This window comes from Schistocerca cancellata, chromosome 5 (genome assembly GCF_023864275.1).
Source record: "Schistocerca cancellata isolate TAMUIC-IGC-003103 chromosome 5, iqSchCanc2.1, whole genome shotgun sequence".
Lineage (NCBI taxonomy): Eukaryota > Metazoa > Arthropoda > Insecta > Orthoptera > Acrididae > Schistocerca > Schistocerca cancellata.
Genome location: NC_064630.1, coordinates 378815967 through 378888055, shown reverse-complemented (window position 1 = coordinate 378888055; position 72089 = coordinate 378815967). Strand labels below are relative to the sequence as shown.

At 40.0% G+C, this 72089-nt stretch overlaps 1 protein-coding gene across 1 annotated transcript; it reads right to left on the bottom strand.

Moving 5' to 3' along the window:
• Positions 1 to 30726: 30726 nt before the first annotated feature.
• On the bottom strand, positions 30727 to 70551 carry LOC126188551 (uncharacterized; the record flags this gene model as incomplete). The annotated part of the gene is made up of 5 exons (XM_049930151.1): positions 30727 to 31961; positions 39713 to 39953; positions 48598 to 48866; positions 60808 to 61072; positions 70357 to 70551. Coding segments are annotated over 5 exons (1569 nt in total), but the record flags the coding sequence as incomplete, so codon positions are not given.
• Between the last annotated feature and the right edge of the window lie 1538 nt (positions 70552 to 72089).

Below are 72089 nucleotides of genomic sequence, written 5' to 3'. Positions count from 1 at the left end.
TGGAGTATTTACTTAATTTTCTTTTGTGAAGGAATTTCGGAAAACAGTGATTAGTAACTTTAAATTGGTGGTGCTTTCATCAATAACGTCATCTTTATTATCACACAGTCAAGTTATTGATTGTCTTGTGACTGGTGTACTTTACATACGACCTAAATCTCTTAAAGTTTTCTGCCAGGTTTCAAGACAGAGTTTTGTTGTGGAAACTATTAAAAACATATTGCATTGAAGTTTGCACTAAATTCTGAGCTTGTGCAAAACTTCACCAATCTTGGGGATTTTGTGTTCTTTTAAATTTGGCATGCTTTTTTCTTTTTGCTCGTGCAATAGTGTTCTGACTTGTTTTGTGTGTCGTGGGGGATCAGTACCATCTCTTATTAATTTATGTCGTATATATCTCTCGATTTCCATCGATAACATTTCTTTGACTTTAAACCACATCTGGTCTATGATTACATGATCAGATTAGGAGCGGAGACTGTCTCTTAGGAAGGTGTCAAGCAAATTTTTACCTGCTTTTTTAAATAGATGTATTTTGCATTTATTTTTGGTGTGTTTGGATGTTATGGTATTCAGTCTAGCTACAACAACCATGTGGTCACTAATCCCTGTATCTTTCATCATACTCCTTATTTGGTTGGAATAATTTGTTGCTAAGAGATCAAGTTGATGGTTGGGGGCTCCTCTGCCTTTGTTCCAAGCCATTGGCCCTCATACCTGCTGTTTTTGGTCCATCCCGGGTATTTTATTTCCCTGGAACCCTCCATATCTGTAGACCATTCTCATGTTTGCCATCTGGGGAGGACCCAATGGAGACCAACAGCCCCATAGTGGTGGGAGCACGAATACATGTGGAACAGGTTTTGTGATTGCTAAAGAACTGAAACTTGTGTTGATGTGCTTCGAAACAATCAATGAACAGATGTCCATGTTAAGGTTAAGGGGAAAATTTTTCAACATAACAATGATAAACATACATGCATCCACACAGAAGGTAGATGAACAACAGAAGGCTAAGATTTATAGCAAGATAAAACAGTTGTATGCTCAGGATCCCAAACATATTAGTAGGAGACTTGCATATCACCCAACTGTAGAAAGACCTAGCCTCCATGAAATATCAAATGACAAAGGACGTACAGTTGTTCATTTTGCAATAAGCAAAAATATGACTTTTTATTTTTTTTATTTTTTATTTTTATTTGGTATGCGTGTTCCATAGATCCGTACATGCGAGTGATTCGCCTGGATGTGGAACGTGTCAATACAATTGTACAAATACAATTAATGCTGCAGAATAGTAATATAATTCAATGATATAGATATTATAAGTATCACTTTCTCATTTCCAAGCTGTCATTAAACTAGTACAGCAATTCTCAATATAACATTATAACTATAACATTAACACTATAGCATTAACATAATATTGTATCATCCATCTAATAACTAAGACACTAAATACATCTATTATTAAGGGAGGGCATTACTTTTGGAAAAGAATTCATCTAACGAGTACAGTGGATGGTCGAGCAGGTATTTTTTTAACATACCTTTGAACAGCGTTTCATTTTCTATTGTACATTTAATATAATTAGGCAATGCATTAAAAGTCTTTATAGCAGCATACTTTACTCCCTTCTGTACAAGTGTTAAATTTTTTAGTTCAACATGTAGATCATCTTTACCTCTTGTATTGTAGTTATGATATGAACAATTTGTTTCATACTGAGCATAGTCTTTATTAACTACATTCATCAGAGAGTATATGTACTGACATGTTGTGGTCAGAATACCTAACTGTATAAAAAGTTTTCTACATGAGGTTCGTGGAGGAACCCCACACATGATTCTGACTGCTCTCTTCTGAGCAGTTAAGATTTTTTTTGAGGCTGGTGAATTACCCCAGAATATTATTCCGTAACTCATTAATGAGTGAAAGTACCCAAAGTAAGACAATTTTAAAATGTTGATGTCCCCAAAATGAGTAATTATTCTTAGAGCAAAAGTTGCTGATGAAAGCCTTTTTAGAGTAAGGGACACATGCTGTTCCCAGTTGAGCCTACTGTCAATGTGAACCCCCAGGAATTTAGTGGATTGCACCTGTTCTAGTTCCTGGTTGCCATGAGTAATTACTATACTTTCTAGAGTTTTATTTTTTGTGTGGAACTGTATAAAATTAGTTTTTTTAATATTAACTGAAAGAGAATTAATTGAAAACCAAGCTGTAACTTCTCCGAGTATATCATTAACATCAGTCTCCAGATCTGCAGTAGACTGACCATCTACGACAATGCTTGTATCATCAGCAAACATTGTGAATTCACAATTTTTACTAATGGACAGGGGTAAATCATTAACATATATTAAAAACAGCAAGGGTCCAAGGACAGATCCCTGGGGAACTCCATGCTGAATTTTGCCCCATTCAGAATCCACTAGATTAGGAGATCTTTTGTTACAGCCATGTAGAACCACCTTTTGTTTCCTGTCTTGAAGATATGATTTTAGCCAGTTACCTATAGGCCCTTTGATTCCGTAATGATAGGCCTTCTCCAAGAGTATCTTGTGGTTTACACAGTCAAAGGCCTTGGAAATATCACAGAAGACACCAACTGGTGACTTCTTACTATTAATAGACTCCAAGACATCATTTGTGAGTGAATATATGGCACGCTCTGTGGAAACCCCATTTTGAAAACCAAACTGCCTGTGGTTAATAATATTAAGTTTATCAAGATGTGCCACAATCCTGTTATACACTGCCTTTTCAAGAACCTTTGAAAATGTTGTTAAGAGAGAGACAGGACGATAATTTTTTACATCGGTAGCATCGCCAGACTTGAAAAGAGGTCTCACAATGGCATATTTCATTCTCTCTGGAACAACTCCTTCATAAAGAGACGTGTTGCAAATGTGAGCAAGTACTACACTTACATCATTACTGCAGGCTTTCAACAGTTTATTAGAGATGTTATCTATACCTGAAGATCCTTTACTTTTCAATGAGTGAATTATTTTTTTTATTTCATTAACAGTTATGGGTGTTACATTTATATCATTAAAACATTGTGGGAGGTTAAGTTTCAGAATATCTAAAGCTTCTCTTAGGTCACCACTGCAACCTATTTGAGAGGTGACACTTAGAAAGTGGTTGTTAAATGTGTCTGCTATCTGTTTACTATCAGTTATTTCCAAATTGTTAATTTTTAGGACAGCAGATTTTTCATTGTCAGATGGTGCAGTACCTGTTTCCCTCTTTATTACATTCCAAATCGTTCTGATTTTATTGTTTGAACAGTTAATTTCAGATTGCATGCACATATTTTTAGATTTTTTTAATGACTTTAGTTAAGATTTTGCAGTATGTCCTATAATATTTCATCTGCAAGGAATTATTGGATTGTCTAGATATTATATACAGTTCCCTTTTTCTCTGGCATGATATTTTTATGCCCTTGGTGAGCCATGGTTTTTTGCTTGATTGCCTGTTCTGTAGTCTACATACCTTTTTTGGAAAGACATTTTCAAATATACCTGATAATTCATCAGTAAATAAATTATATTTTGTATTAACATCATTTGCAAGATAAACATACCTCCAGTCAGTCTCCCGAATGCATAATTTGAATTTTTGGATATTTTCCTCATTCATGTTTCTAATGGTTTTCCACTGTGCACTAGCTTTGTTCTGATTTGTATTAAAGTTGTCAATTGTGAGTATTTGCCCCTCATGATCAGAGAGTCCATTTATGACTTTTTCAACTTTGATGTGATTAGTTTTACTCATATCTACAAAGATATTGTCTATTAGAGTGCTGGAAGTGGCAGTAGTTCTTGTGGGAAAACTGACAGTGGAGACAAGGTTGTAGGTATGCATTAAATTTGCAAACTCTGTCTTAGAAGATGAGCTTCCTAGGAAATCTATATTAAAATCTCCAGTCACTATAATGTCCCTATTTTTTCTTGTGAGATACAATAGCACAGAATCTAATTGTTTCATGAATACTTTAAAATTACCAGATGGAGCCCTGTATACTGCTACGATTACCAGTTTCTTGTTAGCTTCTACTATTTCTGTGGCACATGCCTCAAAGTCTTTCTCTACACAATATTTCTCTACATCTATTGTATTAAAGGACAGGCTGTTTTTCACATAAATAACTGCCCCACCTTTGCACATATGCTTTCTACAAAATGAGGTAGCTAAAACATAGTTTGGTATATTGAGCATTTCAATGCCAAAAGTGATATGGTGTTCTGTCAGACAGAGAATATGAGCACAATTTGCGCCTGTTGGTTCATCAATATTTACAATAAATTGGTCTAACTTACAGAGCAGGCTTTGAATATTTTGGTGAAAAATTTTGAGCTCATTTTTAATTACATGGTTAGTTGTGGTGCTGCCATTGCTGGGACTGAGTTTTATTTCTTTTGGCATACCAATATTACAGGAACAGTTTTCTGCAGGGAAGAGGGAGCTGTTGTGCTGGTAACACCCACATTTGTTGTTATTAACTACATTACTTACATTCTGATTGGAACCTTCCCCCTTCTGCCCCAGTACCATAAAAAATCCCCATTTGCAGCTGAGGACTTTCTTGATCTCAGGCACATCCTATGTGGAGCAGCTGCAGTCACTACTGTGCTCCTTTTTGCCATAGAGGGTGGATCTCCTGTTGGTGAGGTTTCTACACTGTCAGCTTGTACACTTGATCCTGTGGGGGTTGGTGTTGCTGTTTCTGCTATTGATGACTGTTCTTCTTCCTTAAATGCTGCTGCTTCACAAGTTGGCGGTGGACTAACGTTTCCCACTTGAGTTGTAACTGCTAGTGCTGTCTTGCTTTTGTATAAAAGACCTGTTTGTGTTGATTCACATACAGGTGCTGCTGCATATGAAGTCTTCCCTTCAGCTGTTCCATTAGGTTTGAAGGAGTACTTTGACGACACTGTATGTATTTCTTCCAATGGTACAGTTTCAATGGGCACAGGTGCTTTTAGAATGATTGGAGGAGTGGTGTTTTCAAATAGTTTGAATGTTTCTACTAATAATGCTTTAGCGAGTATACGTTTTCCTAGCCAGTTCCTGTGCATTCCATGTCGAGTAAAATGGTTTCTCTCTTCGGAATTACTGTCCAAAAACTTCACGTTCTTGAATGCTTTGCATACCTTTTGAAACATTCTGTTTGTGAATTTGATTTCATTATTTACACATGAACTGTTTATTAGGTCATGTCTATGTGGGATGCTAACGATGATTGTTTTTCTTGGCGAGATTCTTTCCAGTGCATTTCGCAATGCTGTGATTGCATTTTTCGACTCATTTTTATAAACATCGTTAGCTCCAGCAATAATTACACAAACATCGTTTGGCTGAGGGCTTAAATCTTTAATTATATGCTGGAAAGGAGCCCCGGGTTTTACTGTGGCAGTAACGGAAAATTTAGATTGCATATTCGTAAGAATAGTGGCTAAATCTCGTCCATGGCTGTCTGCAAAGATATAAACTTTTGGTTTTGTCTCGTCTTCTCTCAATAATTTCATTTGTCGGTGTTTCTCTTGTGCAATGGGCACAAACGAGTTTTTCGTAACTATAGCAGATATTGGAGCACTTTGAATTTCAGTAACGGTTTCTTTGAGAGTGTTGTAGTTTTCACTTTGTACATTTTTCACAAAAGGATTAAAATCGACATTCAAAGAATTAATTAACGATTCGATGTCATTCATATATTTTTTAGCTATTGCGAGTTCTTCTTTCAGCACATCAGAGATGAGTTCTTCAGTACCAGCATTATACATCTTGACTGCACGTTTTCGTCCACTGCACTGAACAAAGCCACATACACAATTCGGATTTATCACTTTTCTGTTGTTCATACACGATAGATGGATCCATATATGTGAGAAAGAGCACAAACGGATACCGCTACGAACACTGTTTTGGCAGACTATGCACTTTATACTAAATGTAATACGATTTTCTACGGCGCGATTTACTACTGCTTGCATACTCGACGCCATCTTGTAAATGTCAGCAGTACATGTTCTCACATGAAAAGATAGACAAAGGAACATGGATGACACCAGATGGACAAACTAGAAATCAGATAGACCGTATATTGATTGATCCAAGACACAGACTGGACATGATGGATGCTAGGAGCCAACATGGAGCTGACTGCAATTCAGACCATCACCTAGTGAGAATTAAGTAGAGGCGAAGGATATCACTAATGAGTAAACAAAAAGCCCGCAAACAAAAGTGTTTTGTCATTAAGAAATTGAAGTTAGAAGAAGTATGGAGAGCATATCAGATGAAAATAGAAGAGGGGTTAAGAACAGTAAAGACACGTTAAATGAACATATAGAAATAATGTGGAAATGATGTAAGACTGCAGTCCTACAGGCAGCTGAAGAGATTTTGGGACACGTATGTGCTCAAAAAAAAGCAAATTGGTTTGATGGAGAGTGTATGAGAAGAAGTAATGAGCAAAACATAGCACAAATGAAATTATTTCAGATAACAACTAGAGAAACCTGAACGAATGTAATGAGAAGTGCTGTGTTGCTAATAGGATTTGCAGACAGAAGAAAAGACACTAGAAAAGAAGAAATTGAACAGTTAGGAGAAGAGAAGCAAATATGTGAAATGAAAGGCTGATGAAGGAAAGGTTAAGTTACAAACCAGAATAAATATGTGTAGGAGTAAAAAAGGGGGTTTGATAGGGGAGAGTAATAAAATACTTGACAGATGGACAGAATACTTCCAAGAGTTCCTGAACCCAGAAGTAGAAGGGCTAGAATGAGAAAAACTGGCAGAAATAACTTATTATCAATGAGAGGTCTTAACATGAGAACCCACACTGGAGGAAGACCTATTAAGACCTTAAAAAACAATAAGGCACATGGAGAAGATTAGATCCAGATGGAACTTCTCAAATATGGTTCAGAAACACCGTGGAAACCAATACATAAAGTAATACTGAGCATTTGGCAGGAGGAGAGTATGCCATGGAGTGGAAAACGGCTGTAACATCCCCCACATGTGAGAAAGGAGGTAAATTAAACTGCTGGAACTATTGTAGAATCACCCTGCTAAATACTACGTACAAAGTGTTCTCCTAGACCCTAACTGGGAGGCTTACTCCCTATCTGTAAGAGAGAATTGGAGACTAGCAAAGCGGCTTTAGAAGAAATAGGTCAATAACCAACCAGATATTCGCATAGTGCATACTACTTGGAAAAATTTTATGAACATTATATAAACATAAACCAGCTTTACATCGATTTTGAACAAGCATATGAAGGCATCTCAAGAGCGGCATTGCAAAATGTAATGGAAGAGGCTGGAATACCTAAGAAGCTCATTAAACTTACTATGATGACATTCAGTGAAAGCAATGATAAAATAAAAATACGGGGCGAAATCTCTACAGGAGTGGAAATCAAGAAGGGACTGAGACAGGGCGATAATATCTCCTCACTGCTATTCAATCTCTGCCTAGTAACAGTCATTAGTCAGATAGAGGTGGAACCATTTTTAATTGCTCACTGCAGTACTTAGCCTAAACAGGCAATGTGGCATTAGTCGCAAGGTGCACGGCAGTCAATGTCAGAAAGATCAAATTTGTGGCAGTGACCTACCAATGAGACCTACAAAATCTCAGGATAGCTGACCAGGAGTTTAAAAGGGTGAGAGACTTCAAGTACCTTGAATCAACTGTCTCAGAGACAAATGACATCAGCAGTGAGGTGAAAGCTAGAATTGCAGCAGGCAACATAAACTACTTTGCCACACTACCCATGCTTAGGAGCTCAATTCTGTCATGAAAATCTAAAATGCTCATTTACAAAACAATTATAAGATCAGTTGTGTTGGTGTCAAGACATGGACCACAACTGCAACTGAGGAAAGGATCCTTAACATTTGGGAGAGAAAGATTCTGCATGAGATCTATGATCAGAATGCAGAACTAGAACAAATTTTTGAAGAATCTGACATTGTGACCACCATTAAAATAAGAAAACAGTAGTGGACAGGACACTTGGTCAGAATGGAGGAAGACAGAACATGTAAGAGGATTTTTGATAGCAAGGCTGGAGGCAAACAACAGAAGGGATGTCCCAGAAAGAGATGGATGGACAGAATTGAAGAAGACATGAAAAAGCTGGGTGTCAGAGGATGGAGATGGAAAGCCATGGACTGGGTAGAATGGCAGGATATTGTGATGCAGGCCAAAGCTCTTCAAGGGCTGTAGAGCCAAGAAGTAAGTAAATAAGTAAGAGGTCACACTTCAAGCAGGCTCCTGAGCTAGCTGTCCAAAAAAAAAAAAAAATCTGAAAAGGCATCCAGTACAATTTTGGGTGATTTTTTTATGCCCACCACCAAATTTAAACATTTATTTTCACCAACATATTGAGGGTAGAATGAAATCACCACCAACTATAACTATACATGGGGTACCTATTTGAATGACACTCAAGTTTCCTTTGAAATGTTCAGCAACTGTATCATGTGAGTGAGGGGTTGGTAAAAGGAACCAATTATTAATTTATTCCTTATGCATACTAACTCACAGGAACTATCTACTTCCATTTCACTACAAGGTAAACTAATTCTGGCAGCAATAAACACTTCACCACCAACTGTATTTAATCTATCCTTTCTGAACATGGTTAGGTCATTTGCAAAAATTTCAGTTGAACTTATTTCCAGTTTTAGCCAGCTTTCCATATTTTATTACAATTTGAGTTTCAGTGCTTTCTATTAGCACTTGGAGCTCTGGTTCTTTTCCAACCACCGATTATCTCTTCCAATCCAAAGTGACATACATTGTCGCTACCAACATGAGTCACCACATGCAGCTGGCTGCACCCTGTGCTCTTCATGGCATCCAGAAGCACCTACTCCACATCTGGGATGACTCCTGGGATGCATATAGAGTGCACATTTGATTCATTTCCCTCCTTTGCAGCCACATCACTAAGGAGACTTATTATTAACTACCAGAATTCCCACCATCTGAGAATACCAGGCTGAGAGAATTTCCCTGGAACAGGTCAAATGACTTCATCTGGCTCAAGGATTTCATCAGTCACAGATAGTGTCCGAAATCTGTTTGTCAGATCTACATCTACATGATTACTCTGCTATTCACAATAAAGTGCCCAGCAGAGGGTTCATTGAACCACCTTCGAGCTGTCTCTATACCATTCCACTCTCGAATGGTGTGCAGGAAAAACGAGTACTAAAATTTTTCTGTGCAAGCCCTGATTTCTCTTATTATATCGTGATGATCATTTCTCCCTATGTAGGTGAATGCCAACAGAATGTTTTCATAATTGGAGGAGAAAACTGGTGATTGTAATTTCATGAGATCATCCTGTCACAAGAAAACTGCCTTTGTTTTAATGATTGCCACTCCAATTCACGTATCATGTCTGTGGCACTATCTGCCCTATTTTGCGATAGTGCAAAATGAGCCACCCTTCTTTGAACTTTTTTGATGTCATCCGTAAGTCCCACCTGATGTGGATCCCACACCACACAGCAATACTCCAGGATAGGGCAGACAAGCATCATGTAAGCAGTCTCTCTAGGAGACCTGTTGCACCTTCTAAGTGTTCTGCCAGTGTATTGCAGTCTTTGGTTTGCTTAACCCACAACATTATCTATGTGATCATTCCAATTTAGGTTATTTGTAATTGTAATCCCTAAGTATTTAGTTGAATTTACAGCCTTAAGATTTGTGTGACTTATCGCATAATCGAAATTTAGTGGATTTGTTTTAGTACTCATGTTAATAACTTCACACTTTTCTTTATTCAGGGTCAATTGCCACTTTTCACACCATACAAATATCTTATCTAAATCATTTTGCAATTTGTTTTGGTCATCTGACGACTTTACAAGACAGTAAATGACAGAATCATCTGCAAACAATCTAATGGGCTAGTCAGATAGTCTCCTATGTCATTAATGTAGATCAGGAACAATGGAGGGCCTTTAATGCTTCCTTGGGGAATGCCGGATATTACTTCTATTTACTCAATGACTTTCCATCTATTACTACAAACTGTGACCATTCTGACAGGAAATCACAAATCCAGTTCCAAAACTGAGTTGATATTCCATAGGCACGCAGCTTGGTTAGAAGACACTTGTGAGGTACGGTGTTGAAAGCCTTCTGGAAATCTAAAAATATGGAAGATTTTGATATCCCTGTTGATAGCACACATTACTTTACGACTATAAAGAGCTAGCTGTGTTTCACAAGAACAATGTTTTCGGAATTCATTATGACTATGTGTCAATAAATCGTTTTCTTTTAGATAATTCATGATGTTTGAACACAGTATATGTTTCAAAACCCTACTGCAAATTGAGGTTAATGATATGGGCCTGTAATTTAGTGGATTACTCCTATTTGTCTTTTTGGGTAGTGGTGTGACTTGAGCAATTTTCCAGTCTTTAGGTATGCAACTTTCTGTGAGTGAGCAGTTACATATAATTGCTAAATATGTAGCAATTGTATCAGCATACTCTGAAAGGAATCTGGCTGGTACACAATCTGGACTGGAAGCCTTGCCCTTATTAAGTGATTTAAGCTGCTTTGCTACACCAAGGTTATCTACTGCTATGTTTCTCATCTTTGCAGTTGTTCTTGATTTGAACTCAGGAATATTTACCTCATCTTCTTTGGTGAATGATTTTCAGAAAACCATGTTTAATTTTAATATTATGACTATCTATGCAGTATATATGTTTCAATCAATATTATTGGTGAAAAAAGACAAAAAAGTGAGAAACAGGAATGTGGAAATCCATGATTACTATACAAGACACAAATCAGACTTTCATATGGTGAGCAGAAGATTGAATCTAACAACAAATACCCCATTCATTAAGGGAGCAATATTGTATAATTCTCTGCCAAACAACCTGAAACAGCTTTCTGGTAGAATTTTTAAAAATGAGTTAAAAAAATGGCTTATATTGAAGTGCCCATACAGTATGATGCCGACATGATTTGACCTCAGGAGTGCTGTGCTAAATATACTTAAATGATCTTTTACTTAATAGCATGTAATCTATACATATTTTGTATCAATAATCTAAATGTAATTACTGTAACATTGCCCATGCATGTTAAATACATGTTTTGAGCTGTAAGATAAAAAAAATTTAAAAAAAATCTGCTTTAGAGACACTGTCATCAGTGACTTCACCATTGTTACTGCACAGTGAACGTATTGATTGCATCTTGCCACTGGTGTGCTTTATGTATGACCAGAATCTCTCTGGGTTTTCTGCCAGATTCCACGACAGAGTTTCATTGTGGAAATTATTAAAAGCATCTCGCATTGAAGTACACGCTATATTTCAAACTTCTGTAAAACTTTGCCAATCTTGGGGATTTTGCATTCTTTCAAATTTAGCATGCTTTTTTCATTGCTTCTGCAACAGGGATCTGACCCATTTTGTATACCATGGGGGATCAATACCATCACTTATTAATTTATGTTGTATATATCTCTCAATTGCTGTCAATACTATATCTTTGAAATCATTCCACATCTTTTCTACGCTTATGTAATCAGATCAGAACGAGTGGAGACTGTCTCTTAAAAAGGTATTAAGAGCATTTTTATCAGCTTTTATAAATAGATTTACTTTATGTTTCTTTTTGATGGTTGTAGGTGTTACGGTATTCAGCCTAGCAGCAACTGCCTTGTGGTCGCTAATCCCCATATTCGCCATGATACTCCCTATTTGTCCAGAATTATTTGTTGCTAAGAGGTCAAGTATGCTTTCGCAACCATTTACCACATGAACTGGAGAGGCCCTCCAATTGGTTCCCTGGAAAGTCTTTCACCACCAGCCTCACCTTGGAACAACATCCCACTTGACCATAGGTAAGGGATCAACCTCAGTACAGGCAATACCATGGTGACCACAGTAGTGGACTGATTGGGGATGTGTGGGGACATGCAGGACTTCTCTTCGGCTGCTCCGTCTGGCTCCCACAGTGATGCCCATTAGCAATAGCCTCAAGCTGCATGACCGAAGTCCACATCACCTGGAGCTGTGAGCAAAGAGTCATCAACTCAGTTCACATCTGAACATGGTAATCACAGCCCCAACCCATACTAAACATGTCATAAATGGCCTGAAATGTAGGAGTTGAAGCTAAAGAATACTGACGAAATGTAGAGTAAGTCACTCTTTATGAGAAGCTGTGCCAACTCACATTACTCTGATGCACTGCTGCTGCTTCTAGGAGAGCTATAACTCAACTGGGTGATGTAATTACTACTAGGAATGGTCAGTACTTGGATGGGTAATTGCCTAGGTATGCCACATGCTGTCAGTAGCTTTCCCTTTGTTTTTCCAGCAAAGGAGAGGTTAGTTGGTAGTATAGAGTTCATGATCATCAGACTTTGCACCAATGTCCTGGATTAAATTCCAGACCTCTCCATAGCAACTCATTGAGTGAGGGCATGTGACACTCTTTATGGTGGTCCACCTGTCTTCACACATCATTAAAGAAAGTGCTAATGTGCACGGAGGATAGGAAAAACCTTTCCAATTAGGAGGCTGAACTTGCTCCTCGGAGTCTCCGAGCCAAACATGCTGTGCAGCCTTACCTTTTCTACCACTAACAACAAAACATTTATGTTTAAACCTTGCAAAAGCTCACTATATGCTAGTTTTGTTGATAGTGAATGGCATACAGGGCCAAGAAACTCCATAAACAGTCACATACTAAATGAAACCCCAAGTCCAATATTTGTTGGTTTTCAGACACAACATATTACAGAGGAATAAATACATTAATAAGCTGGACAAAAACACTCAATTTATTGTAAGAGTAAATTTATGAGATATAAATATTGGCTAGTACTCACCCTCATTAGGTGAAATGTTTAGTACTGTCAACAGAAATGTATAAAAGTACATGACACTGTTCTAGCTTTTGGTACTAGTTCCTTCTTTGGATTGGGATAGAGAAATGTTAGGGAAGCTTAAAAGGAAAGGGAGGTAAATCAGATCTGAGGATGAGAGATTTTTGTCTCGCCTCAACCTCAGAACAGGTGAGTCCCTCTCATCATGAGGTCTGCTCTTCCTTTCTGACCTCCCTCAGCCATCCACGAGGAAGGAATTATTATAATAGTCTTGAAATCTAGGATAGTACAGTGTGCTTTTACTTATGTCTATTGGGAGTGCCAAATATTTCATAACCTGAAGGAGATTACTGACCATCATTTCTGACTCATAATTTTATAGTTTCCTTAATTGAATTTTCCTTTTGACACAGCGTATTAAGTGTTATAATTATCTGCCATTGTACTGCATTGCAACAAAACTGATAGCTCATTTTGGATACTTTTCTCCCCGTAATTAAGATATTATCTTTGTCAATAATATGGCTAAATTCAACAAAATACTCCTCTATGAAAGTGAGCAGTAATAAAAATTTCTGAAGTGGATAATTAGACTTTCTCAGAGACATTTGAAACTTATGGACTCACAGCCCACTACATTTACTATTAAATGGCATTTTTGGTCAGTAATAAAATGCAGTTTCAGATTAACATGACTATAATACAAGATAAAAATTATTACTCTGTAGATTTTAGTTCCTTACATCAGAAAAAATTAAAAGCATGCCTGGCCAACTGGCAGTTCCTCTACTTTTAAAAAACAGGAAGGGAGATAGGGGTTTAACATCCCATTAATCATAAGGTGATTAGATCTGATAAATACATTTCAGGCATTTCCTCTCACTCCTGATAACACAAGCCTGTGGGACATGTCTCCTCAACTTGAACAGAGGCCTCAGCTTCATAGACTTATGGCCAGCCACAAATGGGAAAGAAGAGATAGCTAGTTATTGGTAATTTGAATATCAAGTATGTAGAGGCTCTACTTTGGGAAATAGTGCCACAAGTGAAACAATTTCATCGCTAAAGAGGGTTGCAGCCTGCTGCAGATTGTCACATTGTAGCTTGAGGTCTGGAACTATTTTCTCTTGTTTCCAAAGACTGACAGAAGTGATAAGGGCTGTTAGCCTTAATTGTAGGGTCTTAGCACAGCTGTTGACTTGCAGCATATAGACACTGTCTGTTCACATTAATGAACAACCTGCCAAAAGCCTGATATAATTTTACCCTCCCACACATCACTATTAAAATTATCTTAGTCTCTTCAATATTTCCAAAAGCTTCAAGAGGTGTAAGATACACAAAAGAAAAACTTTTTACTTATCTTCATTATCTTGTTGCCTTGTGTCTAGGGTACATTCTTGGGCTTATAACATTGTGGGTTTCTGTTGAACTGAATAACTGATGGAGATTTGCCTGTTGCTATGAATGTCTTTTTATTTTATCCCATCCTTTTATATCACACCGACTTTAAAATTCCATTTCAGAACATGAAATCGCATTGTTGTTGATAAGATTAGAAATTCATCTACTTCCAGCAGAGGCATGCCTACCACTACCTACATTCTGTGTTACTCACCATATTCCAAAGAGCTTACAAAACAAAAGAGTTTACAACTTTCTCAACAAAAGAAAAATCATCACCAAGACATAACACTATTTTGTAAATGAATCCAGAAACAAATTTAATAATTTGGGTCAAATGGTACAATTAATAATGTGAATTTTAAATGTGCCAGAAATTTCATAATTTCAAATATTTTTAAAAGAAGAGTAATGTTAACTGTACGTGCAGAATTCTAACAAATTAATTTTTTTTTACATATTTTATCCTGAAACATAACATATTGTATACAAAATCACATGAAGTTCATTCGGTTAGACAGCTGATATAATGTTCTCCTATACAAGAATCGATAGTATACGTGATATCGGTTATTTCCATAAAAAAAAGTTCATGTTAGAAGAGGGTAGCCCATTACACTGAACAACCACCTTTTGGAGCATAAACTGCTGTGAAACACATAGAAAGAGAGTCACTGAGGTTCCGGAATGTACAGACAGGAATGTGAAGCCTTGCCGACTCCAGTGCTGTGGCCAGCTGTGCTAGGTTTCTCAGTTGATGATCCATGTCCCAAACAACCCAATCAAGGTGGTCCTGTAGATTGTTGATTTGGTTTTAATCCAGGGGTTTTGGTAGCCAGGGGTGTACATAAAGCCATCCTGGTGCTCTTCAAACCATGCACATACACTGTGACATGTTGCAGTGTCCTGCCGGTCGATGCCATTGTGCCGATGAAAACAAAATCTGCACAGAACAAGGGGACAAAAATGTACCATCCACATCAGATTCATCAGACTTAGTTAGACAGGCATTGTGTACTCTCGCACAAGACATCAGTTTTTAGAAAGCAACCACTAAAGAGTTCCCGCTACCCATTAGGTTACTGAACAGCAATCAGTCTACTAGGTATCATGGTTGAAATACCACAGTCTTGCGCTGATGTGGTAACAACCCACTTGAGTATGCTTTGTAATCATACCACAAATAAAAATGTTTTTCCTGAAGGGCTGAGGTATGCAGTAGTACTACCCATTTATAAAACTGAATATTAGTGAGTATATTCCAATTATTGGCCCATTTCTGTCTTTCCTATATTCTCAAAGAAAGTTTATAGATTATGTTACAGCAGAGTATTGAACCATCTTTCTGGAAATAATTGTTTCCAACAGCTCATTGTCAATTTCAATTCTACAATGACATCACTACAGAAAAAGCAATTTATGATACCACATCTGATATAACTAAATAGGAAAAATGACCCTGTTAGCACTTTATACAATCTCCCCAATGCTTTTGATTGGACAGATAAAACTCAACTAGGGGAACTTAAATAGTATTTTTATTTTATTTGCTTATTTTGTCCATGTGTCTTGTAAAGTGCAAGATATAGGACAACTAGAATATTATGCTTAAAAAAGATATCAGAATAAAAAAAATTATACCTATAGTTGACTGTTGACTGTTGTGTACCCCTATTTGTAGAACATATTTTCTTTACATTTAAATCTTGTTGCAGAAAGGATGATGTCACTGCCATGTTGCCTTCAGGCACTCATAGCAATAAAGAGTGTGTTTCATTAGTAGCTGCTTTACACATTCTAAAAAAGTAGTTGTTTTGTCCCTAATGAGAAAGCATAGTTTGCTGAAGTTTAGGCTGCCCATATTTCTCATTTGCCCAGTCTTTGGCTCATCAGATGAATGTTTACCTTTGTTTGTCTGTCACAGTAGTACATTTTTCCATATGTTGTGAACAGTTCTAGAGTTTTTGGACAAAAGACACCGTTCCCAGAATGTACATAAAGGCACAGACAATATATTTAGATTTTTAATAAAAAAAATTGATGGTTGATTACAGTATTATGCTCTTCATTGTTTTTATTAGCCTTTTTTGCACAAGGAAAAATTTTCTGTAAGCAGCATTCCAGAAAGGGATTCCATATGCAATTATTGAATGAGCAAGTCCATAAGCAGTTTTTAGAGTACTTATTTCCCAAAGATTCTGAACATGTAGCAGAGGCTGCCCATCTTTCTTACCAGTTTCTTTCTGTGGTGATCCCACTGAAATGTACTGTCAATCCACACTCCCAAAAAATTGGTCTGTTCTACCTGTTCAGTTTCTTTTTAATAAATTTTTAATGGTGGCAAGTAGCCATGATGGTTTCTAGATAGATATAAAAGTGAGTAATCTGTCTTTCTTGTGTTTGGAAACAATTCATCCTTACGTTTTCAGGAGAGGAGCCTTTCAGTTATGTCAGTATTGTATTACAATTGCACAGCTGAGTCAGATTAGAAGAAACAATTTGTATAACATGCAAATAAAATGACGGTAGTGTTTGGGAAGTCTAATAGAAGATTACTGATAAAAAGTAAGTGGAGGAGAGGGGCTATTAGTTAACCTTGTAGGATGCCACGGCTTTATCAGAGTACATTTTGTTTTGTGATTCTGGGCTCGTCATTTCAACAATTTGCTTCCAGTTGATGAGATTTAAACCAGTAATTAGTTGCACCTCTGATGCCCTATCACTCTAGCTTCTCCAGCAACAGTGAGTAGTTAAAGAGCTCCAAAGCCTCACTTAGGTAAATGAAATGTCCGGGGAAAGTTTCTTTTCATTGAAAGCTATAGGATTTGGTCAGTCAAACTGAAAAGTGTATCATTAACAACCATGTTTTTTCCTAAATCCAAACTGGCATTTGGTCAAAGATTCCTCTTTATTGCTGTTTATTTAGGCCATTATTTGATTTTGCATGACTTTTTCAGCTATCTGAGGAATAACTGAGAGTATTGAAATATGTTTGTAATAGTTTATATCATGGCTGTGTTGTATCTTGAAGACTGAAATTACTTTTGAGGTCTTTAGTACTTCTGAGAAATATCCTCTGCTTGTTGAGGTGTTTCTCACATTACATAGGTGTGTGACAATTTCCACTGAAATATTTTGCAATAAATAATCTGGGATGCCATCAACTGCACCTGACTAATGCAATTCTGTGCTAATATGCTTTTACCATAATTCATGACAATAGATTAATAGCGGTTGTAGAAAAATGCAGGTTCAAAGTTAACTTATCCGTTTTTCATATTAAATTTTTGTTTCAGTCAGCTGTACAAATTCATATGAGTCCCATTGACATCTTCCCAAAGAGTCTTACTTATATTATCTGAGTTTACAATATAATAGTGGTTTTAGATCTGCTATGATTTTGCAATGACTTTGCTAGGGATTTTTAAAGACTTTTAAAGCATCTTTGGAAATTTGGGTAACTGTGTTTTCCTTGCTGTATAATATTGCGTGATTATGTCCTTGCTGATCAATTCTTTGTATCCATTGCTTCTCAAAACCTTTTCCACATACCTTGTGACTAAACAGTTTCCCAGGGCTCATGCAGCAGCAGATACTTCACTTTCTATTGGCTGCCATGTGCTGCATAACAACATTGAGGGCAATGTATCAAATTAGTCACATCAGTTATTCACTTGCTTTTTTTTATGAAATTTTACTTTTTTTTTGTGTCATCTGTCTTCTGACTGGTTTGATGTGGCCTGCCATGAATTCTTCTCCTGTGTCAATTCCTTCATCTCAGAGTAGCACTTGCAACCTACATCCTCAATTATTTGCTGTGTGCATTCCAATCTCTGTCTTCCTCTACAGTTTTTGTCCTCTATAGATCCCTCTAGTACCATGGAAGCCATTCCCTGATGTATTAACAGATGTCCTATTATCCTCTCCCTTCTCCTTGTCAGTGTTTTCCACAAATTCTTTTCCTCTCTGATTCTGCACAGAACCTCCACATTCTTTACTTTATCAGTCCACCTAATTTTCAACATTTTTCTGTAGTACCACATCTCAAATGCTTCAATTCTCTTTTGTTCCAGTTTTCCCACAGTCCATGTTTCACTACCATACAATGTTGTGCTCCAAATGCACATTCTCAGAAATATCTTACTCAAATTAAGGCCTATTTTTGATACTAGTAGACTTCTCTTGGCCGGAGATGCCCTTTTTGTCAATGTTAGTCTGCTTTTGATGTCCTCCTTTCTCCATCTGTCATTGGTTATTTTGTTGCCTAGGTATCAGAATTCCTTAATTTCATCTGCTTTGTGACTGTCAATCCTAATGTTAAGTTTCTCACTGTTTTTGTTTTTACTAGTTCACATTACTTTCATCTTTCTTCTATTTACTCTTAATCCATATCCTATACTGATTAGAGTGTTCATCCTTTCAGGAGCTCACGTAATTCTTCTTCACTAGCACTGAGGATAGCAATATCATCAGTGAATCATATGATTGATATCCTTTCACCTTGAATTTTAATTCCATTCATCAACCTTTCTTTTATTTCCATCATTGCTTCTTCAATGTACAGATTGAGCAGTATGGGTGAAAGACTACATCCCTGTCTTATACCTTTTTAATCCGAGCACTTCATTCTTGGTCATCCACTCTTACTATTCCCTCTTGGCTCTTGTACGTATTGTATATTACCTGTCTCTCCCTGTAGCTTACGCCTATTTTTCTCAAAATTTCGAACATTTGTATCATTTTACATTGTCAAATGCTTCTTCCTGGTCGAAAAATCCTGTGATTGTGTCTTCATTTTTCTTTAGTCTTGCTTCTACTATCAACTGCAACATCAGAATTGACTCTTTGGTGCCTTTAGTGTTCCTAAAGCCAAACTGATCATCACCCAACACATCCCCAATTTTTTTTCCATTCTTCTATATATTGTTCTTTTCAGCAACTTGGATGCAAGAGCTGTTAAGCTGATTGTGTGATAGCTCTCACGCTTGCCAGCCTTTGCAGTCTTCAGAGTTATGTGAATGAGATTTTTCCTAAAGTCAGATGGTACGTCGTGAAACTCATACATTCTACACACCAACATGAATAGTCAATTTGTTGCCACTTCTCCCAATGATTTTAGAAATTCTGATGGAATGTTATCTATCCCTTCTACCGTATTTGGTCTTAAGTCCTCCAAAGCTCTCTTAAATTCTGATTCTAATACTGCATCCCCTGTCTCTTCTAAATTAACTCCTGTTACTTCTATCACATCAGACAAACCTCCCCCCTCATATTGGCCTTCAGTGTACCCTTTCCACCTATCTGCTCTCTCCTCTGCATTTAACAATAGAAATCCCATTGCACTCTTTATGTTACCACCCTTGCTTTTAATTTCAGTAAAGGCTGTTTTGACTTTCCTGTATGCTGAGTCAGTCCTTTCAACAATAATTTCTTTTCCAATTTATTCACATTTTTCATGCAGCCATTTCATCTTAGTTTCCCTGTACTTCCTATTTATTTAATTCTTTAGTGACTTGTATTTCTGTGTTCTTGAATTTCCCTTAACATTTTTGTACTTTCTTCTTTCATTGATCAACTGAAGTATTTCTTCCGCTATCCACAGTTTCAAATAGCAAATATATTTACTGAAAGACAAAGATGACATACGAACACAACAAGCAGTGTTCTCTATATTTCCTGGGTGTAGGTCTCTGATCTTAGGACACAGAACTTCAATGTGATTGCAGATTTTTGTCATCTGCATAGTCTATCATGTTGTAATTAGAAAAAAAATTCTCTGTTCTGTGTGTGATAGCAAGTTCTTTACTTATTTCTGACTTTGAACTTTACATCAATGTATGAGGAATAGGCTGATGTGAGAGCAGAACGAAAAAGTATTTTCATTTTTCTTTCTCATGACATTTCATAGCAGCTATTTTGTTATCAGACAAGAAATGAAAATGTGCCAGTATCTTTAGCTGGCACATTCAGATGGCTGGATTTCAACATCCAGATAGTATAGGGATCACTGAGCACAACAATAGAAATATTAATCATTCCAATTTTTCATCATAGCTGTTTGACTGTGGTAACAAATGAGGAATTTTTCTGAGGTCAGAGCAAAAAGTTGCAGTATACATAAAACAGATTGGTTTCTCACATTTTTCACAGATTTTTCTTTACTGTATAGGTAATCTCAACCCCAGATCCATTTATTCTTTTCTGCACACCTCTTCTGCTTCTTCTTCATGTGTTGACCTATAACTTTTCAGTCCCTGTTAAATATCCATATGAATACCCGAGGTATCCAAACTTCTTGCAACAAAATGTGGCAAAATTGACAAATGAAAAAATTGTTTCAGGAGTCTTCTTCTTCTGATACAATTTTGACTGTTGTCAAAATAAATTACTTGAGCACTGATTCCAGTCATTTGACTATTGCAAAAAGTATAACTATGGACTAATGGAGCACATCTGTTATAAGACTGTACCATGCAGTCAGTTTACTTTCTGTGTGAACTCCACTTTCGGTGTCATCATAAAATGGCTTCTGTTTAACTTCTGCATCATAGCTATTTAATTAGTCTTGTGCATGCCTGATGCCTGTACTCCCTTGCCTCCCCCCTTTTTTAATTAGGAACATAGGAAACTAGAGCACAGCCTCTCTTGAAGCTGAAGAAAGCAAACTGTCGACAATCCATCCTTTACTGGTAGTGATCTCCACAGGGATGGCACACATTTTTTTCTTCATCATTCAATTAAAAGACAGGTTGTTTCCTTCTCAAATCCTCCATCAAACCAATACTGAAAAACCAATTGTCTGCCTTTAGATTGCCACCCCACTGATAAATAAATTCACACAGTTGCAGAGCAACATTGAAAGGTTTCTTGTGTATGTGGTATAATCCATCTGGTTGCACCGTAGATGTAACTAATCTGTTGAGACAGCTGGTAAATGAAATACCTGATACCAAATTTATGCAGTAGAAGCAGATACATGATACTAGTGAAATATACCATACTGTATTTTTCAATATATTCATGTATATTTACAATTATTTTTCTTTCTGTCACAAATATTAATCATAACTTAACCCTCAAGCTGGTGCACTGTTTATCATAACGTGAGTGGGTGTGCGGCATACTTTCTACAGTGTAAAGAATAGCTTGTCTTTATGTTACCAAGGTATACATGTATAAACAAAATCGCAGTTTAAACTTAGTTTCATTAAACAATGACAAAACAACCTAACATTATATGAACTAAATCACTGTTTACTTAAACAATAATAGAATAAATCTTTCATTATATCACTCTGTTGCCGCATACAAGTGTTACCCCACAGTAGTGATTCACTCAATGCAGTAGCCAGTGCAGTTGCATCAGATCCCTACCAACCACTTACTTGATTACTAATTATGTCATAGATAACTGCCTCATTGTGGCAGTCTGCTGCTGGCTTGGAATCTGGATCATTTTCTTGCATGGATCATGAATTTTTTTTCTCATCAAGCTTGCTGTTTATTTTATATTGCTGCTGCTCATTTGGACATATGTCATCACAGTTTGTTATTGTGTTAGCTGGAGCAATAATGAAGGAATAGGTATGGGCTCACAATTGTAAAACAACAATGTAACAATACAAAATAATGTTATTTGTGACTGGCACACTTTATGCACAGATGGATCAACTCGAGGGTTAACATCATTTGAAATAACTGAATGATCTGCAGAAGACAAAGTTCATCACCTCATTTCTTATGCAAAGTTATGATTCTGTGCAAACTGGAACACTGTGTGTGTGGTTCTCTCATCAGTCATTTCAATAGTTTCAAATCCCGAGACACAGAAATTTGTTCTTGTAATGCAACTTTCTTATGAAATATGTAGAATGTTCAAATAGAAGTTTCCAGAAAACATTATAAAATCATGTAGCCAATTGTTAAAAATGTACACATGTTGCACACTAACAATCTTCAACATGATTATAAAGACATTTATTTGTGTGAAATAATAAAACTTCAGCTCTCAAATGTCAGAAAAAGTATGTAACCAAATTAGTAATTTTGTATATCTGAAATTTACATATGTCAAAAATGATTGTTAAAAAATAATCTCTTCAAAATTTGCTGGAATGTTTTCTGCTTAACAAAAATATTTACCTCAGAGTTGCATTTACTTGTCCAGAAAACACCTTACTTAAAATTTTGGGAATATTGAACTGTTCATTGCAATTTTATAATTATGACAGTACTAATAATACATGTGAATTTGCTGACTGTTATTTGTTGTTTGGAGTCATCAGTTTGTGGCAGTTTTGGTTGACACAAAAATATGTCAGTCATCAGCAGTTTATGTGAAATTTTGACACAGTTTTAAATGGTGAGTGGATTTACATTTACATGACATGAAGTCGACTTTATTTCTTGTATATGCCTATAGTAACAATGGAGTGAAAGATATGATGTTTATACTTTATGGAGTTAAGACTAAAAGTGATAGTATCATTATGTGACATGGTGTACAGTGGATTTTTTAATCTGTATTAATCATCTACATCTACACTGAATCTGATCCTGTGAACTTGGGAACAAGAACCAAAATGCTAACCACACATCCACCAGCACTGGCAGCAATAATAATGATAATGCCAATAATATAATTACAAATTAAGTTTACAGGCACTAGTAAATAATGGCACATAAACTGAAAAGAATTTCTGAAATTAACTGTAGTAAATCCTTAGGAATGATAAACAATAAACAGATTCTATTATGTACTTCATATTATTGACTTTATTTTTGAAACACTAACACTCATCTTGCTAACTGGGAACACAATTAAGTGAAGCACACTGATTTCAAGGTTGTATTTTTTGTAACAATCCAGTGGTACTTTGCTTGTTTTTACTGTAGCAAAGTTTTTAATGATATCGTCAAAATATAAGGATAGCTGGTAAGCTATGTCACTCTTCTCAAAACTCTTTACAGTACTTGTAGTCTCTCATACCTCGCTGAGATTTGGAGGCAAATAAATTGATACCACAAGAGAAAATTAAAAATGAAGATGTATGTAAGAGAATGAATCTGGGCATCATTGTATTGTGTATAATCAAAGCAAAACAGTTAAGATAGTGTGGGTATATATGTCATCTGGGTGAGGTCAGATAGCTTAAGAAGATGATGAAATGGGCTTGTGTATAATCAAAGCAAAACAGTTAAGATAGTGTGGGTATATATGTCATCTGGGTGAGGTCAGATAGCTTAAGAAGATGATGGAATGGGCTCCAACTAATAGAAGAAGAGGATGCTCGAAAATAGCATGGGAAAGGAGAGTGAGAAGAGCTTTGTCAGACAGGAGTCTGCTGGTGGAAAATTGGAGAGATAGGAGACTTTGGAAGCTAGTATGTGAAAAATAATTATAACGTTCTTAAATTACAAAAAAGCTTTTTCCACAACTTGTAAGTACACATTAGGGAAATCATTTAAAGAAAACAGAAGGCTGTATTTTTTTTAATTTTTTATTTACTTGTGTTGTTGGAGCAAAGGTGCTGCAATGTTAGTGTCCATCTAGGGTAAAGATTAAATTGCTTCTCCTGGATGAATCCGTTGAAGCGGTGGAACACTATAGGCATATCAATTGCTGGTAGGGCATCTTTCACTCTCATGCACCACTCTTGTACCAAAAGCCAGCATGTAAGTGAGGGTGGACATCTATCTACATCTACATCTACATCTACATGATACTCTGCAAATCACACTTAAGTGTCTAGCAGAGGGTTCATTGAACCAACTTCACAATAATTCTCTATTATTCCACTCTCAAACAGCGCGCTGAAAAAATGAACACCTATATCCTTCTGTGCTAGCTCTGATTTCCCTTATTTTATTATGATGATCATTTCTCCTCATGTAGGTTGGTGTCAACAAAATATTTTTGCATTCAAAGGAGAAAGTTGGTGACTGTAATTTCATGAGAAGGTTATGCTGCAATGAGAAACACCTTTGTTTTAATTAAGTCCATCCCAAATTGTGTATTATGTCCATGACACACCCTCTTCTATTTCACAAAAATACAAAATGTACTGTTCTTCATTGAAATTTCTCAATTTACTTCATTAATCCTATCTGGTAAGGACCCCAGACCAGACAGGAGTACTCCAAAAGTGGACGGGCAAGCATAGTGTATGCAATCTTTTTAGTAGATCTGTTACATTTTCTAAGTGTTCTACCGATAAAATATAGTCTATGCTTTGTCTTCCCCACAACATTTTCTACATGTTACATCTGATTTAAATTGTTCATAATTGTAATTCCTAGGTATTTAGTTCAATTTATGGCCTTTAGATTATACTGATCTATTGTGTAACCAAAGTTTAATGGATTCCTTTTAGCACTCATGTGGACAACCTCACACTTTTCGTTATTTAGGATCAATTGCCAATTTTTGTGACATTCAGATATAATTTTGCAATTTTTCTGATGACTTTACTAGACAATAAATGACAGCATCATCTGCAAACAACCTAAGAAGGCTGCTCAGATTGTCTCCTAAATCATCTATATAGATGAGGAACAGCAGAGGACCTACCGGTATATAACACTACCTTGGGGAATGCCAGAAATCACTTTTGTTTTACTTGATGACTTTCCACCAATACCACAATCTGCAACTTCTCTGACAGGAAATCTTGAAACCAGTCACATACCTGAGGTAATGTTCCATGAGCGTGCAATTTCACCACAAGCCGCTTGTGTGGTACAGTGTCAAAAGTTTTTTGGAAATCTAGAAATATGGAATCAATTTGAAACCTCACTCAACATTAGTGTATGTAAAGAGCTAGTTGTGTTTCAGAAGAACAATGTGTTCTAAATTCGTATTGACTCGGTGTTGGTAGACCATTCTCTTCGACATAATTCATAATGTTTGAACACAGTATATGTTCCAAAATCTTGCTGCATATTGATGTTAATGATATGGACCTGTAATTTAGTGGATTACTTCTACTACTACTTCTACTACCTTGAATACTAGTGTGACCTGTGCAACTTTCCAGTGTTTGGGTACAGATCTTTCGTTGAGTGAGCAGTTTTATATGATTGTTAAGTATGGAGCTAGTGCATCAGCATTCTCTGAAAGGAACCTGATTGGTATACAGTCTGGACAAGAAGACTTGCTTTTAAACCAGAACATATAGGATATTTAGGAAGATATGTAGCAGCTTCCCAAATGTGACTTTCATAAATGCAACAAGCTCACAAAGGGAGCATTTCTCAAGGCATGGTTTACACAGAAACAACCATGGAAAAACTATTCTGTGCAAAGAAATTTTGGAAAAATTTGACAAACTACAAGGGCAGACACACATACCCATAATACTACCAATGAAGGAAGAGGCAGGAAAGTCTCCACTGTGCCACATAAAAGAAAAAGAAACAACCCCATCACCAACAGAAGCAGACCCACAAACCTCACCATGCCCGATAGAGGAAAAAGAAGCAACATCATCACCAACAGAAGAGGACCCGACAGATAAGATATGGGAGGGGAGAAAGAAAAAAGAAACCTATCAGGGATCAGGACTTCCTATATAATGAAGCCCGAAACCGGCCAACCTACAAGAGGCTGTCATCGAAGGAAACTCAGGATTTTCACTGGCACAAGACGAGCAATGCCACAACATAGCAGACAATATGAGAAGCACACCAGTACTAGAGTGTCAAAACCAGATGTACCCGGAGACGACAAAACCAGGAGAAAATGAAGGGAGAAAAAACATGAAGATAATGTTATGGAATGTAGAAGGACTGAAAAACGCAGCATGCATAGCTCCAACAGACTTTCTCGAAGGTTACGATGTAGCAGTATTCACAGAAACTTTTCTCACAGATCATTGGCAACACCCTAAATTCAATAGCATAAATATGCTGGCAAAGCAAGGAGAAAGGGGGCGACCCCAAGGGGGGAATAACAGTCCTACTGAAACCATGGATAACACCAATTATAGCGACAACAGAACTAAATCACTCCATTCTAATAGAAGTAAAGCACATCACAATATTAGCAACCTACTTCCAGCCAAGCGAATCAGCCATAGACATAATCGATGGACTGGGCCAACAAATAAGACGGAGCAAGAAAGAAATCCCTTTACTTATCGCAGGGGATTTAAACTGTTGGTTGGATGTACAGAATCACAAAACAAAATTAGTAATCGAATCACTACAAGAAGAAGGCCTCATCCTGCTAAACGACACAAACGTCCGTACGTACTTCTGCCATAATGGCAAAAGTGCTATTGATATCGCCCTCATAAGAGGAAACATAAAAGGGGACATAAGCCCACTTTGGAATGCAAACCACACACCTATAAGAAAACACATCCCAATGAACATAGTCATACAAAGTGATTGGAAGGCAAGAGAGAACCAAGAGAAGAGACTGCTCTCAAGGAGACTGGATCCAAGGAAAGTGGAAGAATACCACGACCAGATAGAACAAATTGAGTCCCTAATCGACAACTCAAAAGTAGAGGAGGCAGCACTTGAACTGGAGAAACTCTTAAAGCAAGCAACTACCCCCAGGAAAGTGAGAAGAGCTAAACCATGGTTCGATCAAGAGTGTTATCAGCAAAGAAAAGAAGTACTCCAAGCCTTACACCGACTAAAAATGGACACAGATAATCACTCACTACTACAAACATATGCTGAGAAAAGAAGATCCTACAAAACACTAACAAGGGAGAAGAGAACGGCACACAGGGAAGAAGAGGGAAGAAGACTAGCTGAAGAAGCCAGGAGAGACCCATTCATTGCAATCCGCCCCCAAAAGCAGGCACAGTCACACTATATAAGCATGGAAGAATGGACGAGACATTTCAAAGACATTCTCAACAAAGATTGTAGAGAAGGAGCACTGGTAGCAAGTCAAGAGCTCACACCGCAAGAGATGGCAGCCTGGTCTCCACTCACTCTGAATGAGGTCTGAAACATCATTGAATCAACAAAAAGGAAGAAAGCAGCAGGACCGGACATGCTTTACAATGAATACCTTAAAGACACAGCCCATCTGCTAGCACCAACCTGGACAAAACTTTATAACAAATGCATTGAAACAGCAAAAATCCCAGGCCAGTGGAGAAAATCAATAGTAAGGGTAATGTACAAAGGGAAGGGCGACCCAAAGGACACAAACAAATACAGAGGAATAGCCTTGGAAAACAACCCTTTTAAGGTATTCACAAAACTAATCACAGGAAGAATAAGACATACTTTGGAAGACCACCTCCCAGAATCTCAATTCGGGTTCAGGGAAAAAAGATCCACTATCACAGCAGTGGAGCTGCTTTTAAAAAACAAATCGGAAACCATCGATAAGAAGCAAAAATATTATGCTGTATTCATAGACTTCACAAAGGCCTTTGATCTCCTCGACCGATCACTAGTAAAAAGGATGCTCAACGAAACTCTGGGAAGAGACAGCGTCTGGACGAGGATTATAAACTCCATAAATGAATGGAATGAGATAAGGATCTCGGACAACCTCGACTTGTCTGAACCAATAAGGCAAACAAACGGAGTACTCCAAGGAGACCCACTAAGCCCGCTCCTGTTCATTCTGGCAGCAAAGGACATTATGGAAATCGCTCATGACGAAGATGTCGAAGCATATGCCTACACGGATGACATCATGATAGGCTCAAAAAACTTAAAGAAACTACAGGAGACTATATTAGACGTGGAAAAATGGTGTAGAAAACACAAGTTTGTAATCAACACCGACAAAACGGAAATGATGGTATTCAGATCAGGTGGGCAAATCCCAAAAACGACAAGAATTGCACTACAAGGAATGGAAATATCTATCACAAAAGATTACAAATATCTAGGGATAACACTCCAGCCATCCGCAAAGTGCTTCACTAAACACACAACAGAGAAAGCGACGCAGGCCATCAGAGCGATAAACGAAATAAGTTTCATCAGAACACTAAATCTAGACACAGCTATGGCACTCTTCAAATCAAAAATAATACCGATACTGGCTTATGGGATATAAATCATATGGATACACCTAAATGAAAAGAACTTAGAAACATTGTAAAGAGTAAAAGCAACCTATATCAAAAGAGCATTAGGGGTAGCAAAAACCACAAGATCAAGATTAGTCTGCCTTCTCACCCGAGAATCTTTCCTCATCAAGGATCAAAGGACAATGTTCTTACTTCCCAACACATCACCATCGGAGAACCTACTAAGATCACTACTCAAGAAAAGAGAGGAAGTACCAACGGAATTCTATGGATCCGGGGCCATGATCGACCGCACTTGGACAGCAGCAAATTTTGAGATGAGACATGTACTTACAAGACTCGCAGTACATAGATTCCACCATGAAATTTGTGCAAATACAGCATACCACGAACCGTCAAACCTTTGCAAGTGTACACTATGTGGGCAGTCTTGTGAGAGATACCATATAGTAACATGCAACAAGAGGACCAGATCAATTAGAGACTATGCAATAAATGGTTCCAATGATAATCTGTTATAATACCTGCACTGAATGTAATCTACTAAGAATTATGCAGACACTCAATACATCCTTGTAATTCACTCTCAAATGATTGTAATCTAATGTAAAACTATAATGGCTATTCTGCTGCAATAAATCGTTCAATAAGTGATTTAAGTTGCTTCAGTACTCCAAGGATATCTACTTGTAAGTTATTCATGTTGGCAGCTGTTCTTGATTCAAATTCAGGAATATTTACTTTGTCTTTTTTGGTGAAGGAATTTCGAAATGCTAAATTTAGTGACTCTGCTTTCACAGCACTATTAGATTATATTAGTACTTGTTCCATCGATCATGAATACGACACTTCATAATGGTGTGGAACGTGCCCGGTTAATAAAAGGTGTCTATGCAAGGCTTACCCACTTACTATATCCAAAAATTCATCTAATGAGTAGGAGTTGCCGTTAAGAAATTCTTTTAATTTCCATTTAAATGCTATATGGCTATCTGTCAGACTTTTGATGCTATTAGGTAAGTGACCAAAGACTTTTGTGGCAGCATAATTTACTCCCTTCTGAGCCAAAGTTAGATTTAACCTTGAGTAGTGAAGATCATCCTTTCTCCTATCATTGATAGTATTCCCAATGCTATCTCACAAAGAAGGCATTCTCTGTGTCTTGCTGCAAGCATATTTTATATATGATCAGACTCTTTTTGGATTCTCTGCCAGGTTTCAAGATAAAGTTTCATTGTGGAAATTATTGTAAGTATCTCACATTTCCCTGCTAAGTTATGAGCTTCTGTAAAAAGATCACCAATCTTGGAGATTTTGCGTTAGTTTAAATTTGGCATGTTCAAAACTAATGCTCATTTTCATAAATGAACTGGCTCCATATAAAAAAGTGATCAAACAGAAGGTAAAGCAATCTGTCTTCGGAAGACGACATTGATTACTGATTTGTAGAGTTAAAATAAAGGTTAATGGGTGACCAACACTTGCCAAAGGCCAGATTTCATGGTTTTGAGAGTGACTATTTTAAAAATACATCTGTTGCTGGTTCCAGTAAATGTGCAAAGAAGATGTTAAAGAGAAGTCCTTGACTGGCAATACAGTAGCTAATTTCATAACTGATAGAAGTCAGTTTCTTAAGCATGCAGAATAATATGAGGACATGCAGAAAAGTAATACCTCCGAATTGTTTATGTAAAAACTCTTAAAGCTTTTTAAATAAAATGAACATTATTAACATTCTACATCTTTATTCTTTATGTCTGCTTATTTGCAACCCTCTGTCCCAAGAGGGTTCCAGATTGTAGTGTGTAATGTGGTGCTGAATAACGGAACTATGTTGGTACATGAGAACTGAGTTTTGAATTCAAGGAGTTTGTCCACATATGGAGCACCCTCTTATGCAGTATGACAATGCCAAACCACACACGAGTGCTGCGACATCTGCAACAGCCTGATGCCTTGGGTTCTCTGTCAACAATAATCCTCCATATAGTCTAGAATTGGTCGCACCTGATTTTCTTCTGTTTTTGAAACTTAAAGAACACTTTTGAGGACTTCACTTTTATAGTGAGAATAGGGGTCAGGTTGTGGCTGCATCAACAAAGTCAGAAATTCTGCAGTGATGGTATCAACAAACTGCTCTGTTGTTGGGAGGAATGTGTTCATCAGGGTGACTACATTGAGAAATAGATATGTAGATATGAAGAGTAACAATGTAGAATGTTAATAACATTTGCTTTACTTAAAAAGCTTTAAGAATTTTCATACACAAAATCCGAAGGTATTACCTTTCAGCATGGCCTTCTAGTATTTACTTTATTTTACACGCACAAATTTAAAATGCATAATAATGAACAAATTAGTTCAGAGAAAAAACATATGGAAAATTTAATTATAAAATAATGAATGCAACACAGAAATGAAACCTTTTATTGGCATTTTATATTCATGAATAATTTGTACTATAATAACAGATATGAAACAGCATAGCTGCATACATCTGTATGATGAACAAAACAACAGTAAGTAAACATACTGTTATCCTTCCACCTTTCACTTCCATATGACTACATAATATTTGCTGCAGTAAAATATTTTCTCCAACTTGATTAAGTACACAGAAATATTCACATGCATCATTTATCAATAATGTAAAGTATCACAGATGCTTGCAACAGTTTTGTGTAATAACTTAGGATAGTAATATTCTAATTATTAGAGAATAACATCGAAAATGCAGTATCATTGGCACATGTTACAGTACTAGACAACATTATTCACAGCCTTATTATTTCTGTTTTGGTTTACATGGAGCACAATACAGATGCCTTCTGTGTTTATAGAGGTAACTCCCCTGAAAATAAGTTGTGGTTTATTGGAATTCTGGATGATTTCATTCTAAGCAAATGCCATTTACAGTTACATTCAAACAGGAAAAGCAGGACTGACATCTGTGACTGAATCACCTCTTCTAATGTACGAAGTTTGTTTTGTTTAATTAATTTTGATATAAATTAAAGTAATTTTGGGAACAGTAAAACAATTAATTATTGGTAGAGTCCTTGAAAATGCAGTCTTCACTGGTGGAGTGGTGTGCTGAAAGGATTTCAACTTGAGCATCCTTTGCCTTCATACTCAAACTGTTTTCCAGCTTCCTGTCAAGCTTAAAGCCAGACATATTTCCAAGCCTCTCCAAGTTTCTCCAGGATGACAAAATTGTTTGAAGTGTTTCAACTTTAATGTTTGGTGCTTCATTTAAGAACAAGCACCGCAAGGCTGGTGCAGGTGGCAATGAAGTGAGCTTGAGGTCAGGGCAGCGATGAGCATGAAGACACTGCAGTTGAGATGCGTGCAACAATAGCTGGGACACTGCATTTTCTGATACATCAGAACCAAGCTGTGCTGTTAGGATGTCCAGTGAAAGGGGCACTTTTTTATTACTATCTGTCCACCGCACTGATGCACCTTCAATGCACAGTGTTCGTAAGAGGGGACATGTTATAAATATGTATGCCAAGTCTACAACTGGAGGCTCTGCATTCCATGAGAAGTGTACACTCAGCTTATACAGTTCAGGAGCACCATTTAATGATGCTGCAAGAACAGTAGTGTCACCAGCTAGATCTTCAATATGGCATGGAGCTGCAATAAGAAACACACAAAATTTTTCATTAAAAAGCAAAGAAAAAAAAAATGAACAATAAACATTTTTATGATTGGAGAAGAGTATGCGGTTTCTAGCTGCCAAGAGACAAACAACTGAGCAATTGGAGAACAGTTGAAGGTGTGGGAGAATCTACAGATTAGAACAGAGAAAGAGAGAGAGAGAGAGAGAGAGAGAGAGAGAGAGAGAGAGAGAGAGGAAAAAAGGAAGCTTTTTTTGAAGCATGAGCAATTTTTCTATCATTCAGTGGATGTGCATGCATCACTTTTCATTCATACTGCCTACCTATCATATTTTATCTTAATAAAATAATTAAGAAAGAAATGGAACTTACCTAAAATAAATGTCATGCAATAAAAACAGTGGGAGAGTACACCATTCTCTTAAAAATATAGCATAAATGATATCTTTAAATTACAATATTCATTTCACATTATTTACAAGACAATTAACCATTTGACTCCGGTGGAACTCTCTACATATTCTGCTACATCTTTACCCAAGTACTGATTTTCTTGCTATTGCCAATCTGCATTTTACATCCTCTCTACTTCAGCCATCACCAGTTATTTTGCTGCCCAAATAGCAAAAATCATCTACTCTCATTTCCTAATCCAATTCCTTCAGCATTGCTTGCTGTGATTTCTTTTTAAAAAATACAAACATTTTTTAACTGGAAGTAGACATAATTAAAGTCATTTCAGATCAGTATAGTCAATTAATTGAGCTACAGAATAAGAAAACAGAAACTGGGACTGTAATTGTAGAGCAAACACTGACAAATGCCGGAAATCTCAAATATTAGAAATGTTACTCAGATAAGAAGACTGGAAATTTGCATATAACGATAATCTGGAAGAAAGCTGGAAAAGTGTCATATCAACCATAAGTCATCACATAAACATAGCTTGTTGAAAAGTCCATAGAAGGATAAATGCAAGAGATAGTAAAAAATGTATCACCACAGAGATCTTTCATGTTAGAGTAGACTTACAAGATTTGTATGAAAGATATCAGAAATGTAACAGTCAAGCAGTCTGTGAACTTACAGACACAAGAAGAAACAATACAGCAGGATATTACAGTGAATAATACTCTAACATCAAATTGGAAACTTGTCAGACATTTCAAGATAGTCACACACAAATAAGAACAGGAATAAATCAAAGCAGACAGACAGTGGGAACAGTACTTACTGCTCAAGGGAAAGAACTGATGGAACAATATGAAGAGTGTTACACTTTACAGCAGTATTATGTAAATATAGTTCATAAGCTAATGAAACAGAATGAAGCTTTGGCCTTAAAAAAAAAGGTACAGTTTCACCAGAAATAAAAAAAAGCCTGTTTCTTTCTCCAAGAGATGAAACAGAAGTTAAAAGTATAATTATATCAGTGAAAACAAAGAAACAGAGTGCAGAGATGGAATATCTATAACAGCAATCAAATATTGCTCATGGCATCTAGCAAAGCCTCTGACATTCCTAGTAAACTTGGTAACTGAGAAGTTTATTTTCAGGATGTCTGAAAAAGTGTATATATATACACTTGTGTTTGTTTGTGTGTCTGTCGACCTGCCAGCACTTTCATTTGGTAAGTCACATCATCTTTGTTTTTAGGTATATTTTTCCTTCATGGAATGTTTCCTTCTATTATAACCATATACATGTGTGGATGGATATGTGTGTGTGTGCGCGCGAGTGTATACCCGTATATATATATATATATATATATATATATATATATATATATATATATATATATATATATATATTAGAGGGAAACATTCCACGTGGGAAAAATATATCTAAAAAGAAAGATGATGAGACTTACCAAACAAAAGCGCTGGCAGGTCGATAGACACACAAACAAACACACAAAATTCAAGCTTTTGCAACCAATGGTTGCCTCATCAGGAAAGAGGGAAGGAGAGGGAAAGACGAAAGGATATGGGTTTTAAGGGAGAGGGTAAGGAGTCATTCCAATCCCGGGAGCGGAAAGACTTACCTTAGGGGGAAAAAATGACAGGTATACACTCGCACACACACACACACATCCATCTGCATATACACAGACACAAGCAGACATTTGTAAAGGCAGAGAGTTTGGGCAGAGATGTCAGTCGAGGCGGAAGTACAGAGGCAAAGATGATGTTGAAAGACAGGTGAGGTATGAGTGGCGGCAAATTGAAATTAGAAATTAGCGGAGATTGAGGCCTGGCGGATAGCAAGAAGAGAGGATATGCTGAAGGGCAAGTTCCCATCTCCGGAGTTCTGACAGATTGGTGTTAGTGGGAAGTATCCAGATAACCCGGACGGTGTAACACTGTGCCAAGATGTGCTGGCCGTGCACCAAGGCATGTTTAGCCACAGGGTGATCCTCATTACCAACAAACACTGTCTGCCTGTGTCCATTCATGCGAATGGACAGTTTGTTGCTGGTCATTCCCACATAGAATGCTTCACAGTGTAGGCAGATCAGTTGGTAAATCACGTGGGTGCTTTCACACGTGGCTCTGCCTTTGATCGTATTTCTGGCTTTCTCAAAAGCCATTGACTGTGTATGTCACACTACTCTCTTCGATAAACTACATAGATATACACTACTGGCCATTAAAATTGCTACACCATGAAGATGACATGCTACAGATGCAAAATGTAACCGACAGGAAGAAGATGCTGTGATATGCAAATGATTAGCTTTTCAGAGCATTCACACAAGGTTGGCGCCGGTGGCGACACCTACAATGTGCTGACATGAGGAAATTTTCCAACCAATTTCTCATACACAAACAGCAGTTGACTGGCATTGCCTGGTGAAACGTTGTTGTGATGCCTCGTGTAAGGAGGAAAAATGCGTAGCATCACGTTTCCGACTTTGATAAAGGTCGGATTGTAGCCTATCACGATTACGATTTATCGTACCACGACATTGCTGCTCACGTTGGTTGAGATCCAATGACTGTTATCAGAATATGGAATTGGTGGGTTTAGGAGGGTAATACGGAACGCCGTGCTGGATCCCAATGGCCTCATGTCACTAGCAGTCGAGATGACAGGCATCTTATCTGCATGGCTGTAACGGATCGTGCAGCCACGTCTCGATCCCCGAGTCAACAGATGGGGATGTTTGCAAGACAACAACCATCTGCATGAACAGTTGGATGGCGTTTGCAGCAGCATGGACTATCAGCTACTATCGGCTACTCTTGACACTGCATCACAGACAGGAGCACCTGCGATGGTGTACTCAACGACGAACCTGGGTGCATGAATGGCAAAACATCATTTTTTTGGATGAATCCAGGTTCTGCTTACAGCATCATGATGGTCGCATCCATGTTTGGTGACATCATGATGAACGCACATTGGAAGCGCGTATTCGTCATCGCCATCGCCATACTGGCATATCACCCGGCGTGATGGTATGGGGTGCCATTGGTTACACGTCTCTGTCACCTCTTGTTCACACTGATGGCACTTTGAACCATGGACATTACATTTCAGATGTGTTAAGACCCGTGGCTCTACCCTTCATTCGATCCTTGCGAAACCCTACATTTCAGCAGGATAATGCATGACTGCATGTTGCAGGTCCTGTACGGGCCTTTCTGGATAAAGAAAATGTTTGACTGCTGGCCTGGCCAGCACATTCTCCAGATCTCTCACCAATTGAAAACGTCTGGTCAATGGTGGCCGAGCAACTGGCTCATCACAATACAGCAGTCACTGCTCTTGATGAACTGTGGTATCGTGTTGAAGCTGCGTGGGCAGCTGGCCTTATTACGGCCAGAGGTGGTTGTTCTGGGTACTGATTTCTCAGGATGTATGCACCCAAATTGGGTGAAAATGTAATCACATGTCAGTTCTAGTATAATATATTTGTCCAATGAATACCCATTTATCATCTGCATTTCTTCTTGCTGTAGCAATTTTAATGGCCAGTAGTGTACATAGATATGGTATCAGGGCACATGGCCAGTCTTAGAAATTCACTTGTATAAAACAGAGAACACAATGTAAAATTGATATATTTTATACTGCATGTGAATCGTATGGCAGCGACAGTACCACAGAAGAAAATGTAGTCATCTGTGCAGATCATATGGCACTCATTTTAAGTAGTGTCTCAATACACAACTTCAAAATAAGAGCAATCATAGATATAGTAAGTGTAAATGACTATGTAAATGAAAAAAAACTCTCTATAAATAGAAAGGAAACAACCCATACGAAAAAACTTCCAAAGAGAATGATAAATTAAGAGAAAAACTAAATATAATACTAAAGTGCTAACTGCTTCCTAAAACTGAAAATTTTTCTTGGTGGATGAAGATTCATTTCAATCGAAGAATTGATAACTGGAGTTGACAACTATTTCGCAGGTCTGGAGGAAACTCATTTTCAAGATGGGATCAAGGCAATGGAACATTGTTGGACCAAATTCATTAATCTACAAGGAGACTAAAGTTTCAGTGATGTAAGTACTTTTTTTCTATTCCATTCCGAGAAGTTTTTAAACCACTCTTGTATTTTGAAAGTTCCTGATTTAACAATGCTAAACAGTAAATAACATATAACAACATCATATTACATATTCATGGAGTACTCTTTCCTGACTATACTGGCATAGTTTTCTTTCCAAGAGAGTTTTGATGAGCAACCCTCAACACAGAATTAACAACACTGAGGAAAATCAATCCTATTTTAACAGGAAAATGTGAATGATAGACTTATGCACCATTCACTGCACCACATCAACACTGCTACAAGTCAGTCTATCAACATGTAGCAGCATTGTTGGGACAATTGAGGCTACTGCCATGATGGATACATACTACAAGTGAAGGTCAGCAATGCATCAGCAAAAACAAGTAATGAGGAATGCTGCCAGGAAGTAGATTCTGGATTAAGTTGTGCATTTAATTAGTTTTTAAGATGAAAGGCCAGCATTATGGATGTACTGTTTCTGGGTGACATGATATTTATTGATTACATTGTTATATTGGGTGTTGAAGAACAGACCTTCAGAAATTTACAAGCAGTTCCTCAAGTCAATATAATTACAATGTTCAAATGAATGTATGTCCAAAAATACTTCATTTACAAGCCATCTGCCCTAGTTGGCTTTTGAATGAAGATGAAATTGGTGTAACATTATATCATCGTACTTGTTACTTTACCAAATATTGAAGAGAATGGTTGGTTGGTTTTGGGGAAGGAGACCAGACAGCATGGTCATCGGTCTCATCGGATTAGGAAGGAAGTCGGCCGTGCTCTTTCAGAGGAACCATCCCGGCATTTGCCTGGAGTGATTTAGGGAAATCACGGAAAACCTAAATCAGGATGGCCGGATGCGGGATTGAACCGTCGTCCTCCCGAATGCGAGTCCAGTGTCTAACCACTGCGCCACCCTGCTCGGTATTGAAGAGAATAAACATAACTAATGCTAGAAATATCAGTGTCAGAAGCAGTCTGTCTTTAACACTAATGGATTATACTCACAGTAGTATTTAGACTGGCAATTTTGGGCCCAGTTATCAAAACTACGACAGAAAAATATCACCAATACTGGTCTCTCAGCTCTAACAGAAACACGCACCCTGCTGTGTGTAAATGCTTCTGACATTTGCTCTTGCAAGACTTTCAAACATTTACAGAAAGTACTTGCAAGGAACAATCAGACAGTAACTGGCAGCAAAAATTCACCCCTTGTGTAAACAGTTTTGTGAGTACTATCCGAGAGTACCAAATTGTCCAAAAGCAAAAGACTTTCACATGATGCCCCTTTTTAACTTATTTAAAATATATACAAAATAAATACAATGTTCTTCATGGTAATTTTGAAAAATAAAATTAATATTAGTTTTTTATTCTTCCTTTTCCACCCCAGAGAATTTCTGCCACCAGAAATGGAGGGTGAAACTTTAACAAAGCCAGCCACTCAGACCAGCAAAGCACCAGGAAAATTGTTAAATATTAGGTGAAGATTCCCAGACAGAAGCCAACGGGCAATAAGCCAAGTACAATATGTATTTGGGAAGATATAAATACATACAAACTTTCTCAATTTACCAATAGTTATAAACAAGAATATAAATTAATTATGTGCTTGAAGTGTGTATGATTATTTCCAAACAGTGTTCCGGTACATAAATTGTTCAGATCTGAGGTGTTTTATTTCATTTTTGCTAAAAATTATTGTGCTAATATAGATTAACAGGAAAGACATAAGTCATTGGACAGAAATGATAGGAAAAATCACTGTTTGGAAGAGGGATCAGGTATAGAAAGTCATTTCCAGTGCATAAAACATGTGTTTTAATGCCTATTGATATGCCACAAAAAAAGCTGGCAAGAGACATTTACACAGCATCCTCTGAATGTGAACTTGGGCTTGCTTTTTTGTAGTTCAAGTCAAACTGACTTACTGAGGAACATGGGAGGCATAAGTCACTTGTGACATAGGCTACTAGACTTGTGTGGATAACTGCTGAAGGAAAAAAAATGTAGAAACAAAAAGAAAGAAGAAAAAGTAAACTTAAAAACCATATGTATTTACCAGCACAATAATGCATCTACAGAAAATTTGTAAGTATTCAAATAGCTTTTGCAGTACAACATTTATTTTATCTTTGTTTGTTTGAAAAAGACTCTGAGCAACAGAGAGAATCATATCTCCAGTAACACATAAGTACTCAGATCAGGGTGGTACCAGCTACAGGATAGTTCAGTACCAAGTAGTGGCCCACTCAGTGCACATAGAGGGATTAGGCACTAATAAGTCGAAACCAAGTACAACATTTAGCATTCACATTTCCACAAGTCACAAGGTTAATAAAACAAACGTCATAAAAATACGTGGTCTCAGCCTACTATATCTGTAATGTAACATATACGGCTCATGAACATTACACAGAGAAACATTCTTTTACTACAGTATATACAGCACATTGTCTTTTTATGGAAAACATTCAGAGTACATCACAGCACCAGCATGAGATGGCATGAGATAATGGATGTTTCATCTATGTCCCTCACATTAGTGAAAACATTTAACTTGGTTTCACTCTGGCCAACCTGCTTCCATCAGCGCATTAATGAGTCTCCATGCATCTAGAGTTATGGCATGGAAGCACTGCAGCGGTTTATGGGTCACAACAGAAGTGTGTGTTACAACACAATGATACTTCATGACTGGAAATGAATAGTATATTATTAATCTTGGGTAAGCTAATCAAATGGCCATCTCAGGCATGTTGACTTTGCCAGATACAAAGTATCTGGGTTTTACAGATATGAATGTAGTGAAAGTGGTAGCTTTTGAAAAAGTCTTCATTCCCTCAATTCACAGCTGTTGTGGTCCAGAGGAGAATGAACGTTGTGTCAGGGACAGATTGCACCATTCTATGTCAACATGCTATAGTCAATAGTAACAGGGATAGTGAGTATTTGAGGAGACAATACAGTAACAGCAGTAGCCAACTTTACTCCTGATGGAAAGGACAGAAATAATCACAAAAAAAGGAAAAAAGGCCATGACTTCTTGCATCATATGGTTACAGAATTCTCTGTAATAAGTCTCATACTGTTTGTCTTTGAGTCTGTTCTATTTTATTTTCCATTTTCTAAGAACTGTTTTACATAATGTTTATTATAGATTACATTTGCTATTAATTTTCTTTTTTGAAACAGGAAAAGGGGGAAAAGACAGATAATAGTTTTACTTACAGCGTCTACCATCAATTGTTGGATCCCTGTAGGTATAAAAATCAGACATGGCAGCATTGCTGTGGCAAAAACGTAACTGCAGCTCATGGAGTGGCAGCTTTGACAGAACGTGAGTGAGATCTGCAGACGCTGTGTTCATGATGCGAGGCTGCACCAACCGCAACCTCTGTATATGTGGGCAAGCATCGGTGACTGCAGCAATCTGTGAGATTGAAGGCCTCACCAATGTTGCTTCTGTCAGCTAAAGAACAGAAACATTTCATTCAAGCATGACTACTTTTGATCAAAAATCTATAAAGGCAAATAATTTAAGTAACATGCAGCTACTTAAGATCTTTGTGGCAATAAATAAATAAATAAAGCAACATTAATCACAAGAGTAAAGTACTTAACCATGGTATGCCAAATGTTACATTTACAGCTTGTTGTAGTACCAAACAATAATGGTTCACAGTCTCCATAGTGCCTTGTAAACTGGAGACTGTTTCAGTTTTTATTATTAGTACAGGATTTTGTAGTACTTCTGCAAAAACAATAAATATATAAGTTAAATACACTCCTGGAAATGGAAAAAAGAACACATTGACACCGGTGTGTCAGACCCACCATACTTGCTCCGGACACTGCGAGAGGGCTGTACAAGCAATGATCACACGCACGGCACAGCGGACACACCAGGAACCGCGGTGTTGGCCGTCGAATGGCGCTAGCTGCGCAGCATTTGTGCACCGCCGCCGTCAGTGTCAGCCAGTTTGCCATGGCATACGGAGCTCCATCACAGTCTTTAACACTGGTAGCATGCCGCGACAGCGTGGACGTGAACCGTATGTGCAGTTGACGGACTTTGAGCGAGGGCGTATAGTGGGCATGCGGGAGGCCGGGTGGACGTACCGCCGAATTGCTCGACACGTGGGGCGTGAGGTCTCCACAGTACATCGATGTTGTCGCCAGTGGTCGGCAGAAGATGCATGTGCCCGTCGACCTGGGACCGGACCGCAGCGACGCACGGATGCACGCCAAGACCGTAGGATCCTACGCAGTGCCGTAGGGGACCACACCGCCACTTCCCAGCAAATTAGGGACGCTGTTGCTCCTGGGATATCAGCGAGGACCATTCGCAACCGTCTCCATGAAGCTGGGCTACGGTCCCGCACACCGTTAGGCCGTCTTCCGCTCACGCCCCAACATCGTGCAGCCCGCCTCCAGTGGTGTCGCAACAGGCGTGAATGGAGGGACGAATGGAGACGTGTCGTCTTCAGCGATGAGAGTCGCTTCTGCCTTGGTGCCAATGATGGTCGTATGCGTGTTTGGCGCCGTGCAGGTGAGCGCCACAATCAGGACTGCATACGACCGAGGCACACAGGGCCAACACCCGGCATCATCGTGTGGGGAGCGATCTCCTACACTGGCCGTACACCACTGGTGATCGTCGAGGGGACACTGAATAGTGCACGGTACATCCAAACCGTCATCGAACCCGTCGTTCTACCATTCCTAGACCGGCAAGGGAACTTGCTGTTCCAACAGGACAATGCACGTCCGCATGTATCCAGTGCCACCCAACGTGCTCTAGAAGGTGTAAGTCAACTACCCTGGCCAGCAAGATCTCCGGATCTGTCCCCCATTGAGCATGTTTGGGACTGGATGAAGCGTCGTCTCACGCGGTCTGCACGTCCAGCACGAACGCTGGTCCAACTGAGGCGCCAGGTGGAAATGGCATGGCAAGCCGTTCCACAGGACTACATCCAGCATCTCTACGATCGTCTCCATGGGAGAATAGCAGCCTGCATTGCTGCGAAAGGTGGATATACACTGTACTAGTGCCGACATTGTGCATGCTCTGTTGCCTGTGTCTATGTGGCTGTGGTTCTGTCAGTGTGATCATGTGATGTATCTGACCCCAGGAATGTGTCAATAAAGTTTCCCCTTCCTGGGACGATGAATTCACGGTGTTCTTATTTCAATTTCCAGGAGTGTATTTTATGAATGATACTTAATCATTTGTCAACATTTCAGTTTTCCTTTACCTACACAGATATTGGAATGAAAACTTCATCTTCAGGATTTATAAGTTTCAATTGAGGCTTTCCGTCATGACCAGGTAAAGTAGTCACATCTGAATTTTCCAAGAATTTGCTTAACTGTTGGTCCATTATATACACACCACCATGTTGTATAAAATGAAGATAAAACAACACAGAGGAATTTCATCATAGACAAATCCAGAATCCAATTCTGGTAAAATTCAGGTGCAGCAGTTTTGCCAGGCCATGATTAAAACACTTGATTGAAACTTGTACACCCTGAACACAAAGCTTTCACTCCAAAATATGTATTGATGAATAAAAATACAAAAAAAAATTTACAGCCAGCTAGCACTGTCTGTCTGCACCAAGGGAAATCATTATGGTTTTTCAAGACCTTGTAATCAAACTCTAGTGCATCTCTCCCTCTCACATGACAATGTAAGTTCATGGTACAAAATATTAGTCACCACTTTGAAATAGCAAATTGGTCGCTTTAGAGCATTGTAGGTGGTGTAGAACTGATGAATTGTGATCCTCTACCATTGATGTAACTGCTGGCTGTAAACTGGTGTGTATGTGCCAGTTGGTTATATAGAATCAATAGAAGTAGCACAGAAAAATGGACTGGCAGGGATACGTGACAGAATGGAAGAAAGAAGTTATCATGGTTGGACATGCTATAATAGTTGTTGCTTGATTCATTGGTGTATCAACATGGACTATCTGACGTATCTTCAAGCAATTGTATATCTCTCACAACCATGTAACATGGTTTAACTGACAATGACCAGATATGACTGTCACATCGTTTCAATCACATTTGGTTTCAGCTCCGACAGCAATTACAGCTCTCAGTGAAGGCAGGTCAGTCCTCACCAGTATCCAAGCAAACATTCTACATCAACTTCTACACACATACTCTGCAAGCCACCATATGGTGCATGGCGGAGGGTACACTCCTAGTCATTTCCTTTTCTGTTCCACTCACAAAAATAATCAGGGGATAATGACTGGCTATATGACTCCATATGAGGCCTAATTTCTCTTATCTTTGTGATCCTCACATTAAATATACATTGGCAACAGCTGAATTGTTTTTCAGTCAGCTTAAAATGTCAGTTCTCTAAATTTTCTCAATAGTTTTCCTCAAAAAGAACATTCCAGAGATTCCCATTTGAGTTCCCAAAGCATCTCTCTAATATCTGCATGTTATTCAAACTTGATGGTAACAAATCTAGCAGCCCACCTCTGAATTGCTTCGATGTCTTCCTTTAATCTGGCATGGTGTAGATCCCAAACACTCAATCAGTACTCAAGAACAGGTCACACTAGTGTCCTACGGACAAACCAACTTTCTTAAAATTCTCTCAATAAACTAAAGTTGACCACTCACCTTCCCTACTTCAATACTTACATGGTTGTTGCATTTCATATTGCTTTGCAGCATTACATCCAGATATTTAAATGATGTGACTGTTTTAAGCAGCATATTACTAATGCAGTTTTCAAAAATTATGGATTTGTTTTTCCTACTCCTCTGCATTAACATTTTTCTATGTTTAGAGCTACCTGCCACTCATCACACCAACTATAAATTTTGTCTAAGTAATCTTGTATTCTCCTACAGTCACTCAACAACACAACTTCCCATACACCATAGCATTATCAGCAAACAGTAACAGATTACAGAGGAATTGCATGCAATGGACATATGTAGTCAGGTGCCTCACAAAAGGCCATTGCTAACAGCAGAATATAAAGCTGCACATTTCAAACATATGAACTGGACAGGAGGAGAGTAATATGGTCAGCACAGGCACTAGTTTGCCCTTTTCAAATATGAAAAGTGCTGAGTGTGCCGATGGCACAATGCGGCATTTAACAGCACTATGTGGAGGGCGTAGTTCAGGATGAACTAGGGCTCAATCATTCAGGTTACTGTATACATGAATCTGGATATTTATTTTGGCAATCTCAGTAACAAAATGTTGTCCTTTCTTCTACATCTTCATGATGCTGTGGACTGCTGTAGATAGCAACTCAGAGAGTGAGACTATGTATTTGCTGCTCCACATACTTGGACCACTACAACAGTGGGCTGTAGATGACTCCTTCTTGCCATATCATGTCACGTGGCATGTTTCCATGGTCTCTGGAATGGTACAAAGCTGCTTGTACAACTCAGTGTTGTATTCATCCCTGCGTAATTACCAGACATGCACCAGCTATGTTTCTGTTTATTTCCGATGCTTTGAACTTGGACTGTGTTTGCCATTTTCTCTGGGTGGATTTCTCATAGCATTATATCCTTTATGCAAGGACCTTCAATATTTTGCATAGTCCACCCTTTGTGTAGTCACTGCCACCTAGTGCCTGCCACTGTGCAACAAACCCATAACTTGTACTGAGTGTCACTACATGATCTTTCAACAAAAGTAATAACAGGTGGTGAGAAAGCTGCTGTGAGGTGTTGCATTATCTGCCTTGATATCTGTGGGGTCACCATGCCAGATAGCTAACTGAAAGGGCACGGGTCCAATTCTGGTCGAGTTGGAGATTTTCTCCACTCAGGGACTGGGTTTTGTGTTGTCCATCTTTGTACCATCATAACTGACATGAAAGTCACCTGTATGGCATCACATGAAAAGTCTCAGCCAATGTAACTTCATACCAGTGTACAACTTTGCCCTAATGAATGTTCTGAATTGTCAAAATACATTGCCATATCTTCCACTGTTGAGATGGATCTATGGTCATGTCCCAAAAGCCAGTTTAGAAAAAAAAAGTATTGCATTAGCAACCACAGGCTACTGTCTGCAGTTTGGTAATATGTGAGTTACAGTAACATGTGCTAAGATTGTGAGATGAGGTTAGCTGCGTTCAGCAGAAAATTGCACCAGGCAGTGGTAACAACCGTAACAGGCGAGTCGATGTCACCGTACCAGGGCAAGTCTCTTGTTATGGATGATGTGACTAGGCGCAATGTTTTAGTGAAAATCATGTGCCTCAGAGCAAGATGAATATGTCAAAATTTGAGGCAGAGGCAATTTCTTTCTGAGCTGTGTCAGCTCCCTTTGCCCACATTGCCTGCATGAGTTTAGAGCCACAGTACAGAGTGTGCTGTTTATCTAGTGGGCATGGTGGTGGTGATGTCATGATCAGGGAAGTGAGGCACTGTCATGAGGAGTAGTGAGCTGGGACTGGTGATGCTTGGGTAGTGACGTCCTCCTCTCTCAGTGGCAAGGGGGACACATGGCTCAAATTTGTGGTGAGGCATACTGATTCTTGGCATTGAGAAGTTTGTGTGTGTACAACAGCTTTCATAGTATAGTGGACACTCAAGTCTTCCAGAACTGATTAATTTGCCATGTGGTGATCTAGTTGTGCTTGGAAGCTGATTCATGGCCACAGAATTAACCACCCTTGTTGCTTGTTTGCCTAGTGTGAATTCCCACTCCAAAAATCCCACTTAGTTTCTGAAAGAGTAGGTCGAACCTTTACAAGTTCCAGGCATGTAAGTGTCTCACTGCCCTGCCTGTCTTGTTCCTGGTGCCTTTGTAAATCAGAGAGGAGCCACGCAAAGTTGGAAATTTCTGTCTGTTTAGATCTTTTAGTCCATGTTCAGCAGTACTTCTGGATTTATTCTTTTATCTTCCTAGCATCTTTCATGATATTCACTGTGCTGAGCACTGTAACTGCAGCAGTATTGAGTGTGTAGTGATGTCCCGGTCTTACACGCACCTTTAGTCTGTTTCAGTGTGACAGACAGTGTAGTATGCTGCCTTAAGGGACACTTGGGCTGGAGTGCCTTCACAGCTGTACTTCTACATGCCATGCCAGCCTGCACAATCTTAACCGAGGAGGCTGCCGCTTGCCAAGTTATGTAATTGTAATCTGTTAACTGTTTTATGTAACTGCAGTTTTCCTCATTCTAGAGGCCTAAGTCATCAGTGGAAGTCACCACCCAAAACTTTTTTGTAATTGTAATCTAGTAGCTCTTTTATATAACTGCTGTTCTCTTCATTCTAAGGGGCCTAAGTAGCCAGTTATTCTATGCCAGTTTGGTACTCCTTGTTTTAACAGTGTAATACGTTTTTAAACTTGACCAAGTTTTTTTAATTACTGTGGGAATATACCACTGTTATAAACTGCTCATTCTTTTGGTTTGTAGTTTATTTAATGTGGCAGTTCCTGGTCCCTTTTTTTTCTTTTTAATGTTTGGGGCTGTAACAGCACATGCCTTATGGACATTGTATTTGATTTGGTCACAGTTGACTGTATTTCATAGGCACAGTGCCCAGATGCATACAGATTGTTTTTAGATATTCCTTACATTGCTAGGTCATCCATCTGATGGGTTCTGTTTATTGTTTTTGATGTTACCAGTCAATCTAGTAAGAGAAAAAGTGTACTATCTGCATTTCGTGGTTTAAACCTTGTGCTCAGGGGATTTCTCTCTGCCAAACATTTTGGTGATTCATTGCTATCTTTGACCAATCTAGCACAGTTAGAATTCCTTGACACTAAACATTTTCCTTTTTTTTACAAAAAAGCAGGGGAAAAGAAAGGGCCACAGTGCCAAATATGAAATTTGTTTCTTCACTCATTGAGGAGGAGGAGGAGGAGATTAGTGTTTAACGTCCCGTCGACAACGAGGTCATTAGAGACGGAGCGCAAGCTCGGGTGAGGGAAGGATGGGGAAGGAAATCGGCCGTGCCCTTTCAATGGAACCATCCCGGCATTTGCCTGAAGCGATTTAGGGAAATCACGGAAAACCTAAATCAGGATGGCCGGAGACGGGATTGAACCGTCGTCCTACCGAATGCGAGTCCAGTGTGCTAACCACTGCGCCACCTCGCTCGGTCTTCACTCATTGATTTCTAAGGTTAGCTACAGTGTTGGAATGCTTTTCTCACTGGAGATATAGAGGCAGTGTCTAGATTTCAGTGCACCATTGAGCTGATTCAACATTTAAATAACTAAGGCTAAGGCATAACAGACTGAATTTTAGAATTAAAAGAAAATTGATATGAAATGTCAGAACAAGAGAAACAATTTCTAATATCAGCAACATTCTTTTCAAACAGCAATTAAAAAGGGAGCAACAGTTTGGATACAAACAACAGTTTAAAGATGGTGTCTTTTATCAAATTATAACTTTTTATAGACAAGTTCATAAACTGGAAATCTTTAATATCAAAACATGACCAAATGTTATGATCATTTAAACTACAGACTATATATTTTAACAAAGGGCACAGCTTGGGAAAACACCAACAGGCAGAAGTAAGTTAAATACAATTTTCCATTACTTTTGACAGGAACATTACAAATTTGACCAACTGGGCTGATTCAACATTTAAACAATCATGAAGCTAAGGCTCAATGGCTGGAATTTTATAATTAAAAATAAAACATGAAATGTTAGGACTAGATGGTGCCTCTATATCTCCAGTGAGAAAAAAATTCTGGTGCTGTAGTTAACCTTAGAATTCAATGAGTGAAGAAAAAAATTTCATATTTGGTGCTCTGGCTTTTTCTTTTCCCATTTTTTAATTTTGTTTTTAGAAAAGGAACATCTTCAGTATCTAGGAATTCAATCGTGTGCAAGCTCTGTCACAGCTAACAACGAACGGCCAAAATGTTTGGCAGACATAAATCCCTTAAGCATGAGGTTTAAGCCACACAGCACAGGAGTAATGTGCTGGTGATGTCATGGCTGTGGCCTACAGAGGCCACTGGCTAACCACAGCTGGTCACCAGGACAGCAGCGCACCTACGCAGCATCTTCTCACCAGGATTGAAGCTGCCGCCCATATGTTCAGTGTGAGCCAGGGTCAACAGAGTGAGGCATGTTCTGCCTTTCTGAGCTGTGACAAATCTCGAACTGAAGTTGAACAAAGCATTCTTTACTGTCAGCAGTGTTTCCACTGAGTCATCCAGCCTGTCACCACCACCACCACCACCACCACCACCACCACCACCACCACCACCACCACCACCACCACTCACACCACAAAGTGCATCTACACTCTTCAAAATAATGGGAATGGCAATCACATTCCAACATGGATATTCCCATATTCTAAGATGACAACAATTGTGTTCACTAGACAGAACATATACATTCCTGGTTTGATGAAGCCTCAGGCATCCTGTCACACCTCAATTGGCCCTCTGAATCACCCAAACCTAACCCCATGTAAGATTTCTGGCACTAATTGGAACAGTGCAGGAAACTTAGATAACAGTGTACCAGAAGTCTGGTAAGTGATCTTGTTATCAATGAGTGGCTTCAGCTGGAAACTTGTGGACTCTCTTCCATGCTGGACTGACACCATTATCAAGGCCAGAGGCAGGTATTAGCATAATGCGTGCAGCACTGCTGTTCTGCTCACTAATGAACCAATTGGACCCAACTGAGTGCTGTGTCATCCTTAGCCAATGGCGCCACCGAGAAGCAGTACAAAAGGTCACAGGGTCAGCATGGCACTTTCTCAGATGTTGTCCAGTTAGCCACAACTGCTCCGTCAAGTACTTCCTCATTTGGTATGATGACGGTTAGTGCAACCCTTCCAATTCCTTTCAGCAAGGAAAAATCCCTGGCACTACCAGGAACCGAACCCGGGTCTTCAGTGTGGCAGTCAAGTCACTGACCATTCAGCTACAAGGCAGACTGATGTATCTTGGGGGGTGCCTGATATTTGTCACGGGTGCTTAGTATACCTGACTCATTTCCTTGCCAAATGGCATGTATCAAAGATACAGAGAGTGTTACATGTTGTCAGAGTAATGTCTATTGGAGGTGACTAATTTTTTTTATCTGATTTAGTTATTTCATGTGAGTGTGTCCCTCACCGCCAGTGGTAGCTGCGGCATGGCTGGCAGCCCTGCATGCGTCAGTGGCAGTGGCAGTGCACCCAGTGAGCGCAGGCGGGGTGCATGGCGCAGTGCCATGACAGCACCAGCGGCTGTCACCGCCGTGTTGTCCAGTAGCAGCTGGCGCAGCGAGGCACAAAGCGGCGACTCCTCCTCCCTCAGCAGCAGCAGCGGGGGCTGCTTGCCTGCACCTTTACCCACTGACTTGCGCTTTCTGCGCAGCCAGCCCAGGAGGCCTCGACTGCGTCCTGCAGTCCAGAACAAATCCATGTGTAAATAACCACCAACTCAAAAAATAGTCAAAATGGTGTCATAAAAACACATGAAGAGAAAATGGGAATAATACTATACCGATGAAGCACTATGTGACTCAAATTTCCTGGATACCCATTACGGTTCATTTCAAATATGCCAGACCTACAGGGCGATTCAGCTGCCCTTACTTATGAGTTTTACACAACCCACAATACCTTCAAAAACCACACACAAGATTTTCACATTCTCTCCCTCACTATGTGCAAACTGTTAGTTCTACAGAAAAAAATGAACAGGACCCTTTTGTAGGAAATTTAATGTGGTTAAATTTTATACTGGGATACGTTTTTGTTAGAGGCCATAGTCAAAGTCTATTCAAGAAAAACATACAAAAGGGGTCTTCAAATGTGTTTCTATTGAATAACTCTAAAACTGTGGCCTAGACTGAAAATGTATCCCAGTACAAAATTTAATCACATTACATTTTCTACAAAAAGATTCTGTTTATTTTTTTTCTGTATTACTATTTGTCCAGTGTAGCAAGCAATAGAATATGAAAATCTCATACACAATTTCTGAAGGTGTTGTGGGTTGTATAATGCCCTTCGGTAAGGGCATCTTGTATATTACTAAATGGCTAATGTGATTCATGGCACTCAGTCTCAGTTTCAAGTTGCTGATCTAATGGCCTCCACATGCAACAAAATTTTAATTTTTCAATGTTTTGCATAATTATTGACTGAATTTAAAAATTTTAAATGCTGTCACAAGCTACTCATTAAGAATCTAAAGTCTTATCTCAAGGGTTAAACACAGTAAGGCAAGTTTACAGATAGAAACTGTGTACATATATCTTAAGGCAGTAGAACTCACATTGCACGAATACCCACACTATAACTGTGTTGTGTTTGAGAATGAGAGCATTTAGCAACTTCCAAAAACTCTTTACACATAATAGTAGTAATATGATGTTCCGCCTTACGGCAGATCTTGTCATGGGTTAAGCCTCTTACACTTTTGTCTGTCCATAGCCAATCTTTTCATTTCTCAATATTTGTCTTCTTTGATATTGTCCAGCATTTGATATCTTCTTTTTCCTCTTCCCCTTTTTCCCTCCAACATTCCTTCTATTCCTTCCTTCAATAAACACTCCCTCCTCAAACAATGTCTAATCCAGTTCTGTTTTCTCTTTCTGATGACTTTCGGCATTTTCCTTTCTTCTCTAACTCTTCTTAATACTTCTTCATTCCTTACTTGGTCTTCCCATTTCACTTTTTCCATTCTTCTCCATATCCACATCTCTAGTGCCTCCAATCTTCTTTCATCTTCCTTCCTCAATGTCCAGGTCTCCGCACCATACAGTGCAACATTCCAGATGTAACATTTGGCATGTCTTTTCCTCAGATCTTTGTTCAGTGGTCCACAAGGTAATTTCTGTTTCCTGTTTGAATCCTTCTTTTGCCATTGCAATTCTTTTCCTAATTTCTGTTGAGCAATACATATCATCCATTATTACACTTCCCAAGTAATTAAAGTTATTCACGTGCTCTATTTCCTCTCCACCTATTTTCATAAGGCCTTTTTTGTCCCATTTCCTCCAATTACCATGCTTTTCATTTTCTTCTTGTTAATCTTCATTCCATATTCTTCTAATTTTGTGTTTAGATCATCTAACATTTGTTCCATCTCTCTTGCACTCTCTGCTATCACAACCATGTCGTCTGCAAATATTATACACTCCACCCTCTGACCAGCTATACAAACTCTTCTCCTTCCATCAAAACTTTCATTAATAATTTCCTGCAGATAGATATTGAACAACCTTGTCTTACACCTCTTCCCAGTTCAATTTCTTCACTCATCCCACCTCCTGTTCTTACTCTTCCTCTCTGGTTCAAATATGAATTTCTAATTAGCCATCTATCCCTCCAGTCAACTCCATGTTTCCTTAGGATACATAGACACAATAAACACATACAAAATTTTTTCCCGCTGACACATCCCACAAAATGAAAGGAAGATTGTTTATCGCTTACCAACATTTTTTTGCAGTTTAAGCAGTAAAAGTTCAACATCAGGCATAACAATTTAATTTAATTTAATGCTTCTTTTCTACCAGCTCTATTAACAATAGATTTTGCAGAGAGTATCAACATACAACACTGAATGGATCTGCAAAATTATATCAATATATGACAGACAGTTCAGGAGATATAACACTATAAACATTGAGATGTGTGGAAAACTATCTTTTGCTTAAAATGAAGCACAAATCAACCAGACTACTCTCATTCAGTGTTTGATCATGTGAGCACTTAGCGACTGCCAACAAACATTACACATAATTTAAAATCTTTTCTAAGCTGTTTCTCGATTCTATCTTTAAGGTCAGATATGGAATGCTTTAACTCATTTGTAAAGTATTCAGAACTTTTAAGCTGTTTATATACATGGGAGTTCGATTCTTTAAAGAACTGGGAGCTAACTGGTATGTAACTAACAGTGTGTTAGTTCGATACTGTACTTAGGATCAGAGTTGTGGGGGAAAAGGAGTGGGGGTGAAGGAGCAACTCATATTAGTTCCACTGTGAATGATGAAAAAGATTTCATTCAGATTTCATGACAAATGGCTCTGGGTACATGCCATGTGAAAATACCCACTACATATTCTGGTTTTCTTCAGTTTAATACTGAATTGATATGTCTGTCTGTCTGGCATGGGAACATTTTTTCTATAACAGGGATTTGGGAGGGGGGAGAAGAGGGGATGGTGCCCTCCATTGTACCTCTCTGAGAATGCCCTTGTCCCATTTGCGGCTGTTACAGATACCATGGGAAAATCAATTCACAAAACATTGCGATTACTATCCTCACAAATCCAGTAGATGGAGCACCTGCTCTTACAGCCAGATACCAATGATCAAAGCCAAGTTACTCATTCATTTGAAGTGACTTCAGTTCCCAATCAAGGTTTTGTTTGCGATAACAACAAACAAGGCTCAAGGTCAGAGAGGGAAGGAACAGGAGGTGGACAGAGAGGGGGAGGGAAGGAAGTGGGCAGAGAGAGGGGGTAGGGAGAGAGAGGGGGTAGGGAGAGGGAGGAGGGAGAGAGGGGGAAGGAGGGAGAGAGGGGGAAGGAGGGAGAGGGTGAGGGAGGGATGGAGGGAGAGACACTGAAAAGAGAGGGGGGAGGTTAACAGAGAGGGTGGAGGATGTGATGGACAGAGAAAGGGGGAGATGGAGATTAGGGTGTATATCTTCTTCATCATCATCATCATTCATCCCCATTATGGTCGAAGGAAGGCAATGGCAAACCACTTCCACTAGGACCTTGCCTAGTACGGCGGTGATGGTTTCCCACATCATTCCCCTATGCTCTGTCAAGGAGTATGGGGCATCATCATCATCATCATCATCATCATCATCATCATCATCATCATCATCATCACACATTTTTAGCAATTGTGAAGCATTGCTGGGTTCACTAGTATCATATAATTGTATGAGCATTTGCCATTTCATGTATTTTAAGCAAATTGCAAGAGAAAATTTAAACTATAGGACGTGTGTCAGGAATGGTAAACAGTAAACAGAGAGAGAAGTGCATGGTTATCAAGAATTTTGACAAAATTGTAGAATTTGATAGGGGAAACATATTTAGGTGGTGAGTGCGCAGGTGAATATGAGACACACAAGGGTCTTTTGCAAGTATCAGATAATGGGAAGGTGTCATCCACATGTTCAGTTATTTTAATAGCATTTCAGTAGCCATATTTCACGTTCATGTAGGATGATTAGTGGGTGCAGTTCAATGAATATTTAGGGGTTGACGATTAATCCAGGCACTTTACTGTGTAAGTAAGACTTATGGCTGAATGTAGCGAGATAGACATCTGGGAGTGATAGAAGGTGTGCTGTGTAATTAATATGTGGGTTGTTCTGGAATTGAGCTTAAGGTTCAACTGGTTAGTCGCAATGGGATATTGCTGAGTAAGGTGAAACAGTAGTTAAGATATGAGAGTGAGGTGGGTTCGATGCTGGAGGGTAAGAAGCACTTGTGGTCTAGTCAAAAAATAATCTCAACACCAACCTGAAGTAATTTAAAGAATCCACGATAAACCTAAATCAGGCAGAACTGACCAGAGTTTCAAATTCACTCCTCTCATACAAGAGTTCACTGCTCCACCTCACTCAGTGTCTGGCATTATTGTTGTAGAGGAAGTGGTATGATGTTGCAGGTTTATTTCATGTGAGAGCATACATTTTACAAAATTATAAACCTCAGCATACCTCATTGCAGTCTCACTTTTGGTCTCTTCAGAGAACAGATTACATCTGTTTTTATCAAAAACTGAGTTCACTGTGTTGTCCTGACAGAGTATAAAAAGTTTTAAATGGGTCGAATATCACTATCTGAAAATAGTGAAGCTAGTTTTTAAACACAGGTATTTACTTTTAGATTTCCCATATCAGACAAAAATTACAAATAAAAGTTATTTCTAATGACAATGTCTAACTTTTTATCTGTGAATGAGCAAAGGTACCTGGTATGAGATGCTGTCCAGCACACGGTTTCCCCTACCAGGCTGTTTCAGATTGGTGCACACTTTGCTGCAGAGCAAAAATTTATTTTTGAAACAATCTCCTAGGCTGTGACTAAGCCACTTCACTTCAGTATCCTTTCTTCCTTGAGTGATAGTCCCATAAGGTATGCAGCAGAACTTCTGAGATGTTTGGAAGGTAGGGGAAGAGGTGTTAAATGAAGTAATGCTGTGGGGACGGGTCATAAGTTTCTTTGCTCGTGTTTGGGAAAAAAATGAAATTATTGGTTACATATCTAATAAATTTTACACTGCAATGAATAGTGACAAAGAGATAATCTTTTCAAAAATAATTTAGCTTCATGACAGCCATAACTGAACTGAAGTAATTTTAACGCTAAGAAAATTTCATTTTAGCCGTGAGGGAGAAATTACTTTTGATAAAGCACTGATGATCTAAGATTTCTGTATTTGAAGCACTCATCTTGATGGTACAATTTTCAGTTTTCAGGTTAAGCTTTAGCACTTATCCTCAATCGACAAAGGGCTGTACTGTGACCCACGGCTCTGATTAACGAATGCTCCAAATTGAAAGCATTTGAAAAAATATGACTGTATAGCAAAATATTTTTTTATGTGTGTAGACTGAAGTGACAAGTGAAAATTTCTACCAAGGTCAGGAATCGAACCTAGGTTCTGAGCTTACTCGGCTGGTGCGATAGCCACTAAACCATCTTGGCACAGCAGTTCACACAACTGCATGGATTACCCTGGCACGCCTCCCTCCTCAATCCAATTCTCACTGCCACCCCAGTCTACTTTAAATTCCCCCTAACACATGAGCAGAATTTCCAAGGCTCTCCATGTCAGGGAATAGCACCTCAGCATCAGACATAAATGGGGAATCCAGCCTTATGCCCAGGTGTAGGTACTTATACAAATGAAATGACACAATTTCGGAGACTTTACTCGTCTCATACAAACATAAAGCACACACTACATATTCAGCTTACAGGTCTATAGAACCTAAGTATGGCCCTGTAACTAGGTATTGTAATTTTTTATTTATGAAAATGCTACTTTTCTAGAAATTTTTGGACGATTTTGTAGCCCACATTTCCCAAATATTGAACTTAAATGCAATATTCTACTGTTTTCAAAGATGGCATTTGACTGCAAGGTCTTTGCTATTAAGAATAATCTACATAATGCAGTAAAAAAAGGACACACTTTGTTATTCTCTATGGATATAGCACACAGTAAACATCTGTGTTTTGTTACTGTAAACCATATTTGAAGTTCTGTGTGAGGCATTGTCTAATGGAACCAGGGTGTGTTAAGTTTGTGAAATGTTTTTACATTGTAGTTTTATCTTTGCATAATGGAAACTTCTTATTCCTCATGGGAAATGGCAGACATGATTTTCTGTGATGACCTGGCAAATTCAAGCGACTGTCGAGCCTGTGTCCTGTATGCTGAAAAATATCCACAATGCAGGATACTATCTGCATAATTATTCAGGTGTCTTTCCCAGTGACTAGCAGACTATAGGGCACATCGTGGCTGAGCTCACACCATTTGTACCAGTATTGTGGAGGAACAGTTTTACAACAAGTGGAAGAAGACCCTGAAACTAGTGTTCATAGAATTTCAGCACCTATTGGGGTCAGTCCTCGTCTAATCTGGTTGATCCTACATGAACAGTGGCTCTACACATACCATTTACACCATGTCAAAGCCCTTCAGCCACAAGATCAGCCCGCCAGAAAGCAGTTCAGAGAGTGGCTATTGCAAAGACGTGGTTAGGTCCACTTTTCACTCAGAGATTGTTTATGGATGAGGCTAATTTCATGCCAGGCGGTACTCTCAATTTTTGTAAGTAATATGTGCATACTGATGCAAATCCTTAAGCAGCTTAAAAAGTGAGAGATCAGCACTGATTGTCATTTAATACTTCAGCAGAAATTATTGGTGAAAGATTAACAGGACCTTGCATACTACCAAAGAGGTTCACTGGTACAAGGTATTGCCCATTCGTAACAAACAACTTGCCTATCCCACAAGAGGAGGTCCCACTCCAACAACAGCAGGAATGATGGAGCACCAGCCAATTTCCTCCAAAATGCCCGAGAATGCCTCACACACACACACACACACACACACACACACACACACACACACACACACATTTAAAGGGAAATAGATTGGTCAGGAAGGTTCAACACACTCATCCCTCCAATCTTAATCCCTTGAATTTTTGTTTGTGGTGATACTTGAACTCTTTGGTGTATGCAAGACCCATTAATGATGTACAAACACTGCAGGAACACGTTATCAATGCCTGCCAGCACATCCGCGACCAACATGAAGTTTTTAGAGAGTGCACGATTCCCTAAGATGTTGGACAAAAGCATGCCTTACTATGGAAGGACACCTTATTGAGCACTTCCTTTAGTGATGACTCACAAGTGCAGGCTGTATGTAATAGCAAGCAGATTACATTATAAGCTCAACAGAATGTTGTGTTCTGCTTTGTATACTCATTTATTTACAGCATTCTGTAGGTCGTTTCTAACCCAAAGAGCTTTCAGTAGAACAGATGTGTTTGATAGTAGAACAAATGAACACGTGTTAATAGCTTTTAAGACATATCTTTTAAAGCTCATGTTTACTAGTCTTTTTTCCTTGCTTTGTTCCATCCTACGAAGGGCTGTGAAATATGAACTAGAATTTAAATCTGGCAGCTGTGTTAGTGGATGGAAACTGGAGAGACCTTGACAAGATGTTAGTGGGGATGTCTGGAATAGCACTGTGATGCAGCAGTTAGCGTGAAGCGACTACTGCAGTCCGGCCACCATGTGCGAGTAAGATGTAAAGTCTGTTGCTCAGTGTATAATCATCAAGTTTTGCACAAAAGTTGGCACCAAATTTGAGGTAATGAGTAGGCTCCATGATGGTTTGAGATAAGAATCCTTTTAAAGCCCCAAGTTTATGAATGGCATAAAACGTTTGTGGCAGGACGGGTAGCTGTGGAAAACATACACCACCAAAGATGATCATGGACTAGCATCACACCGAATAATGTTAGTGCCATACAGGACCTTATTGCCAAAGATCGGCATGTAAACCTTCAGCTGTAGGAATAAGCTGTGGAAGTGCACAAGCCACAGTCATTGATGATGATTCTTCTGCACAACAATGCGAGGCGGCACTCTGCTGCTTTAATGAGGGAGAAACTGGAGGATGTTCATTGGACTACCCTGGAACATCCTTCTTATAGCCCAGATTTATTGCTCTGAGAATACTGAAAGAAGAATTTAAAGGACATCAGTTTGTTCAAAAATCAGCAGGAGATGAGTTTGTGTGCAAGTGGCTGCATGCATGTCCCTCTTATTTCTTCAAGATGGCATCAAAAAGTTGGCAATTCGACAGAAAAAAAATTGTGCAGCAAAGTCAAGATCCTATGTAGAAATATGAAGTGGATGTAATTTTTGTTTTAGTCGGTATAATGAACTTTACACAAAACAATTCCAGTTCATACAGGATTTCCACTCATACCATCAAGATATGGAATACTTTATTTTTAACACACTATATTTGACTTGGGTTACAAGCCTTCCACGTGGTTCATTCCAGTTTGACACAGTTTACTCTGCTGTGACAGTCTCTTCATCTCTGAGTAGCATATCCTTCCAATGTCTACACCTATAGGGTGACAATTATTGAACTATATATAAAATAAAATTGTCCTAACTTCTGAACGATTTGCGTTAGAACATTAGAACTGCACAGTTGACTGTGGGGCATGATGGGGATTAGCATGCGCATCATGGTTTGGTTTGGTGATGAAGCCCACTTTCATTTTGATGGGTTCATGAGTAAGCAAAATTGGTGCATTTGGGGGACACAGAATCCGCATTTCATGATTGAGAAATCTCTTGAACCTCAATGGGTGACTGTGTCGTGTGCAATGTCCAGTCATAGAAAAATCGGGGCGATATTCTTCAGTGTCACAGTGACTACCAAATGGTATGTGAAGCTTTTGCCAGATGATTTCATCCACATTATCCAAAGTGACCCTGATTTCAATAAGACATGGTTCACACAAGGTGGAGTGTGACCCCGTCAAAGTAGGAGAGTGTTTGATGTCCTGGAGGAGCACTTTGGGGACAGTATACTGGCTCTGGGTTACCCAGCGGCCGCTGGCACGGCTTCGATTGGCCACCATATTCTCCAGGTCTGAACACATGTGACCCCATTTTGTAGGGCTGTATTACAGATGAAGTGAGCAGCAAGAACCCCAAAACAATTGCAGAACTGAAAACAGCCATTCAGGACATTTTCGACAGCATCATTGTTGCGACACTTCTGCGGGTCATGCAGAATTTTGCTATTAATGTGTGCCATGTCATCACCAATGATGGCAAGCATATCGGACATGTCAGATTAGATTAGTACTTGTTCCATAGATCATGAATACGACACTTCGTAATGATGTGAAATGTGTCAGGTTAATAAAAAGTGTCTATACAAGATATTACATTAGACAAAATATTACATGACACTCAGTACTTTTAATTTTTTTTTTATTTTTTTTTAGTGGGGGTTGGGAAATTACCCACTTACTATATCAAAAATTCATCTAGTAGAAGGAGTTGCCATTAAGAAATTCTTTTAATTTCCTTTTAAATGCTATATGGCTATCGGTCAGACTTTTGATGCTATTAGGTAAGTGACCAAAGACTTTTGTGGCAGCATAATTTACCCCCTTCTGAGCCAAAGTTAGATTTAACCTTGAGTAGTGAAGAACATCCTTTCTCCTAGTGTTGTAGCCATGTACACTACTATTACTTTTGAATTCATTCAGATTGTCAATAACAAATTTCATAAGTGAATGTATATATTGTGAGGCTACAGTGAAGATTTCTAGCTCTTTAAATAAGTGTCTGCAGGATGATCTTGGATGAGCTCCACCAATTATTCTGATTACATGCTTTTGTGCAATGAACACTCTTTTACTCAATGATGAGTTACCCCAGAAAATGATGCCATACGATAGCAGAGAATGAAACTAGGCATGGTAAGCTAATTTACTGAGATGTATATCGCCAAAATTTGCAATGACCCTAATAGCATAAGTAGCTGAACTCAAACGTTTCAGCAGATCCTCAGTGTGTTTTTTTCCAGTTCAACCTCTCATTAATACACACACCTAGAAATTTTGAATATTCTACCTTAGCTACCGATTTCTGATCGAAGTCTATATTTATTAATAGGGTCATTCCATTTACTGTGTGGAACTGTATATACTATGTTTTGTCAAAGTTTAATGAGAGCCCATTTGCAGAGAACCACTTAATGATTTTCTGAAAAACATCGTTTACAATTTCACCAGTTAATTCTTGTCTGTCGGGTGTGATCGCTATACTTGTATCATCAGCAAAAAGTACCAGCTTTGCATCTTCGTGAATACGGAATGGCAAGTCATTAATATATATTAAGAACAGCAGAGGACCCAAGACCGAACCTTGCGGCACCCCGTCCTTGGTTGTTCCCCAGTTTGAGAAATCACCAGTTTTTTGCATATTATGTGAACTGTTTATTTCAGCTTTCTGCACTCTTCCAGTTAGGTATGATTTAAACCATTTGAGCACTGGCCCTTTCATACCACAGTACTTGAGCTTATCTAGAAGTATTCCACGATTTACACAATCAAAAGCCTTTGATAGATAACAAAAAATCCCAACGGGTGACTTCCGGTTGCTCAGAGCATTTAATATTTCATTACTGAAAGTATATATAGCATTTTCCGTTGTCATAACTTAAATCCGAATATCCGTAGTGACGTTTAGATGTTGAATAAAATGTGTGCACGCCGTAGTTTGTAACTAATTTACATTTTTTTTTATGGCCGCCCTGTACTTGTGTACTGTGCTTAACTATGAAGCTATGAAGTGTACAGGAGAGGCTACTTCCGATTCTACCACACACCAGTGTGCGATTTGCAGGGGGGGATGGGGGGGGGGGATTTCCCCCTCTCTGCATCAGACCATCGCCTCCTCTGGTTTTAGTTGATGCATCCCAACCTGGCATGTTTGTTTCCCACGCACTGGAGTAAAACTTTACATATAATTTAAATTTGTGGAGCCGAACACTGAAAGTTTTTAATAGAGTCTCACTATTAATACTATTAATACTATTAATATGTTTGCTTATTAATTTTGAAAAAGTGTTATCTAGTAGTTATTGTTGTTGTCTTCAGTCCAGAGACTGATTTGATGCAGCTCTCCATGCATGTAGTAGTTAAGCATTTCAAAACGTTTAGAACTAAATCATCATTAACATGTTGTCATTGTTGCTTTCGTCTAAGGTGCGTCATCCGTTTACTTGCGAGCTTGTATCATGATGGACGAAAGTACGACGGTTTCCAATAAAACTTGGTTAATAATATATATACGTTTGTCCTTTGAGGGAGTTGCTTGCGATTATTTTTTTGACATTGTTGAATGAGAAAGTGGGACAGGAGAATGCATTTTCAGCACACTGTTAGCAGATCTTGAAAAGTATGGCATTACAAATGATGAACTAAAAAACCACTTTGTAGGTGTCGCAACAGATGGTGGCTCAACAATGCTTGCACCTTACAAAGGCGTAGCCGCTCTACCGCGTAGTCATTTGCTTAAGTATTTAACTGTTGTTCATTGTATGAACCACAAAATGAAATTAGCTGTCCACGATGTTATGAATGATGTAGCAGATGTATACCATATAAAGGTTTTTTTTAGATTCCTTACATTCTGTGTTTTCTCGAAGTCCCAAAAATCAGACTACTACAAAGTGTTTCACAAGAATTATCCTTGCAGCTATTAAAACTAGGCCATATTTATCGCGTACGTTGGGTTGCTTCCTCATGTAATGCTTTTCGAGCTTTTCTTGAAAGTCACAGTTCTCTTGTCCATCTCTTTGAAAAACTGAGACATGATGGTACCTGATCAACTCAGGAGAGATCTAAATTTGAAGGTTTACTAAAACATCTCACAAAGTGGCTTTTCTGATAGTGCATACGCGTGAATAGTGAGTTTCGGCATTAACATCTATTTATAAATAACTGTTTATCCATGGGTAACACCACGGTCCAAGCTAGTAACATACATAATTATACCACCCCCTAAGACATCCCCCCCCCCCCCCCTCCCCCACTGGTAAAAGCACAACTCGCACACTGCCACACACTAGGGATTCTTCCTAAACTATTTGTCTGCGGAGTGCAGGAAGAAGAATGCTGGACTGCCTCTGCACGCATGGTAATCATTGTAATCTCGTTTTGCAGTTCCTACGGTAGAGTGGTAACTCGCCGCTCGTCAGAGTCCCGCGTGCCGGGCGCGCGCAGTACCTTTGGCCTTGGGCGGGAAGTCGTCGCAGATGAGCTTGTCGGTGATGTGGGCGCGCTGCACGAGCAGCGAGCGCACGCCCGCGTCGGTGACGAGGCGCGAGCCGCGCACGTCGAGCAGCGCGAGCAGCGGGCACGAGCCGCCCACCGCCTCCAGCACGCCGTCGCACGCCACCTTGGCCAGCCGCAGCTCGCGCAGCCGCGACATCTGGCCCAGCGCCGCCGTCAGCCGCGCCAGGTCGAGCCGCAGCAGCGACGGCCGCGTCAGCTGGTCGAGGGCAACAAACACACTGTAGTTCAATTCTTTTATCTTGCCAGTTCGCGCATGCCAGCCCAGACGCGGGAGATTGCTGCGTTTCCAGTTGCACGCGCCAAGAGAAGCAGCGCCAAACTAGGGGGGAGCGCGCAGTTTATGAAGTAAAGCCACCACGGCCGCATTAACTAACCCTTTCGCTGCTACAGAGACGTGCTCCCCGCATTCCGCGCTGTACGCGATTTTGTCATCACTGCACTGCTCGCCTGTGCAGACGCACGGTGTTTCGACTTCTTTGACACACTTTATCATTCGATTTCACAAAAACCTGTTTGGCCCAAAACTTTGATTTTTACACATCTTCTTGACTGATACCTTCCCCCCCCCCCCCCCCCCCCCTAAAATGACTTAATTTTGTTTCGATGTTCAACGGAGTTATTGTGCAGCATTAGATGTAGTAAAACATTGCACGAAATTTTGAAGTGTTTGCAGAGGTAAAAGTCCATTGCGTACACCTTCTGTACGGTCGATTTTAGTTGTCACTAGAAATTTAAAAAAATTACATTCAAACGAATAAAATTCACGAAGTAGGACACTTTGATATCGTTTTTAAATAAAGAAAATACTAAGCACCGAACAAGGTTTGAACCCAAAACCTTTTGTCTGTTAATCAAATATTTTAACCATTACGCTAACGCAGCTCGTCATTCAATAGACCTCGCGGAGGACTTTAAAATAATGCAAAACACCGACAAACACTGTTGGTATGATTATGAATTACTCACGTTTCGTCGAAGTACAATTGGAAATAAGCAATTACTGCTGTTCTTTATTGCGAAAAAGCGGTTAGTGAGAACGATACAAACTCCTTTCCTTGTTATCGCCTGAATTAGGAGGCTTATGCTTGTTTGGTTTAATTAGTTAATAGAATATGAAGCAATTGGTATAAAGAATGCTTTTTCCAAACTTTCTATAAAAGAAAGTCTGCTATCAAGACATTGCTTTTGTTCAATTACTTTATTTATGACCGAACGTTTCTAAAACTGAAGACACTCGTCCGTGCTCTGCACTGCAGTCGAGCTCTGGCAACGTCGTTCTCTGTTCATTGGCTGACTGTATTTTGTGACGTCAGATGCGCAGAACGAACCTAAACTCGGCCACCGTGGTAAATGATGCACACTTTAGTGAGTCCGCAAGCGCCAGCACAAGTCACCGCAGACTACAGTGTGTCATTTGGCGCCAACACTGCAGTATCAGCTACCAGCGATGTACAGTGCGCATAAAATACACTGAAGTGCCAAAGAAACTGGTATAGGAATCCATATTCAAATACACAGATATGTAAACAGGCAGAATACGGCGCTGAAGTTGGCAACGCCTACACAGGGTGGTCCATTGATAGTGATCGGGCCAAATATCTCACGAAATAAGCATTAAACGAAAAAACTACATACAACGAAACTCGTCAAGCTTTAAGTGGGAAACCAGATGGTGCTATGGTTGGCCCGCTAGATGGCGCGGCCATAGGTCAAACGGATATCAACTGCGTTTTTTTAAATAGGAACCCCCCATTTTTATTACATATTCGTGTAGTACGTAAAGAAATATGAATGTTCTAGTTGGACCTCTTTTTTCGCTTTGTGATAGATGGCACTGTAATAGTCATAAGCGTATAAGTACATGGTATCACGTAACATTCCGCAGGTATTTGCTTCGTGATACATTACCCGTGTTAAAATGGACTGTTTTTCAATTGCGGGAAAGGTCGATATCGTGTTGAGGTATGGATATTGTGATCAAAATGCCCAACAGGAGGGTGCTGTTTATGCTGCTCGGTATCGTGGACGACATCATCCAAGTGTTCAGACCGTTCGCTGGATAGTTACGTTATTTAAGGAAACAGGAAGTGTTCAGCCAAATGTGAAATGTCAACCACGACCTGCAACAAATGATGATGCCCAAGTAGGTGTTTTAGCTGCTGTCGCGGCTAATCCACACATCAGTAGCAGACAAATTGCGCGAGAATCGGGAATCTCAAAAACGTCTGTGTTGAGAATGCTACATCAACATCGATTGTGCTCGTACCATATTTCTATGTACCAGGAATTGCATGGCGATGACTTTGAATGTCGTGTACAGTTCTGCCACTGGGCACAAGAGAAATTATGGGACGATGGCAGATCTTTTGCACGTTTTCTATTTAGCGACGAAGCATCAATGGTAACGTAACGCGGCGTCATATGCACTACTGGGCAACGGAAAATCCACGATGGCTGTGACAAGTGGAACATCAGGCAGGTTAATGTATGGTGCGACATTATGGAAGGAAGGATAATTGACCCCCACTTTATCGATGGCAATCTATATGGTGCAATGTATGCTGATTTCATACGTAATGTTCTACCGATGTTACTACAAGATGCTTCACTGCATGAGAGAATGGTGATGTACTTCCAACATGATGGATGTCCGGAACATAGCTCGTGTGCGATTGAAGTGGTATTGAATAGCATATTTCATGACAAGTGGATTGGTCTTCGAAGCACCATACCATGGCCAGCACGTTCACCGGATCTGACGTCCCCAGATTTCTTTCTGTGGAGAAAGTTGTAGGGTATCTGCTATCATGATCCACCAACAACACCTGACAACATGCGTCAGCACATTGTCTGGGCATGTGCAAACATTACGGAAGGCGAACTACTCGCTGTTGAGAGGAATGTCGTGATACGTATTGCCATATGCACTGAGGTTGAGGGACATCATTTTGAGCATTTATTGCATTAATGTGGTATTTACAGGTAATCATGCTGTAACAACATGCGTTCTCAGAAATGAAAAGGTCACATAGGTACATGTATCACATTAGAACAACCGAAATAAAATGTCCAATCGTACCTATGTTCTGTATTTTAAATTAAAGAACCTACCTGTTACCAACTGTTCATCTAAAATTGCGAGCTGTATGTTTGTGACTATTACAGCGCCATCTACCACAAAGCGAAAAAAATGGTCCAACTAAAACATTCATATTTCTTTACCTACTACACGAATATGTAATAAAAATGGGGGGTTCCTATTTAAAAAACGCAGTTGATACCCGTTTGATCTATGGCAGCGCCATCTACCGGGCCAACCATAGCGCCATCTGGTTTCCCCTTTCAAACTAGACAAGTTTCGTTCTTTGTAGTTTTTTCGTTTGACGCTTATTTTGTGAGATATTTGGCCAGGTCACGATCAATGGACCACACTGTACAAGACAACAAATGTCTGGCACAGTTGTTAGATCAGTTACTGCTGCTACAATGGCACTTTATGAAGATTTAAGTGGGTTTCAACGTGGTGTTATAGTCTGTGCACGAGCGATGGCACACAATATCTCTGAAATAGCAAAGAAGTGGGAATTTTCCTGTATGATCATGTCATGAGTGTACCTTGAATACCAGCAATCTGGAGAAACATTAAATCACCGACATCACTCCATGTCGGAATAAGATCCTGCTAGAACGTGACCAATGATGATTGAAGAGTAGTTCAACATGAGAATAGAGCAACCCTGCCGCTATTTGCTGCAGGTTTCAATGCTGTGCCATCAACAAGTGTCAGGGTGCATACCATTCAACAAAACAACATCGATATGGGCTTTCAGAGCAGAAGGCCCACTCATGTATCCTTGACGACTTCATGACACAAAGCTTCTCACCACACCTAGTCCTGTGAACATCGGCTTTGGACTGTTGATAATGAGAAACATGCTGCCTGGTCAGATGAGTCTCGTTTCAAGTTGTATCGAGCAGATGGACGAGTACGGGTATGGAGACAACCTCATGAATCCAAGGACCCTGCATGTAGCAGTGGACTGTTCAAGCTGGTGGAGGCTCTGTAATGATGTGGGGCACGTGTGGGCAGTTGGAGTGATATGGGACTGCTGATACGTCTAGATACTACTCTGACAGGTGACATGTATGTAAGCATCCTGTCTGATCACTTGCGTTCATTCATGTCCAGTGCGCATTCCGACCGACTTGGGCAATTCCAGCAGGACAATGCGACACCCCAAACGTTCAGAATTGCTACAGAGTGGCTTCAGGAACACTCTTCTGAGTTTAAACACTTCCGCTGACCACCAAACTCCCCAGAAATAAGCGTTATTGAGCATATCTGGGATGCCTTGCAACATGCAGTTCAGAAGAGATCATCCCCTCGTACTCTTACGGATTTGTGGACAGCCCTGCAGGATTCATAGTGTCAGTTCCCTTCAGCACTACTTCAGACATTAGTGGAGTCCATGCCACGTCATGTTGTAGCACTTTTGCATGCTCGCAGGGGCCCTACACAATATTAGGCAGGTGTACCAGTTTTTTTGGCTCTTCAGTGTAGCTTGGCCCACATGTGCACAGATGGTGCGATAGGGGAGGCGATAACAGTAGTAGTGGGGGCTGCACTGTGTACGATCACTGTATGGGAGGTGCAGTTCGACATCTGAAGCCCATGCACAAACATGTAAGTTGTAAGCTACAGCTAGTGAGTCTGTGAACAGTTATATTAACAAGTTACGTCAATATGATCGATGATAATTCGACAAATGCAAACATTCACAAAGTCAGTAGGTTCTCACTAGAGTACCAGTAAACATATAGCCAAATAAACAAACGATCAACCAAAGCTAAACAAGCCTGACAGTGCACTGTCAGAAGGAAAGGTGTAAAAAATGTAGCATGTCACTTTCTGCAGTACTGAAAATTCGAAATAAATAGCAAGCCTCACATGGAATTTGTGTGTCTCTTGACAGCCTGTTCATCAATATTACCTAAATATAACATTTTGTTCTCTTCTTTCACCATCTTTTCTGAAACAGAGAAGTCTTGGGAAGTATTTGTAACATGCACTATTTCTATAGCTAGCAATTCCTGCAACCTTCTCAAGCAAACTTTTAATACTATTTTTGATTTCTCGTTTGCGTCTTCCAACACCAATATAATGACACTGCATGTAATCACATATGCCTGATTATAAAGAGCATTCCCTGAAGCTATGGTGCATGAAGATTACGGTCCCATGATATGTGGTATGGAAGTAGAACGAGAACACTCAAAGTGTACACATCGGCAGGTAACAGCTCACGATAAGAATGCATGTCTCTGCCAGTGTCACGTTAGTGCAAGCTCCAACAACAGGAAGATGTTTGCTGCAAGGATTTCATAATCCGCGCTGTGCATGCACACACTGCACTTTCCCCTTACTCGGACACTCTCCCCCCTGTTAGAAAACATCTCGTGGCATGACTGTAGTACAGCTCTACCACACAGCAACTGCCTTACACTGCACAGTCTATAGTGCACAACATTGTCCCACTACAAGGCAACAGTCTTCAGCCTGCACTCAAGTTTTAGGGTCGCTGCATCTAGATCATGGAATCCTTAGCTCAATTTCCAGGTTGACTGGAGATTTTCTTTACTCAGGGACTGAGTGTTGTGTTGTTCTAATCATTCCATCTCATCTTCATCAACATCTAAGTGCTAAACTGAATGTTGTACAACGTGAGTGAGCAATTATTACATGTAGAATAAAACCGTAATACTTTTCGTTCCTTAAAGTCTGTATACATTTTTCTGGTGGACTCTGTACTTCGAAAGTTCTGTAAAACATTATTATAACTTTCACATTAAACATATCCCTTGGTACACTTGTCTATCGATATTAGTTTTCGAGATATTTAATTTTAAAACCTTGGACTCCTTCACTGGACACCCTGTAACAGCACAGCTCTCTGAGCAATATGGTACTGGGTGAATAAAATCTTCTCATTTATTGATATGCGTCAATTCGAATAAAATTCTTGAGCTTTCGATGGCTATCTCCGCCATTGTCGTCAGGAGAAACTAACACGGTTTTCCGCCTATACAGCCACGATTCCCGCCTCTGGCACCAATCAAAGAGGACCAAAACGACATTTGCAGAAGGTGAGCGTTGTACTGAGCACAAGCGATATATTAAACAAAGGGAGCATGACAAGTCGGCCATAGGTGAGCACTGCCTGGAAAATGGACACAAAATATAATTTGAAAGAACGAGAATGTTTGCTCACGCGTCAATATACTGCGATTCCATTATACTGGGTCATTATGATTAAATCTATCCTGTTTAACACATTGTTATAACACAGAAACTGATGACTGTACGAGGATCAAATTTGGTACCATTAATGATAAGTATATGGGGAAGAGAAATAATGCAGAATCAATTCAATTGATACTCTTTCAATGTGTTGCTACAGTACATCATACCACTGCATACCAGTACCGATACTGCTACAAAAAGGGGCTCAATATGGCTCCCATCAGTGCCCAGAAGAGATGAAAGCGCAGGATTGCATTCTGCACAGCAGAACGAATTATGTCCATAGATATGCTGGCTACCTCCCTTGATTTACTGAGCTTCAGATCAGCACATGTGTGAATGTTCACATGGTAAACCCTGTCTCTCAGGTAACCCCACAACCAGAAATTGCGGGAGTGAAACCAGTTGATCATGCCAGCCAAGCATTTGGAAATGATCGTCTGATGATTCGATCATTTCCAAATGTTTTTTGGAGAAGCGTGTGAACTTCATAAGCGATTTGCAGTGGGGCCCCATCTTGCATGAAAACCGTTGAGTTCAATGCACCTCTCTCTTGTAGAGTGGGTACGACATGCTGGCAAAGCATATCATAGTAACACTGGCCAGTCACACTGGACGTCTTTGGTCCTTGAGCGCCAACCTGTCAAAAAAGGAATGGGCCAATGATTAACGTAGGTGTGAAGCTACACCATACGGTGACAAGTTCACCATACAGAGGAACTTCATGCACAGTGAATGGAGGTGAAGATCCTCACACTCAGCAATTCTGGATGTTCACCTCACCCATCAGAGAAAAAGGAACTTTGTCCATCCATAGGACGGTCCAGGACCAGCTATCGTCAACTTCAATCCTTGTGAGAAAGTGGAGAAAGAAGTCAACCTGTCGTTGTGCGTCCTGCGGTGCAGGATGCTGTATGATGTGGCTCTTGTATGGATATAATCTGAGAATGGTTGTAAGCACCTTGTGTACTGTGGACCACGGGATGTTCAACTGTTATGTTGTGACACAGCATTTGCACTGCCTGACAATCAGCAACAGCGATTTCATCAACCACCTGTGGTGCAACCAGTCATCGGTCTCTTCCCAGAGCGACGCCCAGTTCTCCAGTTGATTTGAACTTCATCATGCTCTGCACAGCAGGTGGAGAAAGAGGACCCTTCCGTAATCCTTTCAGCCGGCGATATTCTCGACGTGCAGCTGCAACATTATTGTTGTTTTGATAATAGAGCTTCACTAATAATGCCCTGCTCCTTTCGTCCAAGCTCATGTTGACACATCAACAAGTGCACTGCGACTGGTCAGGTGTGTGAAGCTGTGGATCACGATGACTGATCACGGCACCTGGTGGCCATAGTTGGAACTGGATGGTGGCATGTGACGCCTGGAAATCGTGCACCTCGTTAGCTGGACATTAATGCTACCAAGTTTGGTACTTGTATGGTGATTAGTTTCCGTGTTATAACGTGTTAAATACCGAAAGTTTAATTATAACCACCCAGTACAAGAGACAGTAGAGGTTAGGATCAACAGCAAGCATTTTAACAGAGACATAGGGTACACATTTAGTAGGGTGTGAGGGAGTAATTTGGATATAAAAAGGAAGCAAGGACAGATGCTTGACACTGGCAGGGAAGCGAGTGAGGCAGTTTCACACGTGACGCTGGCCCCTCCCGCCACATGACGCCACTCAGTTCTGCAGTGGGCTGTAGCTGCTTTGACTACCCAACACACCTTTCGTGCACAGATCGTTTCAACCCTATTTCATTGGTGCCAGAGGCCGCACTCATGGCTATATAGGCGGAAAGCCGTGTAAGTCCTGGCAGTCAGTGGTTTTACTCCTCACGACAATGCCAGAGATAGTCATTTTTTTTCTTTATTGTTATTTCACTCCCCAAAATGGGGCGGGCTGGCAGCAGCACAATACGCCGCTCTTCAGCCACGAGAGTTACACGAAAAAAAAAAAGTCAAATGAGAAAATAACACATAACATAGAATGGTATAAAGTGATGAATAAACAAGAACAAAAGTAGATGAGTATAAACGGTAGATTTAAAAACAACATAGACGAGAGCCACACACACATGCAAAGAATGAACATTGTGAGGCGACACGAAAACAAAGAAACACCACAGTGGGAACACAAATGAATGATGCTGGCGACACTGCTAGTGCTCGCGGAACGTAGCACTGCACACGGCACTGGAGTAACACTGACACCACAACGAAAACGTTAAAAATCAGTGCACAGAAGGGGACGTACCACCAAGTGAAAGGAGTAGGGGGGAAGAAAAGGGGGGGGGGAGAGACGGTAGGGAGAAACCAGGAGGGGGTAGGAGGGGGGGGCAGTGGAAGGGAGAAGGAAAGGATCTGGAAGTCCAGGGGGTGGGGAAGGAAAAAGAAAGTGTTCGGCAGGGGAAAAGGAGGAAGAAGGGAAGGGGGAGAGGGAGATAGCCCTGTGGAGGGGGGGAAGAAGGAAGGATTAGATCTGGTAGGAGGGGTATATGGAAGGGACAAGGACATCATCTGGGAGGGGGAGTTGGCCGAAGCCACCTTGGGCGAAGGTATGGAGCGTGTGGAGATGGAGACCAGGTGGGACACTGTGGTACAGCCACGGCAGTGGGCTAGGGTGGGAGAGGATGGGGGAAACCAAAGGATGGGCGAGGATCCAGTTTTCGGGATACATATAGGATCTGTATTCGTTCTAGGAAGAGGAAGAGATCATGAAGGATCCTCATGGGGGATGGGAGACAGATGCGATAAGTGAGGCGGAGTGCAAGGCGCTCAAAGGATTTGGAGGAATTTGTAGTAGGTGGGGAGATCCAAGCGGGGTGGGGATAACATAGTTATGTTATGACGGGGCGGATGGGGGACTTATAGGTATGTAGGATAGTGGAAGTGTCTAATCCCCATGTTCGACCAGAGAGGAGTATGAGGAGACGGAGACCGTTACGTGCCTTCGCTGATAGCCATCGAATACTCAAGACTCTTATTCGAATGTACGCAGCTTGAAAACTGAGAAGATTTTATTCAGAGGTGCCACCGCGGAAGATTCTGAGGACACGTGGTTTCGAAAGTTACTGAATTTAGTGTTTTGTAAGAACAGTTGTGTCTCCTGGTCCGAGAGCATCAGAAACAGCTTGTAATCCGTAGCGGCAAGCTACAGCGAGTGGAGCGGTACCTCGAGCTCGCGGAGTCCGGCGCCGCGCTCGGCGAGCAGCCGCAGCAGCTCGCTCTGGCCGCGGCAGCCGTAGTAGCAGCAGAGGTGGGCGCGCAGCCGCGGCACGTCGGGCCCGAGCAGCAGCGCGACGGCGAGCAGCGGCTCGGCCAGCTGGCGCACCGTGTCCTCGAGCAGCAGCGTGCGCACCGGGCCGGCCAGCTGCGCGCACAGCCAGCCGCGCAGCCGGCGCGCCTCGGCCAGCGCCGCGGGCAGCGCCTGCGAGTCCTGCAGCCGCCGGCACACCGCCGCCAGCGCGCCCGACACCTGCCGCACGCACAGGGCCTGCAGCGACGCCGGCTCGCGCTGCCTCGCCATTGCGCTGCAACACCACACCGCAATCAACAGTGGGTTTTCGTGGCCAGAAACTGACTATATGCTGTTCAAAATCAAAGTGTTATTCAATAGGTAATCCAACACTTTTTCCTGAAAGCAGGTTGATATTATTCAGGATTGCAAAACACCATATGCACTGAAGCGCCAAAGTAACTGGTATAGGCATACGTATTCAAATACAAAGATACGTAAACTGGCACCATACGGCGCTGCAGTCGACAACGCCCGTATAACACACCACTTGTCTAGCGCATTTGCTACACTCCTGGAAATGGAAAAAAGAAGCACATTGACACCGGTGTGTCAGACCCACCATACTTGCTCCGGACACTGCGAGAGGGCTGTACAAGCAATGATCACACGCACGGCACAGCGGACACACCAGGAACCGCGGTGTTGGCCGTCGAATGGCGCTAGCTGCGCAGCATTTGTGCACCGCCGCCGTCAGTGTCAGCCAGTTTGCCGTCGCATACGGAGCTCCATCACAGTCTTTAACACTGGTAGCATGCCGCGACAGCGTGGACGTGAACCGTATGTGCAGTTGACGGACTTTGAGCGAGGGCGTATAGTGGGCATGCGGGAGGCCGGGTGGACGTACCGCCGAATTGCTCAACACGTGGCGCGTGAGGTCTCCACAGTACATCGATGTTGTCGCCAGTGGTCGGCGGAAGGTGCACGTGCCCGTCGACCTGGGACCGGACCACAGCGACGCACGGATGCACGCCAAGACCGTAGGATCCTACGCAGTGCCGTAGGGGTCCGCACCGCCACTTCCCAGCAAATTAGGGACACTGTTGCTCCTGGGGTATCGGCGAGGACCATTCGCAACCGTCTCCATGAAGCTGGGCTACGGTCCCGCACACCGTTAGGCCGTCTTCCGCTCACGCCCCAACATCGTGCAGCCCGCCTCCAGTGGTGTCGCGACAGGCGTGAATGGAGGGACGAATGGAGACGTGTCGTCTTCAGCGATGAGAGTCGCTTCTGCCTTGGTGCCAATGATGGTCGTATGCGTGTTTGGCGCCGTGCAGGTGAGCGCCACAATCAGGACTGCATACGACCGAGGCACACAGGGCCAACACCCGGCATCATGGTGTGGGGAGCGATCTCCTACACTGGCCGTACACCACTGGTGATCGTCGAGGGGACACTGAATGGTGCACGGTACATCCAAACCGTCATCGAACCCATCGTTCTACCATTCCTAGACCGGCAAGGGAACTTGCTGTTCCAACAGGACAATGCACGTCCGCATGTATCCCGTGCCACCCAACGTGCTCTAGAAGGTGTAAGTCAACTACCCTGGCCAGCAAGATCTCCGGATCTGTCCCCCATTGAGCATGTTTGGGACTGGATGAAGCGTC